The sequence below is a fragment of the Tiliqua scincoides genome, chromosome 3 (genome assembly GCF_035046505.1).
Source record: "Tiliqua scincoides isolate rTilSci1 chromosome 3, rTilSci1.hap2, whole genome shotgun sequence".
Lineage (NCBI taxonomy): Eukaryota > Metazoa > Chordata > Lepidosauria > Squamata > Scincidae > Tiliqua > Tiliqua scincoides.
In genome coordinates, this window is record NC_089823.1 from 129,103,705 (window position 1) to 129,174,669 (window position 70,965).

A 70,965-nucleotide genomic window follows, 5' to 3' on the forward strand; every position below is an offset into this window, starting at 1 on the left:
TGTATAGCAAATTTGCAGATAACAAACCATTGATCAATGGGGTTAGGTACAAGGGGTACCATCAGAAGAATCTAGGAAAGCCTCAGTACACCAGTAGTGTGCAGCAGCAAGTGTAAAAATACCTCTGAATGCTACAGGGACCTTCACAATGGCACCTGCAACCAGCACAGGCCCCTTTAAAATAGCCAGCAGAAGCCTCCGCCTGTCATTTTAAAGGGGTCCACGCTGGTCATGGGCCATTCTGAAGGTCCCTACAGCCTCTGGAAGGACTTTGCATAGTAGATAATGAGAACAGAGATTCGGATAATGAGGGAAAGTAGCAATTCTGCCTCTTGTGGATAAGCAAATTCAGATAGCAAATTTGCATATAAAGATCACTGTATATAGATTTCTACTGGCAAAAGTGGTAAAATACATTTTTAAACAATTGGCTCAATGCATCTACCCATCTCCCATAAATTTCAATGTATACTAATTACAACTATAGCTTCAATCTCAACTTACTTGGAAGTAAGCTCTATTGAATTTAGGGAGATTTACTTCCAAACAAATATGAATACATTTGGGCAGCAAGTCAGAATTATCAATATTTGTGCACATTGCTGGCACTGTACCTATCAGAGCTTCAGAATGATGTATTGCATCCTGCCTTCAGAATATTTGAAATGACACAACGCATCAGCTGTACCATACAAATTAAGATGTACTTTATTTATACCTTGTCCCATAAAAAACTGCTTATTTTAGTAAAAATTGTGTAGTTTTACATTAAGAATGAATTTTTTAAAAACCGAACAGTCTCCAAGGTTCTGTTCATTAATTCTTCTTTCAAAGGTAGTGAAGTCTGGAATGCAACTATTTACAAGCATCAATTCCGATTAACTTTTTGGAGAGCTGCTACCAAAAAATAGGTCCCTAACCTGGAATGCAGCCCTTTATCTCAAAAGAAAGAGTCTGCTTGTGCCACAGTGTCCTTAGAAATATCTTGGAGGGAAAAAAATTTACACACGCGCGCACACACAGGTTCAAGCAGTATAAAACGCCACTGTCTTATGCTGAAGAAGTGGTCCCTGCAGTAAGAATTAAACTGCACTTGGCAAGAGAGTAGAAAACTACTCCTGCCTATCATATCCCTAGTCTTATTCACAGACTAACAACTGAACACTTATGCTAAAGATGCCCTACTAATGTTTCATGTTTCCAAACCACTGAAGTGTGGCAACATTGCCAGCGACTGTTTTGATCTTCAGAACTATAAACTGTTTACAAAGCCATCTGCTGTATATATAAATTAGGCAGTCACCCAATTTTGCAACTTAAGTCTTATGGTTTTAAAAACACACACACACAAATCAGTCAGGAGAGTGATTGCAATTTTACAGCTGCCATATGTTGGGTCTCCTGACTCCTGAGGAAGGAGATCTTCAGTTTGCCTTTAGTCGAGATTCAGGTCAAGACATTCCTTCCAACGAAAAGCAGCCTGTAGAATACAGTCATGAAGTGTAAGTGTCACAAACTAATATGCCTCCAGTTCAAATTCACCTTCTGCATGTTGGTCAACACTTCTCACTTTAGTAGGTGTGCTAGTACAGTTTTCCTGGAACAGAGGGTTAGGCAAAAAGTTAACACAACTCAAAGCTCATCATAATGTTCTGTGGATTATAAAGTGCAAGTATTTGCCAGCACCAATAAATGTGCTTTCTCAACAAACATCACATGGAAGGGGTGGGGGGTGGGGTACAATGGCAATGATTATAGGACTGCAGGATGTTTAGTTTTCCAAGTTGGGGGGACCCCCTGAAGCCATTACTGTGACGAAAAATAAGACCTGTAAAAACTCAGACATGTTTTTTCCTTACAACAGCTTTTTATATCCATTACCCACTCACTCAACCACCACCATTACTCACATAGCCTAACAGTGTATTATCCTTTCTTCTTTGTACCATTTGGCAAGAGCCCCTTTCTCAATCCAGTGAACACCTTCTAGTAAAAACTGTGCTTGGAGAGAAGGTACCTTTCCTTTTCATCCTTGTTCTCTATGGAAAGAGGAAGTTTCTCCCCTACACGTTAGGCTTTCGCAGAAAGTGTCAGCCATGTTTCATGGCTTCTTCCTACAAAATCCCAATGCAAAGAGGCAACCTCTTTTAGAATAGGGAGGGTTTTTTTTTTCTTTTTAATGCCTTATTGTTAGGGTTTTTTGCATAAGTCCAACTTGCATGTGCTTACTCTTGTTTCATGATGAGATTGCACAGAATGCAGCAACACAAAAAAGCCCAGCAAACACCTCTATATTTTCCGTTTTCTCTGAATATGGCATAGGAATCAGGACAGGAATGGGTACATGGCAACCACAATTAACAGGCTTGACTAGTATGTCAAGCCAAAATTTTAGACCAGGGTTGTCAAACATAAGGCCCAGGGGCCGGATGCAGCATGCGGAAGCTTTTTATCTGGCTCTCAGGCTCTCAAACATGGGCAGCAAACATGAAAATTGGGCTCTCCTATATCTTGAAATATGATCAAGATTTGCATGTTTTCTCTTCTGTCATTTGCAGCTAATGAGGTCCTAAGTGAGAAAAAGTGCTTATTTTTGGTTCTGACCTGTCTAATGACATCATTTCCTGCCTAATGACATCACTTCTAGCCCTCAGCGGGCATCATAAATGTTATTCAGCCCTTGGTTTGAAATGAGTTTGACACCCCTGTTTTAGACTCCCAATTCCAGGCTAACCCAATTCTGAAAACAGACACCTACCAAATTGCTTATGATGGTAAAAACTGCCTCTGTTCAGAGATATTTTAAAAATTGGATTTCATCTACTTTTACCCTATAAACAAATATGTGTATTGACATGTAGATTAGTAACTTTGGTGTTGGTTGCAAAGTTGAGTTAAACAGGAACCATGTGCACTACTGATGAGGTATAGATGCTGAAAAATTTAAAGTTTTCAACAGCTACTTACATCATTGTCCTGAGAGCTTGCTTGTGACCCAGCAGAATTACTTCCAATGGATTCAGTTTCCATATCACCAAGATCAACTGGACTACTGCAAAAAATATAACACCAGGATATGCAGTTAGCAATTTATACAAACTGTTTTCAACGTTTAGGATTAATAGGACTTTTTAATTTAGATAATCCGTTTCTTTTTTGCAGAAAAGCATAAATTTTGATTTCTCTTTCACATTGAGAGCTCAAATGGGGCATTGTGTTTGCAGCAAGAGCTGCACAGAAGAAAATATACATGAATCATCCACTTCCCAGTTCTTGGCAGAGTTCTATTTGCTATAATTAAAATCTTGTTCTAATCCTGCTACCAGATGCCAAGCACATGAACACATTTCTGGCAGTTCAGGGCTTAAATCTGACTTGCAGAAATGATACCAATTGTCTGATTAAACATTTAACATCCACCAATTTAAGCCTTTATAGTTCATACTATGAAATAACTAAGTTTGGACTTTCATTTAATATGTTTACTATTTTAGAAAAATGTATATGATAAATGGCTAATTTAATAAACTTACATTTTGTTCGTGATTTTTTTTTAACTCTATTAGAACAGTTAACGAAAAATTAAGCACAGCCACAAACCTTATATATTAGACATGATCCCTTGCTAATTGGGCAAAGAGGCACCTTTTAAATTGGTGTCCTTTTATATTTAGCAGAGGGAGAGCAACTGGCAATTTTCACCCCAGCATGGTGTCTTTCCCAGTGGCTGCTGCTGGTCTCTTTTGAATCTTTTTAGGACTGTGAGCCCTTTAGGGTCAGGAACCATTTACTTATTAGTTTAGCTATGTTAATCACTTTGCAAAACTTTTTGTTTAAAAGCAGTATATAAATATTCTTAGTAATCCCAAAAATGTTACACACTTTGAAGTCTCATCTGTTTCAGTGAAAGGATGTTAAGCAGCTGCTAAACTTTCCCGCTGACAGAGTTTTAAAATGCTCAACACTGACTAAATTTCAAAACAAACTCTTTTCCACTCTAGGTATAGATGCCAAAACCATGACCAAGACCATTTAGCTGCACATCAAGTGACTAAGAGCCAAATCATATGCTATCTCCCATAGGGGATGGACATGTGCATTGTCACACGTGTGCCGTAAACAAGTTGCAGCTGCAAACACGTTGCAGTCGCATGGAGGCTTGTGCCATTGGCGGTCCACTGGTGGAGTTGTGCCTGTCTACTGGGTAAGGACACTGCTGGGTGGTGAGCAGAATGGGGGTGGAGACGAGGCATTTTTGGGCAGGGAAGAGTGCAGTTCAGACTTGGGCAGGGACAATGGAAGATGCCTCCGCCACACTCTGACCCTTATCCTGAGCCTGAAAGCCCTATATCAGGCTACTCATTTCTGCACCAGCATTTGAACTGGTCCAGATCCAAGTAGCCTCACTGGGCAGGCTGAGGCTCAAAACGAGGAAAGGGAACAAACGTTCCCTTACTTTAAGACTTCTGGCTGACTCCCTGCCTTGGCGATCATTTCAGCATCAATGTACCATGGGACAAGCAGCCTGGTTAGGATTTGGCTGTGAAGCTTTTCAGAAGCAAAGTTTAGTATCACATCCAGAATGAGGTTTTCTTCTTGGAAAATAAAAGCTCATGTTTGATTTGTAAATTTAAATATTCATAAGATGAGAACCGAGTAAACTGAACTTAGATAGCTAAATCGCATAACCCAACTTTTTTTAAACTTTATTTTTGTATTAACTTTATAAAAAACCATAATGTTTATAGAACAGAAGTCAGCACAAGCTAACCCACCAAAAAGTTAGTCTGATTATCTACGCTCCCTAAACTACATGTAAATTTCAAAAGGATCTCACAGAATTCAAAATAAATGCTTACAGAATGGGCTGAGTGAGTGATTGTGGCTATACATGAACAGCATGTCCTACAGCTGGAATACAATGCCTTGCTAGTCCCTGGACCACAACATCAATCCTACAGAAAAAAATAAATATTTGTTCTGCCATATTTATAATGCTATAATAAGAGCAGCTATTTTCCCAAGACTCTTTCATAAAAAAAAAAAAAATCAATTGTGTTCAATCTAATCAATGGAGTTAAAGTATCTTAACTGTACACTGGTTTGTTATCTATAAGCACAATTTTAAATGAATTTATTTAGAAGATTTATATACTGTACTGCCTTTCCCCAGACTAAACGCCTGGGGCTCAAGGCGGTTAGAACTGAATATAAACATCTCTAACCTGGCTATTTTATTACAAGCTTACTACAACTGAAATCCTGACAACCTCAAGAAATATTTCTAGTCTTTATTTTTATCTGCTCTGAAACAGTTCCTACTTACATTATTTGAGCATCACTGCCTTCTTCAGCAGGAGGGTCCCAAAAGTGCAGTGCAACCTTCCAGAGTCTAATTTGTTGGTCCCAAGATCTTCGGCTATATTTCTTAAATTTATTGGGTGTCCTTGGATGTACCCCTGGAACTCGTAGACACCTTAAGAACAAATATTAAGCCAAGTTCAATGATTAAGACAGTGATTCCCAACTGTGGGTTTGGATTCATTGGTGGGTCACAATCTGATTTTTTGGTGGGTCGACAAAGGGTGATGGAAAGATCAGAATTAATTGCCTCGAGCCCTGAGGCTACTCAAAAATCAGATACTGTACGCTGGTAACTGCTATGCAAAGAGCTCAGCTCTTGCAATTTGCAAGCATGTATAAATATAGGGAGATAAAAGTCTGAAAGACTTTTTTTAGGTATTTTAACTCATAAAATTCCTTTTGAGATCTTTTTTAAAAGACTGGTAAACCTAGGTGGGTTCTGATAAAGTCCTTTTAAAAGTGCACTTATTGATCCACTTACTCATGGATTGGGTCAATGGAGCCCCACCACGCATGCACCCTCCAGAGGCAAGGGGAACTTTGCTCCCCTCCCATCCAGAGGATCCTCCAAGCCTCTGCCAGGCTCAGAGTGAGCCTGAGAAGGCAAAAAATGTGACTTCTGGTTTCTCTTAATGCCTTATAAGGCCGCTAACAGGCTGCGGCTTCTGCTGGGCTCAGAGGATTCTATGAAGACAAAGGGAGCAGAACTCTCCACACCTCTAGAAGGTGGGGGGGGGGATTTGCCTAAATCCATAGTTTTACTTAACTGTGGGGAGTTCTGGAACAGAACATCTACAGATAAGGAGCACACCTGTACTATATTATCAACTTTACATAGCAGCAATATATTTCGATACTTTGCATAAGAATTGAAGTACCAAGCGAGCTACTATAAACACACATAATTTCTGAAACCGAGAAAAATCCTATGTCAAATTCCATATACAGGGATGTTCCAGTATCTGTGGAGGGGGGTTCTGTTCTGGACTCCCCCCCGCAACAGATACAGTATTTTAACAGGATAGAGAAAGTGAAGGGGAGTGTTAAAAATAGCTGTGTTTACCTTAGTGCAGTGAAACTGCTGCATTTTCAGGGTTGCAGGCAGCCTTCTAAGCCCAAGAATGTAGCCCAAGAAGGCTTCACAACCAGGAGGAAGATGCATTGTGATGCATTCTGGGGCAACATTAAATGAAAGGAAAAACTTAGGAATGACCAGAAAGAGGCTGCAGACAGCTCAGAAGGCTGCCTGCAACCCCTAAAGCACAATGATTTTGCTGCCCTAAGGTAAGCAAAGCTATTTTTAACTTTTCCCTTCACTTTCACTATCTTTTTAAAGGGCTTCCCCAGTATCTGTGGAACCTCAATTAACTCAAACCACAGATAGCAAACAACTAATACTGCGGTATGCATGTACAGCAGAATTCCAACAGCTTGGCATCCTCGGGATCTAGGCAGTCCCATCACACAATCAGAAGGTTCTATCCTGCCTTCAGTGATCCCCCCAATCTCATATCCCTGCCGCTATTATTGCCCAAATCAAATAATGGTGTCACAACATATTAACAAACTACTCAGACTGTCCCCAAGCGACCTCCATAGCCTGTCTTGACACTGCCATCACACAACTGCTCCTGCGCAGGGACCAGTCAAGTCAGAAATCTGCTCCTGAACTGGTAACACCCCTGGACAATTTTGATGCTGGACTACCAGGAAACAATTGGGTACTGGTTTATTGGAGTTTTACAGTAATGAACACCATGAATGAAATACAGCAGAAACTTATGCCCAAGCAATGTATAAACTTACCTGGGAACTTCTCGAATATATCTATCATATGCCAGGGTGTTCTTCCCATAATTTATTTGTTTCTGACGTCTCATTAGAACAGCCTCGTCTGTCTCAAGTTCCACAGCTGGTGTAGATTCCTTTGAGTCAGAACTGAAGAGCCAACATATTGATTTTCATTTTTAAGCCTATCCCATTTTAAGACATCATAACAAACTGACAGCCACAGAAGTTCAAAACTTAAAATGATTTAATGAGGAAGGTAATAAAGACACAGTTACAGCTGCAATTACCTGCTGCTTCTGTAAAATTAACATATTAACAAAAAGGAAACCTAGTCAATATAGAGGTAAGTAAAAGCTCTTTTGTGGATTTCCGAACAAAATTTGTTACTACTTAAAAGGCATAGTGACATGCATAGTGACATGCATAGTGACATGCAAACAACTTCTTTAAACTATACAATAAGCTTTATTCTTACCTTCCAGAAGACAGCCTTCTTTCTCTTCCAAATTCATTTATCAAGAGTTTCCTTTTGTATCTACAGAAAAGCTTAATTTTAGTAAATTATTTCCATTACTTCATCACCTTAGCCTAAGTCATATTCATATAAATTTCAGCTAATCAGTTGCAGCCCTACCTAGTTGGGCCTAGACATTACCCATGCACTTATCACATCCACATTAGACTTCTGGAACATACTATATACAGGGGTGCTTTTCAAAATGGTTTGAAACCCTCAACTGGTTGAGAATGTCACTGCCAGATTACGCGGGTGAAGGCAACAGATAGGAACACAGTATCCATTTTGCATCATCTGCACTGAGTACCAATTTGTTTCTAAGCTTAATTCAAAGTTTCATTCCATGGGACTGCTTTCATTCCATGGAACTGATTTACCCAGAAAGCAGAGCTGCCTTCAGGTTTTGGCTGCTCCATCTACTTTGCACAATACAATGTGATAAACAAGCAGTATCATTTTTTTATGCCATAAAAATGTCAAGTTACAAAAAGAATGGAAGTGGTTCTGTGTTATCCAGCTTAAACTAGCGGTGACAACATGGTATTCTTGACACAGCCCAGAAAGAAAAGTGACAGTATTTTAGGCTCTCCTTGTAAGGAACAAAAATCATTTCTTGCATTTGAGCTATAGGTTTTCCCACATTCAACGTATCAGACACTGATAGAACATTCTCATCTACCTCACAAAACTTCCATACCTTGCCATTTCTTTATTAACATTAGTCCTCATTTCATCTTCTTCAACTGCAGTCCCCCAGTCTGAACACCTTGAACGAGGTTTATGGCCATCTGGTGTTGTGAAACTATATTCCCAATAAAAATGAAATAGCTTTACTGCAATATCTAATATACATAACATAAACATGAAGTTTTAACTAGTAGGTCTTTAAAAATTCCAGTCCAAATTTTAGCTGTTAAGGTTCTTTAAGCAAAGCAATTGCCTTTTAAGAACATAAATTGTGCTAGTAGTGTTGCAATAAGAACTGTTTGGGCTTATTGGGCATGGTCCATGAAGATTTTTATTTCCTAACATTTCGTCCACAACTAGGGTAGACATTTTCAAATGACTAGATATGAGAACCACAGATTGTTCATCTTACCCCAGAGAAACTGACAATAACTGCCCACTGATCTTGTTAAACATGTGTTCTTTAAAGGCCTATGTACTTTCTTTCCACAACCCAGTTCTTTACCTGTTCCAAATTCCTGGATTCTAGCATTTCTAAGGGCTGGTAGCCAAATACTGCTGATGCGCAAAGTCTCTTCCTTTCTGTTCATATTGTTACAGTGTTTTTGTATCTCTATCGCTTCTCCAAAAGTTCAAGTGTGGTAAGGGATAGTTGTAGACTACATTTGTGCATGTTTGAAATCCATCTTTTGGCCTGTCTTTGCCATGTTCTTAACCACAGCTGATTTGTCAACCTGTGGCAACCAACAGTGCCTCTCATGTTCCTTTACCCTGGTGTCGGTGCTCCTTCTCGTAGTGCCTATGTACACTTGACCACAACTACACAGGATTCTATAAACCTCTGCCAAGAAGCGGGGGTCCATTTGAAACTAGAAATTCCAACTCTTCCCCCCCCCTTTCTGACAAGGTGCTTTACTTTGGACATCCACAAGCATTGAATGAATCTCAAACAAATCCTTTGGTGGGTTGGGAAAACAGGGTGGGTTGAGTTGGGAAGTTCCATACTTCTAAGAAAGTGTTATTTGTCTTATCTGAAAGTACAGACAGGTCCCCCATATCAGGTATCCACAGCTTCAGTTATCCAGAGCACCCTGCCATCCCCATTAAGTTACCTTATTTTTTGTGTAGTCACTCTGGAAGTACCTGTTTCTTGCTTTGTTTTAAGCAAGTTTAAAGCAAGAAATACACGTGCTTACAGTAAACTACACAAAAGGTAATTTAATGAGTTCCCCCATATCCATGGTTTCCTTGTCCACGGGGGAAGCAGATATAGGGGCCCAATTGTATTGAGATACTGGGTATAAATGATAGCATTTCACTAAGTACTCGATCACCTCATCTTCTACAAAATCCATTATCATGTTACCCCTTGACTTTTATATATCTCACAATACTTATGGAAAATATTTTTATATACATACCTATCTGGCCTGCTGCCAAGAAGTTTGCATGTATTTTCATCATCAAAAGTAGACAAGGTTGAATCAGATTCATTTCTGTGTTTACCATCCACACCACGCTTCCTTCCTTGAGTCCAACGAGGTGGTGGTCTGTGAAAAACAGTTTTAAAATGAAGGCATAGGCCAGGGATGTCATACTCATTTCATACAGGGCGCCAAATAGCATTCATGATGCCTGCTGAGGGCTGGAAGCTATGTCATTAAGCAGGTGAGGACCAGAAATGAGCACTTTTTTCCTCACTTAGGAACTCATGAGCTGCAAATGCAGAAGAGAAAATACACAAATTTTCAAGATACAAGAGAGCCTAATTATCATGCAGGTTGCCCTTTCAGCAGAGACACCTCAGCACAGCTCAGCAGCTGAAAAGTAGCCAATGGTGGTGCCGAGATCCTGAGGGCCAGATAAAGAGCTTCCCGATGCTGCATCCAGCCCCTGGGCCTTGTGATTGACACCCTTGCATAGGATGCGGACTGAACAACTAGATATATTGCAAAGTAGTTAGAAAACACTGAAGTTACATTTATGCTATTTAAGCTCCTACCATGAAAACCTAACATAAGTGCATACTGCCACCTTAATATGGCACAAAGATTTTTTATTTTAATGCCCCTTAAAAGCTGCATTCCAGATCCTGAATGTTTATCCAAATGCATTTAGAAATGAATGTTTATCCAAATGCAGCAATTTTCAACCACTATGCCTTGGCACACTGGTGTGCCATGGATGGTCTACACATGTGCTACAGGAGTTTGGAGGAGGGTCCTTTATTCAAAGGGCCATTGGGGGATACAAGCTCCCCCAATAGCAGAGCAGTGTGCCACATCAATTGTAAAAAAAAAAAAGATGATGTGCCTTAACAGCCTTGACAGTGTGCTGTGAGATGAAAAAGGTTGAAAATAGCTGATTTAGGGGAAACGCTCTTGTGTATGTCTTGTACCTAGGGTGAAGTGTCCTGTTTGCCCAGGATAGTCTTGGATTCTGTGTGTTGTCCTGGCATTCCAGTTTCTCTTTAGTCCCAGAATTGAGACCAAGGTGCCAAGTCTCACACCTGACTGATGCCTGGCTTAAGGGTGGAACCTTGTTTTGACTTAGAACAACAGCGGTTCCTTACAGCTTTCAGACAGTTTTTCTGATGTCTGGAGTATGCTTGTGCACTCTTTTTATCGCAGTTTTGATAGAGGTTACAGGATTCCTTGTTGCTGCTTCATTTGAGGCTATCACCAGCTAAAGAGGTGGGAAGTTTGCAGCTTCCTTTCATTTTTAGAAGTTCAAACACCCCCTTCTTCTGTGTTTTGTTTCTTCAGTCTGGTTGCTCTCCCCTCTTGGTTAGCGGCCCTGTAAGAATGGTACAATGCATGTATGCACTGTACTTACCAGAGCATTAGGTCAGAGCTCACTATGTAACTGACCACCACTGCTGTCACTCCTACATGGCATGAGAGAAAGATGATAGGAAGGACAAGTCCCAGAAAAATGAGCCAGGTTGGGATTCAATCTTGGGAACTACAGGTTACTTGTTGAAGAAAGCATCTAAGGTAGATTGCCTTGCCTGTTTCTTCTCCCAAAACATTTCCTGGTAGCAAGCTACTGGTCCTATCCTTGCCAAAACACACTGCTTTCCTTGGTTACAGCACTAGCCAGAATATGCAGCTTCTACTGGCTGAAAGCAAAGTGCAAACAATTCTGCTTTTCTGTATTAAACTTTTGAATGTTTTTAATAGATTTTAACCTTTTTATAGACACTCAGAACAAACTGCTACAGCAAAAGTGTTATAAACAGAGGTGTTTTTTTCTGGTAAATAAGATAAGATTGCAGCCTAAGTCTTACTGAACACAATGGGCTTACTTCTGAGTAAAACACTGTTTTCAAACACCTCATAGGAGATACATGTACATGTAACACTAACAGTACATGTTGCGCTAACAAAATACAGGTAAAACATTTTTCATACTTTAAAAACACTACACAAATGCCAAGTTTTGTTGCACCTTTTCAAGATTCCAGGGTTGAGTTAAGTTCAGGAATGCGAGATTCATCCAGGGCTGTTCAAGAACAGGAGCCTTGTAGTGCAGTCTGGAAGTAGGAGAGATCCCTCCCTCCCCCCCAATAAACCTTATAATGCAAAAAGATCACATTTGGGACAGGTTGCCAGCCTGATCATTTTATTGGTATACAGTACAGAGGTGGTGGTCTATTTTCTTCCTCAATTATCCCTGTTTAGTGTAGCGATAGGAGTTTTGGTTTGGTTTATTAATCTCACATCATGCATTATCCCAATTCTCTCTTCCCAAAAATACTTGCTATAAACTTGTTGGAGGCCTTAAGAAGGCCAATTCCATCTCTCTCTTTCACCCCTTCCACTCATTTTCTTTTCAGTTTCAGTATTCTATGTCTCAACTGCTCTCAACTCTACACCCTCAACTTTCTGGAAGGTCTTGGAAAGTCAAACAGCTATTTGAAGAGCTTTTTAAAGTGCCTCTTTCCTTTTAATGTACTAGTTTAGATACCTCTGCATTGCTTCTCAGTATGGAAACATCACTACCTTGTTCTTGGATGCCTTGGATGTTCTTGATCTCAGATCACTTCCAGACTGATAAGCATTTAATCTACTAAATTCACTGTCATTTTGTATAACAAAGTATTGCATCTCCCCAATCCTAACACCACTTCTGCTAACATGTGGCAGAGCAGCTTTTAAACTGATCCCTGGGGGAAGGCCAACAAGAGCCGAGGGGCATCTGGTTCGGGACTCCTCATCCCTATGGGACAAGGATGGGGAGGTTAGAGAAAAACAAGACAAAGGCAGAGTAGGAGAAGAAATTGGGAATGGTAGCGTGATGGGATGTGATAGACGGTTTGGCACAATGAGAGGATGCAGAGACAAAGGAGCGAATAAGCAGCCCATCCTGGGGCATTCCATGTACAAATGCTTTTATGCAAATGCCCGAAGTCTCCGAGCAAAGATGGGAGAACTGGAATGTCTGGTGACAAGGGAAAACATTGACATAGTGGGCATAACGGAAACCTGGTGGAATGCGGAAAATCAGTGGGATACCGCAATCCCGGGCTATAAACTCTACAGGAGAGACAGGGAGGGGCATGTTGAAGGTGGAGTAGCCGTTTAGGTTAAGGAAGGGATAGAATCCAGCAAAGTAGAGATTGAAGGCAGGTCCGACTCCACCATAGAATATCTGTGGGTTAAATTACCAGGCCTGTGGAGCGATGTAATACTGGGGGCGTACTATCGTCCTCCAGACCAGAAATCAGAAGGGGAACTTGAAATGAGGAAACAGATCAGGGAGGTGACAAGGAGGGACAGGGTTTTAATCAGGGGGGGCTTCAATTATCCTCATATTGACTGGGTCAATTTGTGTTCTGGTCACGAAAAGGAGACCAGATTTCTTGACATGCTAAATGACTGTGCCTTAGAGCAGCTAGTCATGGAGCCCACCAGAGGACAGGTGACTCTAGATTTAATATTGTGCGGTACTCAGGACCCAGTTAGAGATATCAGTGTTACGGAGCAATTGGGGAACAGTGATCATGCTGTGATCCGTTTCGACATGCACGTCGAGGGAAGAATACCGGGCAAATCTCTCACAAAAACCCTTGACTTCTGACGGGCGGACTTCCCTCAAATGAGGAGGCTGGTTAGAAGGAGGTTGAAAGGGAAGATAAAAAGAGTCCAGTCTCTCCAGAGTGCATGGAGGCTGCTTAAAACAATAGTAATAGGGGCCCAGCAGTGGTGTATACCGCAAAGGAAGAAGGGTTCCACTAAATCCAGGAGGCTGCCCGCATGGCTAACGAGCCAAGTCAGAGAGGCTGTAAAGGGCAAGGAAGCTTCCTTCCGTAAATGGAAGTCTTGCCCTAATGAGGAGAATAAAAAGGAACATAAACTGTATACGGGAGGCCAAGAGAGACTAAGAAGAACGCATGGCCAGCAACATTAAAGAAAATAATAAAAGCTTCTTCAAATATGTTAGAAGCAGGAAACCCGCCAGAGAAGCGGTTGGCCCTCTGGATAGTGAGGGAGGGAAAGGGGAGATAAAAGGAGACTTAGAGATGGCAGAGAAATTAAATCAGTTCTTTGCTTCTGTCTTCACAGCAGTAGACCTCGGGAAGATACCGCTGCCCGAACAGCCCCTCCTGACATAGGAATGAAGTCAGTTAGAAGTTAAAAGAGAAGATGTTTCAGACTTCATTGGTAAAGTTCAATAAGTCACCGGGCCCTGATGGCATCCACCCAAGAGTTATTAAGGAATTGAAGAATGAAGTTGCAGATCTCTTGACTATGCAACTTGTCCCTCAAAACGGCCACGGTGCCAGAAGATTGGAGGATAGCAAATGTCACGCCTATCTTTAAAAAGGGAAAGAGGGGGGACCTGGGAAACTATAGGCCAGTCAGCCTAATATCTATATGGGGTAAGATGGTGGAATGCCTCATCAAAGATAGAATCTCAAAACACATTGCTTTGCTGACGCCTTGCTGAGGGAGAATCAGCATGGTTTCTGTAAGGGTAAGTCTTGCCTCACGAACCTTATAGAATTCTTTGAAAAGGTCAACAGACATGTGGATGCTGGAGAACCCATAGACATTATATATCTGGACTTTCAGAAGGCGTTCGACATGGTCCCTCACCAAAGGCTACTAAAAAAACTCCACAGTCAGGGAATTAGAGGACAGGTCCTCTCATCCACTGAGAACTGGTTGAAGACCAGGAAACAGAGAGTGGGGGGTCAATGGGCAATTTTCACAATGGAGAGAGGTGAAAAGCAGTGTGCCACAAGGATCTGTCCTGGGACCGGTGCTCTTCAACCATAAATGACCTGGAGACAGGGGTGAGCAGTGAGGTGGCTAAGTTTGCCGACAACACCAAACTTTTCTGAGTGGTGAAGACCAGAAGTGATTGTGAGGAGCTCCAGAAGGATCTCTCCAGACTGGCAGAATAGGCAGCAAAATGGCATATATGCTTCAATGTCAGTAAGTGTAAAGTCATGCACATTGGGGCAAAAAATCAAAACTTCACATATAGGCTGATAGGTTCTGAGCTGTCTTGTGACAGATCAAGAGAGAGATCTTGGGGTGGTGGTGGACAGGTCGATCAAAGTGTTGACCCAATGTGCGGCAGCAGTGAAGAAGGCCAATTCTATGCTTCGGATCATTAGAAAAGGTATTGAGAACAAAATGGCTAATATTATAATGCCGTTTACAAATCGATGGTAAGGCCACACCTGGAGTATTGCGTCCAGTTCTGGTCGCCTCATCTCAAAAAGGACATAGTGGAAATGGAAAAGGTGCAAAAGAGAGCGACTAAGATGATTACTGGGCTGCGGCACCTTCCTTATGAGGAAAGGCTATAGCGTTTGGGCCTCTTCAGCCTAGAAAAGAAACACCTGAGGGGGGGACATGATTGAGACATACAAAATTATGCATGGGAAGGAGAAAGTGGATAAACAGATGCTCTTTACACTCTCATATAACACCAGAACCAGGGAACATTCACTCAAATTGAGTGTTGGGAGGGTAAGGACAGACAAAAGAAAATATTTCTTTACTCAGCATGTGGTCAGTCTGTGGAACTCCTTGCTGCAGGATGTGGTGACGGCATCTCTCCTAGATGCCTTTAAAAGGGGATTGGACAAGTTTCTGGAGGAAAAATCCATTATGGGTTACAAGCCATGATGTGTATGTGCAACCTCCTGACTTTAGAAATCGGCTATGTCAGAATGCCAGATGCAAGGGAGGGCACCAGGATGCAGGTATCTTGTGTGCTCCCTGGGGCATTTGGTAGGCCACTGTGAGATACAGGAAGCTGGACAAAATGGGCCTATGGCCTGATCCAGTGGGGCTGTTCTTATGTTCTTAACATGAGTCCCCCAACCATCAACTCATTTTCAACATTCTGCAATTCGTGGAGGCCACTGAACATACTTAGTCCACATCAGGCTATGCTTGAGAATTTTTCCTCCTTTACTCTCACTTTCGGTTTTCAGAAATGTGTGTGTCTAGCCAGCCCCCAGGGGATGTGGAAACCATTACCTTGTTTTGCAAGCTGCCCTATTTCACATTGAAAGCAATGCACACTCAAGACACCAGAGTTCACTTCTAGTATAGTATATAACAACAGTTTTAACCCATCTAAATGGTTTACACATTGGGTCCTGTTGTGCATATGCAACACTGGGCAGTTCAGGACTCTGCCTTAAGAGGACTGATATGAAAGGAAGCAAAACCATAGTCAACTTCAGAAACTAGAAAAAATAAGAGATGGGGGAAGAAGTAGTACTTGTTTGAAGCATTGTGAGGCCAGTGTTACAGATATATGCCATTCCGCTCATGCCTTATTTGTTTTAAACCGAAATCCTATGCATGTCTACTTAGAAGTAAGTCTCACTATAGTCAACAGGGCTTACTCCCAGGAAAGTGTGGATAAGCTTGCAGCCTTACAGCCCAATCCTATCTATGTCTACTCAGACGTCTCATTCTAGTCAATAGAGCTTACTCCCAGGTAAGTGCAGACAGGATGGCAGCCTTACAGCCTCATCCTACGAACGCCTACTCAGAAGTCAGCCCCATTACAGTCAATGGGGCTTAATCTCAGGTAAGTGCGGACAGGACGGCAGCCTTACAGCCTTATCCTACGCACGCCTACTCGGAAGTCAGTCCCATTACAGTCAATGGGGCTTACTCCCAGGTAAGTGCGGATAGGACGGCAGCCTTACAGCCTCATCCTACGCACACCTACTCAGAAGTAAGCCCCATTCTAGTCTATGGGGCTTACTCCCAGGTAAGGGTAGACAGGATAGCAGTCTTCGTGTCAGCAACCAACATCCATTCTGCTGCCCCCTCGGTGCCCAGGAAGGCCTCCCAGTGGCCCTCGCGCGGCCCCACGAAGCGAGCCGAGGGCAGCTGGCGGCGGCGCTGGCACGCAAATGGCGGAGCAAAGCGGGCTGGGGGCGCTTTGGCTCAGACCAGGCGCACGTACCTGTTGGGAGCGCGACCGCCCAGGGGGCTCCGCTGGCGAGAGGACATGACGGCGGGCAGGACGAGACACGACGGCCGTCAGCGCGCCCGAGGACACCGTCTTCCTCCTGCCGCACCACAACCCTTCGCGACAACGACGACTGCGCTCGCGCCACGGCCGACTCCCAGCGCGCGCAACGGAACTCCACCCGTCACGGTCGTTTCCCTCCCTGCTGTAAGAATGCGCGCGCCCACTGCCGCCGGACGCTACCAACTGCGCGCAGGGGGGCGTGTGGAGTAGAGCTGCCGGTGAACACGCATTACGTTATTCCTCCGAATCCGTCCCCGCTTCGCATGACGAGCGCGCAGTCACAGACGTGTGTCGGCGCTGCGGAATTAGAAGGCGGAGCTGGCGACAGGGTTTTTTTGCTCCTCACGTGCCAAGACGGTGCTCCCCTACCAGGAGATGGACCGCTCCAAGGCGGAGGGATCTGTTTCCCCGCGCTGCCCTTTCGCTGCCCTTTTCCCTCCCTTTCCGAAGGTTCCGCCTCTCCCCAGCGAGCTGGCGGGAAAGTCTGAAAGGGACGGTGTCCTGTACCCGCCAGCTGCTCTGCTGGGGCTGCAGAAGTGAATAGGGCGTGCCTACTCAGGAGCCAGTCCCATGACAGTCAATGGACTTCCTCCTAAGAAAGTGTGGATAGGGCTGTAGCCTCAGAACCCAAGCCTGTATCTGTCTACTCAGAAGTAAGTCCCATTAAAGTCAATGGGGCTTCGTCCCTGGAAAGTGTGGATAGGACTGTAGCCAGGGTCACCAGTTAAAGTATCAAGGCTGCAAGCCTGACAAGGAAGATGAGCCTGTCAATCTTCAATCTGCACAGGAAGCCTGTCAATCTGCACAGGGAGCCTGCTTCAGGCTGCAAGCCAATACACACTTTCCTGGCAGTAGCCCCATTGAACTCAATGAAACTTACTTTTCTTAGACATGCATAAGATTGGGCCTGTCAGGCTGCAATCCTATCCATACTTTCCTGGGCGTAAGTCCCATTGATTGTAATGGGATGTACTTCTGAGTAGACATGCATAGGATTGGGCCGGGTCTCCTCCAGGCCAAAAAGTACTTTGCTCCAACTGTAGAAATGGGATGAAAACATCTCTGCTGCTGGTCAAAGGGACAAGGACCACCGAGTAGCTAGCTACATGATTAATCAGTTTATATAGCGTTATCTTAGTGCAAAGATAAAACTGACACAAAGTAGTAGCCAGAGGGAAGGAATGCTATATACCATTGGTTCCCAAACATTTTTGACTTGTGGCTCCCTTGACCTACTGGGCCACTGGCCACTGCTCCCCATTAGAGCTACAAACCTATATGATTATTTAATCTACAATACTGTAGAACACCTGCATTTTATCTGTTTAAGGGTGTGGTCCTAACCAACTTTCAAGCTCCGTGATAAGGGCAATACAGCTCTGAGGTAAGAGAACAAACTTTCCCTTACCTTGGGGATGCCTCCATGACTGCCCCCAACTGCAGGATGCAGCACACACCCCATTGGCACAGCTGTGCCAGTGCTGGAAAGTTGGGTAGGATTTGGGCCCAAGTGTCATAATGTAATACACTTGTATCTATGATGCAACATACACTCCCTCTGTCATGTGAACATTTGCATTTTAGCTGCTCCCAGTATCCAGCCCTGGGCAACATCCCCTTATAATAATTCTCTATTAATTCTTTTTGGGTATCTATTTTGAATTCTTTCTTAATAAAGCTATCCTCTTTTATTGGAAGTATTCTCTCAGTCTCTTCTTTAAGGAAAGGGAATTATCTGCAAAAAACTGATTTGTTTTTCTAGTCTTAAGGTCCTATGTTCCAATCAGGCTGTAATTATTGCCCTAAAAACCAACTCTTTTGGTAACACTTCCCATATTGGGACAAAATGGGAAACTGGAATTTTATAAACCAGTTAACAAGACAGACTATCAAAAGAGGATCAAACCATGTATGAACTGGTTTTCCATATTGGATAAAAATAGGAAGCTGCACTTGTTATGAGAAAGGGACCTCTACATGTCTTCCTTTTGTGTGAAGGTGGAAGGTCATGTGCAACAACAAACTGGCTTCTGTATTGCTTCTGAGTTTTTGTTTTGACACACAACCCTTTGACCTTCAGACAAGAGGAAGACACCTCTTGACCTGTACACCAACAGAATTCCTTTTCATATCACAATTTTGCCCTTAGGAAAGTCATTTTAGAGTATTCATGTGAATGAAAATCATATTAAAAGAAGTTCCCAGCATATTAATACACATTTTTGGCTATGGTATACAGTGTATTTGTCACCCTTCTGAAAAAATCATAGGATCTATTTCTTTTGGAAATGTTCCATTAAACATTTCATTAAATTTCTAAATGTAGTTAATTCAACCAGCTTTAAAACCAAATGTATAGATCAGATTATGGTCAGAAGCATGCAATACAATTTCTGCAGATCTTTTCAGAGAAGCACCTTAGCTGACTTTGGAGGAAAGGCTCAATGCAACTCCTGAATAGTGAGCTCTGCTTTAACAAAACAACCACCTTTTATGCTGGTGAGGTAATAACATTCAGCCAAATGACCTCTTTCACAATTTTCTGTCCAAGATATTTAACAGGAACAGTTTACTATTGTTAAGCCAAGGCCCATGCAAGATTATGAATGGTAAGAAATCAATAATGACAAGGATAATTTTAAGGACAAATAGAACAGAAAGGAGAATTTTGTGAACAAATTAATACATTCCTCTATGCTGAACTATAAAATTCTAACAGTGTTCAGTGACTGATAAACATACAGTTACTAGAAATACAAGTGTATAAATAAAATTCATGGGAGAGAGAGAGAGAGATACTAGCAGTCAATACATAACAGGATTTCATGTTAAATAAAGGCTGTAAGCCTATATGCACTTCCCTGGGAGTAAGCCTCATTAAAATCAATGGGACTTACTTCTTTGTAAATGTGCATAGGATTGTACTGTATTGTAAGTGTGTGCCCCCAATATTGTACTGTTATGTGAAAGAATGAGTGGATGTTCACGTCTTTAATATCCTCTAAAATAATGCAGCAAAACAGTAGAAATTATCTAAAGTACCAAAATATTCTGAATGGCTGACAAAAATTGCGAGACATCACTTCAATGGAAGAGAGGCAATATTGCCCCTGCTGACTGGATAAAGAGGCACCTTTTAATGTGGTGGTTCTGTTATAATTAGCAATAAGAGGACAAATGTCTCTACTGAGAGCCAGGATGGTGGCTGGTTGTGGTGTTAGACTTTAAGATCCAGGTTCAAATTCCCACTCAGCCATGCAGCTTCCTTGGGCCAGTCATGATCTCTCACAGTCTAACCTATCTCAGAGGGTCACTGAGGACAAAAAGGAGGGAAGGAACCATATACACCACCCTGAGCTCACTGGTGGAAGGGTGGTATAAACATCTGAAACATAAATATTCATTCCAGGAGTAGCAGGCTCTTGCTAATGTTACCCTTGTGTTTCTTCCTCAATTTTGAGCCCCTCTAGAATAAGGAACCATTCTCTCTTTTCTCCCCCCACCATGAACTTTGAGAACTTTTTTGTTAAAAAGCAATACTGTAGATACTGTACATGTGCTTTAATAATATTTCAGAATTATGTATCAATTTATGAAAACTGTCAGCGTTGTTTGTACGCAGAAAGTGTATAAAATCACTATGACTAATCATGTTTTTCTGCAAAATAACTGAATAGCAGCTATAATTGTGTTAAGATTAAGGAATTTTAAAACATTCTTAGATATGAAAAAACAAGATTGGAAGGCAGAACAGGGGAAAACATACTTGAGGAAGAGAAACTGAAACATACCTACAGAAGCAGATTTGTGATACTTCTAGTTTAATACGTGCTCAAAAGATCAAGAGGAGCAGATATCTCATAAAGATTGATATTGCTTTGCAAAGTAATACAAGATAACACTTTAGGCCACTCATCTTCATCATATTTATTCTTAAAAAGTGAACTCCTCAATCTATTTTTAAAGGCTGTCCACCTATGCATAATACGAACAGCTAATACACTGCTTTAGCAGAGATCTGATGTGATTCTTGAATATCATCCATAATTTCATGAAACTGAAGAAGGGTGGTGATGGAAGCACACTCTCAATTGTTCCTTTTATAACAAGTAAAGGTGAGTTTAAAAATTACAAGAATAATCAGAGAAATAAGGACATAGCATGGTCTTGTAGGGAAGCTCCCATGAACAAAGGATATGTCCATTCAGCTTGAAGTACAATCAGTTTTAAAAGGTAAGGCTGTCCTAGGATTGCATCATCGTATAATACAAACATCTAATATACAGAATTTGGATTGGCACGTTGGACAAGGCACATGACTTGAAAGCCAGGTCTCTGGGTGCTGCTGGTCCTGCCGACTGGCAAACCATTTGCCCATGCAAGTCAAGCACCACATGGGACGACAGTAGCACTGTTGGCACTCTCCTTCATTGGGCTCTTGACAGTTCTTTAGAAGCTTGACATTTGCATTCGTCTGCATGCACCCAATGCATGGCTCCAGCTCCTACACAAAGACAGACAAATACGTGACTAGACAGTTATTACTGTTACTATTTATACAGCATCATGAAGGTAAATAGTATTTTACAGGGTTAGTTCTGTGCTAATGTGTACAAAGCCTTGGGTGACCTTCGGGGAGAAAGGCGGAATACAAATCCAATAAATAAAATAAATAAATAAAAGGAACAGGCCGTGCTCAACAAGCTTAAAATCTAAGGGTGTAATCCTAACCCACTTTCCAGCACCAACTTAAGAGCAATGCAGCTCCAATGTAAAGGAACAAACATTCTCTTACTTAGATGGGTACTGATTTCTCTAGGAAGATGCCTGGGGAGGCAACGCAGGAAGGGTCATTTTGGGGCACTGCAGGCAAGGAAAAGGGTCTCTCCAGGATCCTTTCCAGCCAGCTGCTTCTGGCTCTGCACCTGCTTCCACCTTCAGGCTTGCTCTCACTCACTCCTCCCTCTCGCTGCTCGCCCTCACTCCCTCCACGTTCCGCCCGCTGGGAGCTCTTCCAGGCTTCTCTAGCTGCCTGCCTGGCTGCCCAATCAGCACGCAGGGCAGGAACCAGCAACAACAGGAGCATCTTGAAGCCCCTTCGAAGGCTGCCCCTTTTTCTCCTGCTGCCGAGCGAGGCTCCAAGCCGCTGCTTCTCCCGTGCGCGCAGCTGCTGCTGCTGCCACCTGACTCCTTGGCCCCGCGGCACACCTGAGCCAGCCTCACAACACACCAGTGTGCCATGGCACAGCGGATGAAAACTGCTGCTCTAAAGAAACAGATCTTCCATCCAGAGAAAGGTAATCATGAATGAATCCTATCTAAACCAACTCAATTGTCCTGTTGATTTCAATGGCAGTTGCTTTGGAGTGAGGCTACAGTGGCTTACAGACAATATCAGTGTATCCATCTGGCCTCAAACCTGGCAGAGCCACTGTTTTACTGACTATTCTCCAAAGAAACTTGAACTAACATGTTATACATTCCTGTGTTCAATTTTGACTCCTTAAGGCAGTGGTTCTCAAACTTTCAGGGAGAGTTTAATACAAACATTCAAGTCTTTGCCTCAGAAGGCGGGGGGCAGGGGGAAGGCAGAGACGCGATGCCCAGCATCGTGCCTCTGATCTGGGCACAGGGGCGCACTGCCACTCATCACCTCCTGCAGAAGCCTCCTGGGGGTCAGGGGAGCCCAGTGCCAGCCTCAGCAGGGCTCCTCACGCAGCGCAGAGCCCTCCAGAAGGCAATCGTGACTTCTTCCTGTTTCTCGAGTGCAAAACCAGAAGTGGTCGCAATTGCCTTCTGGAGGACTCTGCACTGCATGGGAAACCCTGTTGAAGCGGCGCCGACCCCTGCGAGGTTGCTGTAGGGAGCGGTCAGTGGCAGCGTGCCCCTGCGTCCCAATCAGAGGCATGATGCTGGGCATCGCGTCTCTGCCTTCCCCCCTCCCCAACACTTAAGGGAAAACAGCACAGGGCTCTCAGGCTGGGGTGTTGCGACACAGTTTGAAAACCACTGCCTTAAGGGGGGAAAAAAAGATAAGAAAAGCAAGTTTTGAAGAGGCATGTAGCACTCTTCTTGCTCTCCTTCTATAGAATCTAAAACAGCATGCACACATCATGATCTTTAGGAGCTAACCAATATCCACTAGATTTTATAGCCAGTGCTTTCAGTGTGCTGTAATATAGCAAGCAACAGGGCTCCTGCTTCTTTGACATCCACTGAAATATTCTATCAATTAATTTTTGGAAACGTTACACTGAAAATGAGTTTAAGGCCTTCAAGGTTGAAATCCAAAATGTACTAGCCTGAAAAAAAGACTCCATGAAACCACTTAATAAGCACATGAAGGGTCAGATTCACTGAAAATAAGTCTACAAGAGCCACCAGGCTGCAGTTTATTAGCTGCCTATATAAACCTTAAAAATAAATTATTTTAAACTTATACTCTTAAAATGGCTAAAACAACAGCTGCTCTGTGATTAGACAATTTAAAAAGAAGTTAAATGGTAAAATATTTAACATTTGTACATTGGAGGAACTTCAAAATAAAAATTTCTTCTTCCCAACCCACATTCCCCTTTTGCTGAAACAGACATTTTATCTTAAGAAGTGTTCCTATCAGGTATTTTGCAGATGGAAGTGTACACTCCCAACATCCCCTCAAACACAAACTTAAATTTTACTCAGGGTTTTACTAGGGTTTGTACCTAGAATCTACCTTCAGCAGTAGGGCTGAGCTTGCATATAACCATCTAAACACACGTAGGAACTGCAAGCAAAAGAATTAAATTACATACAAAAAGCATTTCTCAGACAATTTCCGATTCAGAGAGAAAAAAATAAATCATACAATTCACATTACAGCAAGTCTTCATTAAAAGTCATTTTGTTTCAAGTAATTTCATTTCATAAGAAAAAATTTAATAATAAATTGATTCCAGGCCGGGGCCGCTGCCTGTGTGGTTTGCACATTATCCCCATGTCTGTGAGGGTTTTCTTCGGCCCATCAAGCTCACATTTATTTCAACGTTTAATATTAGAAGTGTTTTGGGTCTTTATTTAGAAGTTTGGTGGTGCTAATTGAGACAAAAATACTTAATCTTAACCCATTTCTGACCAGCACACAGATGTACACAATTGATCCCTGTTTCGTATGTGCAACATTGGGTAGAAATGGCTTTAGTAAGAAAGCCAACATAAAAAGCTAGATTTTGTATCTGTAAAATAAAACAGGATGCTTCTAGCACAAGAAGAGCAGGGCCCAGCATTGATCCTGAAAGCTTATTCAGTGCTAAACTAAGCACACTAACCCCCCTCCCAACCCTTTAATTAAATCATCCATCTATCCTTACTGTATAAAATGAGCAAAACCTTCTCTATAATAACAAATGTTAAACAACAGCATACTCACTATGAGCACACGTGTTGGCAATATAAAAACATTACAAATATAATCATCAGTCCAGAACAAGTCTTACCTGATTGCTAGGAACAGCGTAAGTCTGGTTCATCTCTGCCAAGGAGGTAAAGGTTTCCAGAAACAAATCACTGAGACTCTGATGGATCACCACATTAGCAGCATTACGGATAGGAGCATGAAGCTTCTCTCTCAGCTCTCCATATTCTGTTGAATTTAGCCTGACGCAAAACAGAATGTTATATCAACAATCTGAACAAATATAAAACTAAGGAAGCAATCCTGACCTGAGGTTAGGTCAGACCAAGTCCCCTGGGAGAGTCGCAAACATGCCGTAAAGCACGTTTGCACCTCCATGGGAGGAAGCCAGGCTGGCGCTCCGAGAAGCGCCGGCCTGCGGAGGCCACCAGAGGCCCCTATGCTGGCTTCCTCCCGGCTCCTTGCGTCGGCTCAGAAGAGCCGATGCAAGGTGACTTGTAGACATGGGGGAAGCGGGGAGGGGGAAGGAGGGAGGCGTTCCTGGGCAAGGGGAGGGAGGGCAATGGGTGGCCCCGGGGGCCGGCGTGCATGGAGCCAGAGGCAGGGCTGGGATCCGGCAGTTATGCAGGATCCCAACCCCGTCCCTGCGGAGAACGGAGCGGCTTCAAGTCACTCTGCTCTCCTCTGACTTGTGCCATCTCAGGAGGTGGTGCAAGTCTGAGGAGACCCATTGTGGCCAGCAAATGTTTCCCCTTGCCTCTGGCTAAACCGCTGCTGGCCACAATCCTGCACTGGATGCAGCACAAGCCTCCTGGTTTGCCTGTTCCAGCACAAGTTAGAATTGCGCCCTAAGTGTACAATATTTGCAAATTTAAATGTGGCGTCACCAGCTAGTGACATGACCGGATACACTAGTTATGCGGAGTACTACTTTAATATGCAGAGACAGAAAACACATTCTTACAGACAGAAACAGCTGAAAACTTGAAATCATAACGTTTTTGTAGCAACCTATGTACATGGCCAACCTTACAAAATGCACTTTTCTCTGTGCCTCTCCAGCTGGAATTGCCTTAAAACTGTCAGAGACTGAAAATGAATGTGAGCCTCTCGTTCATCTTTACACACATTACAAAATGACTGGGATGAATGGACATATCACACCTTAAGTCAGAGGTTCCCAAACTCCTCCAAGGGGGTTGGGAACCTCGTAAGTAGTGGTGGGGGTGTTGCAGGAACAAAGGGGGTGGCCACAACGGCACCACAACGATTGTGGTGCCACAGAGCCCAGTGACATTTTAACATACCTGAGAGGCTGCTGAAGCCTCCAAGAAGGTCCTGGAGGCTCACAGCCCCCTGCCTCCACATGGCTACCCTGAGCTCAAATTGCCTAACCAGACATGCACAGCCTCTGCTAGACTCAAAAGACTCTCCAGAAGCGAGAGGAGCAGAGCTCCCCTTGCCTCCAGAGGGGAGGCCCATGGACCCAATCCGTGGATAAGTGAAACAGTGGATACGGGAACCGTGGATACAGCCACGCCCTGTAAATTAGAGCAAATTGTGTAATAGGCGCTTTGTAATATTTTTCCTCTCCATTTCTACATTTGATACAACCATGAACACCAAGGTATTGTACAGAATACAGAATTCCCACATGAACTGATAAAGTCATAAGCTAGTAAAAGGTCTCTTTGCACGACAAGGTCCTCCCATTTACACTGGAATCTTGCCTCCTAAGTAGGCTCCTAGAAACCTCCCTCACTGGAAACATATTTGATTATTTTGATAAACCAGCACAAAGACTTTTGGCTGTATTAGTTTCTTGTAACTCTGGCTGTATTTTTCTTAGTTTCACTCAATCAATCAAGAACAAAAGACTAAGGACCCAATTCCACCCAACTTTCCAGTGCCGATGCAGCTATGCCAACGGGCAAGCGCTGTATCCTGAGGTGGGGGCAGTCATGGAGGCTTCCTCAAGGTAAAGGAATGTTTGTTCCCTTACCTTGGGGTTGCATTGTGGCTGCATCAGCACTGGAAAGTTGGTTAGGATTGGACCCTAAGGTTGAAATCCTATACACACTTTCCTGGGAGTAAACCCCACTGAATACAATGGAACTTCTGAGTATACGCAAATAGGATTGTGCTGCAAAAATACAAAAGCAAAACAAAAACACACTAGAAGTCTCCTCTTTCTCACTACAAGTTACAGTGAGCAGGAAGGGGAGAAACGGACTGATGTACATCTCCTCCCAATGGAAAAAGCCACATGGAAGGAAACTATTCATTTTGGAAAAATGATAAAAACCCTTGGGTCCCTAGACCAAATCTGCAGAAATCACCAGAAACAAGGATATCATTGTTCCTCAAGCAAGACTTCAGCATGAGCCTGCATGATAAATAGTGGTAACCATATTGATAGTCCAGTTCTATTCATGCTTCCTCAAAAGTAATTCTTACTGACTTCAACAAGATCTATGCCCAGGCAAGTGTGTATTGGATTGCAGCCCAATATTCTGGCTCAATTTTTTTGACCCAGTCTCTGAAGCATCAGGAATGGGGAACGTGTGGCGTGTGTGATAAAATATTATAGCAAGATTTCTTACAGTTAATAGATGCGATCAGTTATATACAGAAAAAATTAACCTCCTTAATTAACGTACATATTTAAGGTAAGCTAATTAAAGATCACACTAGGCAGTGGCGTCGCTAAGGGGTGCGGGAGACACGGGCCACACCGGGTGACACGCAAGGGGGGATGAAGTGCACTGGGGGGGTGACACGCTAAAATAGTGGTCATAGGAGCAACCCCATCATGCTATATACCGTTGGATGCGGAATTTCCAGCATAATGCAATGCAAAAAAACAGACTGAAATAGCTCCTTTCCTTCAAACGTTATAGCCAAAAAAAGGGAACAAAAAATGCATGGAACCCTATGGTAAGTGAAACCAAGCCATATAGCATGTTTACTCACGAGTAGGAGAACGTGCCTTAGTGCGTCGGAAAGGGCAGGCTGAGAGGAATCCAACAACACCAGAATGGCCCCTATCCAATGAATGCAGCCCCCAAAAAACACCCAAGAAGGAGGCCCCTCCCTCCTAGCTGCGAGTGTATTGAGTCCTATGGAAAGCAAAACTAAGCCACGCGGCCGTGTTTACTCATGAGTAGGCAGACTTGCCTTAGTTTGTCGGAAAGGGCAGGCTGAGAGGACTCCAAGGATGTCAGAATGGTCCTGATCCAATGAATGCAGCCCCCAAAAACACCAGAGGAGGTCCCTCCTTCCCAGCTGCAAGTCTACTGAGCCCTATGGAAAGCGAAGCAGCCTCACAGTCGCATTTACTCTCGAGTAGGCAGGCGTGCCTTGGCTGGTGGTCAGGCCAGGCAAAGGGGAATGTGAGGACACCAGAATGGTCCCAATCTGATAGAGCTGGAGTGCAACAAATGTTCCAGAAGGCAGCCTCCCCCCCCCCCCCCAAAAAAAAGGAGAAAAAAGAGGCTTGAGATGGTAAGGGGAATATTTTCTATTTTGCACTTATAAAGTCAGGAGAGTTTTTATCTTCATGTGTGCCTGAAATAGAAGAACTTTAAACTGGGCACTGGGGAGGGCTGGAAATCTCACTGATTGTTTGGGGGGGGGTGTTATTGCAGGCAGGCTACAGAGAAAATTCACTTGGTGGAACACGGCTGGCTCCCCCTCATTTAATTATTTCTTTTATTTTAATTTAATTATTTATAATTATTTATTTTAATTTGCACTTCTGGCCATGACATCACTCCCAATGGGGCCTGGACAGATTGTCATTCTACAAAGTGGGTCCCAGTGCTAAAACTTTGAGAATAGCTGCAATAAGGTGTTAGTAAGTTGGCGTGTGAGTGTGTTTCTACAAGTTTGCAAAATCACTAAAATCAGAGTTTGTAGGAATAATACCATCATGTTATATATCAATCAATGTATAATTTCATGCAGAATGCAATGAAACAAACCACACTGAAATATCTGTGTTCTATCAAAAGGTACACCCAAAAAACCAGTGGGGGCAGGGCAATGGTAGATCACCACGCCCACCACCTGGGGTGTTGCCCCAACCACTGCATGGAGTGAATCCTAGCAACACCACTGACACTAGGTTGTTTTGCTATGAAATAGAGCTCTAACAATAGGATGTATTATAAAGAGTAATGAAACCCCACTCCCCTGGACATTAAGTACATTTCATACACCCATCAAATTTAAAAGTTGTTGCATTTTACCGGATATCAAAAGCCTTCACATGGGGATTAATACTGGTAACACGGATTGTGAGGAACTGTGCAGGCATATTGGAGTCTGGCAAGAGTTCATGCTGCCTGGAGTCCACCACAGTTAGATGAATGTCTTGCTGTTGGACAACATGTAAAGAGTATGTGGTCACTTTCATGATCCATGTGTCTGTAACAATTACTCGTGCTCCTGGGGCCCCAGTAGCAAACTTGTCAATCCTCCTGAATTCTGTGTTGATTGACGAAGCGACTGCTCTCCAACCTGACTGCGGGAGGGCATAAAGGGAAATCGTCCTGACTAAGGGGTGGTTACTCCAACCATTTTGTGACCAGTAATATGCTAGGATTCCAGCAATTGTCGGAGCAAGAACAGCCAGCAAGAAGAAGACTTTCCAACTTTCGGGGGCCTGATAAACACTGCAGAGCTGTTTCTCAGGTGCTGCAAAGCACATGCCAGCATAATAGCCTGCAAAGAAGGGGAAAAAGTGCTTTCAGAAGTTAAATCTCAGATATGCATGTGTTACTTATACGCCCAATGAGCAGACCTGAAATTTAGGAGCTTATGTGGATCACATTTCAATCTCATGGAAGCACCGCTTGTCCTTTCTTCACTGTATGCACTGTCTGTTGCATTTCTATCACTCGGAAACTTCAGCCTGTCTACAGCATAACTGTCTCACTGCATTACTATAGCAGCAACTTCAGCATAGAATGCACCACATGGCTGCACACCCTATTGAGTGAGCCCATTTAAAACTGTGGGAATTACTTCTGAGCAACTTTGCTTAGGATTGTACTATAAATGGGGTTACCAGAAACAAAGTGGTACAGAGACTATACCTTTAACCATTGTGTATAAAAAAGAATGTTGGCAGGTGTCGCTTTTTAAACCCTTCCACGCTGAGCTGCACCTTTCCTCTTCTATGCAATGCTTAAATGTACAGGCACTCTGTCTCTGTTTGTATCTGATAACCCTAAGGGCCTTACAGTAAGGCTAAAATCCTATGAACATTTACTTGGCAGTAAGCTCCACTAAATAAGATTTATTTCTGAACCAGCATATTATGTAGCACTGAACACTAATCTGTTTCTACTACTTTCTATCCCTGACAGAGGTTTTATACTATATGTCTGCAAAACTCATGTGACTGAGATCCCAATCCTATGCATATCTACTCAGAAGTACATCCCCTTATAGTCAATGGGACTTGCTCCCAGGAAAGTCTGGATATGATTGCAGCCTGAGGCATCTGTGGAGAAAAGGAATGTCGCAATAGGAAAGGGGAAATGACTAGGAGAAATGAAGGTGGATTCGTTGAATTTCTACCTGGCATGAAACAATTAAATCTACAGCAGCGTTTCTCAACATTTGACCTCCGCCATAACACTACACATGATCCACTGATTCAAAATACCACAGGCAGTAACTGATGATTACATCATTCCCAGTTACTTCTGGGTTGGGAGGCCAGATGTGACAAAACAACCACCAGTAAGAAGCTCAGGGTGGACAGGAGAGCTTTCTCAAGTTTTGGAGATGTCTGCTTTGGAGCCCCCTACCGCTGTTTGTTGGGTAGTGGTCCTGGTCTCACTGCAGGGCATCAGGTGTCCAGGGTCCCACAAGTACCACCAGACACCACCTAAAGTACCACTGGTTAAGAAATACTGATTGACAGAAATTCAGGGAGAGGGGAGAAAACAACATCTGTGGAAACATTGAGGACACTAGAATTCAAGCCTACTCATAACTAACTCTCATTATAGTCAATGGGGCTTACTCCCAGGCAAGTGTGGGTAGGATTGAAGAGCCCAATCCTATGCAAGACTACTCAGAAGTAAGTCCCATTACAGTCAATGGCACTTACTCCTATGCAGGCGTGGACAGGCAGCAGCCCTAGTCGTCTCTCCCTGCCACACCCCCTCAAGTGGCCCGGGGCCAACTTCCACGTCCGCCCAGCCACGCCTCGCTCCTGGCCCTTGGCCGGCTGCTCGCTCACCGAGGGGCAGGAGGCTGTGGGCCACCAGGGTGCCGGTGCCTCGCCGCAGGTGGTACTGGACGAAGGCCGCGTCCTCGCTGCCCAGCCAGCCCCCCAGCAGGTTCTGCACCGTCAGGCCGGCCAAGTGGAACTCGTTGGGGGGAAACACGAAGCACACGGCCAGGACCACGTAGGCCAGCGTGAAAGTGGCCGCGGGGCTCTCCATGGACTCTCCCGGGAGACTCCCCCTCAGCCCAAGCGCCGTCCCCAGCAGAACTTGGGAGCCCGACGTCGCCCCGACACGGGCCAGCATCTGCCGCGCTGCTTCCCGGGAACCATAGTTCAGCAGGCAGGAAACTCTTGGCCAAACTAGGACTGCAAGGATATGCCGCGCCGCTTCCTGGGAACTGTAGTTTAGGAAGCAGGAACCTCTTGGCCAAACTAGGGTTGTAATGATATGCCGCGCTGCTTCCTGGGAACTGTAGTTCAGCAGGCAGGAACCTCTTGGCCAAACTAGGGATGTAAGCCTCTGCACACTTTTCCTGGGAGTAAGTGCAATTGAACACAATGGGACTTACTTCTGAGTAGACATGCATAAGTTAGGGCAGCAGACTCAAAAGAGTGACAGGCAGGATTTGCAGTTGCTGCCTGTCTGCCTGCCACACCACCCATGCTCTGGCAGTTCCACCACAGCAGCAAAGTCAGAAGGCTGCCCATGGGCGACTCCCACAGAGCAAACTTCTCTAAGCCCTTTCTGCAGCAGCAGGGCTGCATGGGTGCAAAAAGACAGCTGGCGGGCGGTTGTCCCTTGCAGTGTGATGCTCAACTTGGAGAACACAGCATTGCAATGTCAATGAAATGTACTGTTCATCACCACACTCTTCCATGTACATCTCTCAACTGAGACCTACACTTCCTGAAGCTGATGAAGGGCCCAATCCCATCCAACTTTCCAGCTCCAGTGCAGCTGCAATGCAGCCTCAAGGTCCCATACCTTGAGGCCTCCATGACTCCCACACCACTGCAGGATGAAGCATATGCTCCATTGGCACAACTGTATCAGCCCTGGAAAGTTAGATACAATTTGGCCTTCTATCTCACTGAGTTTAGTGAGCATTAGGGCCCCATCTTATATATGTCTACTCAGAAGTAAGTCCCTTTATAGTCAGTGGGGCTTACTCCCACGTAAGTGTGGCTTCAGGTAAGGTAACTCCCACTTTCCTATGGGACTCAGTAGTCATGCATGGTACTGGGCTGCTAGTCCCTAGTGTTTAGGATTCCCCCAGACGTTGTTACTTTCCAGCTGCGACCACTCAACTACTACACAGAGGCAAGTTTCAAAATGGGCCATCCCATTGCTGAACCGACAGTCAGACCAGACCAGACTGATTGCTGAATCAGACCAGGCTGCAAACCTCTGCACACTTTCCTGAGAGTGAGCTCCACTGAAACCAACGGGGCGTGCTTCAGTGCAGACGGAGCCTCCTCCGCCGAGCGCCGCCTAGTGGAGGAACCCCATTATGACGCCCTCAGAAGGATGCCTGTCACGTAGTGGGCCAAGCCTGGTGGAGGCGCGCTCTGGGGTCAAGTGATCTCTGACGTAATTTGGCCCTCGGCTTTTCATTGGCTGACCTGTCTCGCCGTTGAAATTCAAAACAGCGGGTCGGCGCGGGGGCGGCTGGAGCACGACTGTCGGCCAGGCAGGTAGGAAGTTGGGAGTGGGCCTCGGCCTCCTTCGTCAGGAGGGGCCCCCGGTGGTGTGGCGGCCGCTTCCCACCTGAGGAAGGAGCAGCCCCGCTGGCCCCCCCGGCCTTGAGGGGTTCCGCCCCGCTCTGCCCGCCCCTGGGCCTGCTGCTGGGGAGTCCTCTTTGTCTCTTCTCAGGGCGCCCTCCATGGTGGTGTTGTTGGGCCTGGCCTGGCTGTGCAGCAGAACGAGGCAGTTGCCATGGGGATGGTCCAGGCCAGGCTGCCAGTGATGCCTCTCCCGCCCAGGAGGGGAGAAGCTGCTTGCAGCTGCCAGTGAGCCACTCTGCTCTTCCTCTTATTGGCCCTGTGCTGCCCTGCAGGGGCTGGGGAGGAGGCAGAGCCTGGCTGCAGGAAGGAGCTGCCAGTACCACACCAGGGCAGGGGAAAGATGGTCAAGGCAGGGGGAGAAGGAAGACTTGTGGCTTTGGTTGTAATGTGCTCAGGCATGGAAGAGGGAGAGGTGGCAACTGGGGAGACTGAATGTGGCCTGCTGGTGGAGGAACTTCAGCCTCCCCCTTAGGGACAGAGTGCCTTCAATGTCAGACAAGATGCAAAAGTGTGTGATTGGTCTGTGGAACTCCTTGCCACAGGATGTGGTGATGGCATTGGCCTGGATGCCTTTAAAAGAGGTTTGGACAAGTTTCTGGAGGAAAAATTCATTACGGGTTATAAGCCATGATGTATATGTGCAGCCTCCTGATTTTAGAAATGGGCTATGTCAGATGCAAGGGAGGGTACCAGGATGCAGTTTTCTTGTTATCTGGTGTGCTCCCTGGGGCATTTGGTGGGGCCGCTGTGAGATACAGGAAGCTGGACTAGATGGGCCTATGGCCTGATCCAGTGGGGCTGTTATGTAAAAGTAAAAACTTCCAAAAAAGAATTGGTATGTACAAAGTGTAACTAGCTCATCAGCTTGATGTATATGTGTTGCGATTTTGGCATATCCACCCTTCCAGCCTCACTTACTTGGAACACAAAGGCAAAAAAAGTACATGATTTGCAAGGTGAACCACCTTCCTAGCCTAAGGCCACGATCATATATACATTTTCCTGGAAGAAATTCACCCACTCATTAGTAAGGGGGAAAGTTTGCTGTGAGAGGATTTCAGCCTAGTGCTGAGTATTTAATTGCTGCCCCCCCCCCCACAGTCTTCCCAGCCCCTAAAGGCTGAGCCATGTTTGCTTTCACCTAAGTTAAATACACAGGAGTGCTCATTGAACACAGTGGGGCATACCTCTGAGTAGACATGCACAGGATTGAGAGATGGGTATCAGTGGGCAAGTACTTGGAGTAGTATCTGAGTGGCCATGGAGTACATTGTTCAGAGCCATAAAGCTCAAGGAATGTGGTCCAAGTACTGTTGTGCTTCTCATTCACTTCTCACTTAGAAACATTTTTGCTTTGGGGATGGAAACCTCAAAAGCTGTTTTCTAAATTGTCCAGTGTGCATGTGATACTACCATCAGTTTGCCACTGGAGATGCCATGTGGGCATACTCTTCCTTGGTTGCATAGGCAATTCCCCCTTCCTTACGATCTTGCACAGAAGTTTTCATTAACCATAGTTACTGCCAAGCCATGGTTAGAAGCTAGTCTGTAAACTGCTTTGGGTTAAGTATGGCCAGTGACAATATTTGGGCAGATGAAAAGCTAGCCCTAGTCTCCACCAGTGGAAATTCTTTAAGTATTTAAGCATACATGGCTCTCAGTTGTCAAACTAGAATTTGATGACCAGGCAGTATTACAAGAAGTATTTGGGTTTGCTTTATCCAGTGTCAGATAAAGCAATCCTGCCCTTCTTTCCATAAAGTAAAGCTGTCTTTTCCACCAAATGGCCTGGTTGTAGATCTGTAAAAATATGTCATACAGACACATACCGATACCCATGTGCCCCATGCACAGCCATGTGCTGTAGCTCTCAACATTCTTGGTTTATCTTGCCTTTCCACCCCACCCAAAGCTTTCCATTCATGACTACATTCGGTAACACAAATGAACCTCTCAGCCAATGTTGAAAGAACTATTTGTTTCTCCTAATGGCACTGGTGCTGCTTTTCCTATGCTCAGTAGCAGGAGTCTAGAAGGTGGTTGGAAGCATTCGGCTGCCCTAAAGCAAAATTGTCCACCCTTACAGCTTTTTCCCAACTTTGTTTTCATTTCTAGAATGAGTCTTCAGCCCTTAAAAGGAGAAAATATCAACGATGACAAGACAACTGAAAGTTGTGCCATACTTTTCATAACTCCAGAGGCTACAGGCAAGTCTTCTATTCTTGAACCATCACAGAAGGAAAATGTGCCACCAAAGGGGATAGTGAAGCCTAGGAAGGTATGTTTTACAGTAACATCTAGCAACTCTTTTCTGGCACACAGGTGTTCTACATCTATAGCCTAGTCCAGGGGTGCCCAAACCCCGGCCCTGGGGCTAATTGCGACCCTCAAGGACTCCCAATCCGGCCCTCAGGAAGCCTCCAGTCTCCAATGAGCCTCTGGCCCTCCTGAGACTTGCTAGAGCCCACGCTGGCCTGATGCAACTGCTCTCAGCCAACTCTTCAACATCTTGCATGAGCTGTGGGATGAGGGCTCCCTCCACTGCTTGCTGTTTCACATCTGTGATGTAGCAGCAGCAGCAGCGAAGGAAAGGTTTGAACTATTGCAAGACCTTCACTCATTCATATAAGTCATGCAGTCTAGTCATCCTGACCATGAATTCATATAAGTTCCATCTCTAATATATTCATTTATTCAAATTTGAAATGTAAATTAATTCTTTTTCCCCCGGCCCCCTGCATAGTGTCAGAGATGATGTGGCCCTCCTGCCACAAAGTTTGGACACCCCTGGCCTAGTCCAATGAGTTTTTGTACTGGCAAATACTTAGCATTTTTGTTCAGCACCTGCACTGGGAGTTGGTATCTGAAAGATCATTGTGGTATCCTGAAGCATAGCTAGGCCAGGGTCAGGGGAATGCATGGCCCCCCTCCCAATGGAGTAGCAATTTTCCACTGGGGGAAGGGGAAGGCGGTATTTACTGTTGTGGGGTAAGTGCCACAAAACTGCCTCTCCCACCTGGCCTCTGCTCCATACTGCACCAAATGGAACTGTTTTGGGGGCCACATATGCATGTGGGGGGTGACTCAGGCACAGGGGTGATGTGGGGGTATCATCACATCACCCAGCCCCAGGTAGCCCCCTGCTAGGCTATTGCCCTAAAGGATCATGTTGTGCTGGGATTGTACACTGAAAATGCACACTATTGCTTGGTTTGGGATTGTGCAAAGCACAGGTATGGCTCAATTACGCTTCATAGAAAGCTTTTTATAATGGAATAGAAGTCTTGCCATACAACTTATCTGCCTGTCTTTCTCTTGCCCCTGCTTCATCCAGGGGTTCTCCCTACTTTCACCACCGTAGCCACTTAACAGTGGTATTCCTCTACAGGAAATTGTAGGTGTATAAATGGAGTACATGCATATGTTTGCTGTGCATGTGTGCTTGGTCTGTGTTGTGATTATCTATACGGGTAACTTTTTCTCCTAAGGTAACTTTTCAGACACCTTTATGGGATCCTCATACAAGGAGAGTCGCAAGTTCAGACATAAAGAAGAAACTCGAAACTCCCCTTATCGTGGATGACTGCACAGAGGCTTCAGAGGATATTGTCTCACTTGCATTCAGCATTGTGTGAGTAAAATGGATACCCCTTGGTATTATGTGTTCCTGTAATGTTGTAAAATTGCTCCTCCTTTTCCAGAAAGAACACTGAAGTGCTCTTGCAGCTGTCTTTTCTCACCCTTTAAGGCAGAGGTGGCTGTGCATTGCTTTCCAGCAATTGTTCACTAGAATATGACAGTTGGGTATGTGTTTTGTGCTATGTGATCTCTTCTAGGCATTCAAGACTAAGTGCATAAATAGGGATCAGTGAACATGCATTCATGTTCAAAATAGATGTGAATTTTGCCTGGGGATTCGTGCCATAATACAGTGATCTTTTTTAAGGGATAAGGGACACGATTACATGTAGTCTAGTACTTCTGTAGTCATGTGCACAACTTCTTATGCCTTTGGGGAGTCTATGACAGAGCACTGGGCAAATCTCAATGGCAAAACCATCTCACTAGCTCTTCAGGCTAGAAAGTGCACAATTGTTCCCTCCAGCCTGGCTGTGGTTGACACTCTCCTCTCACAAAGACAATTTCATACTTGAGTCAAACTGTGGGTAACTGTGCAGTCATCTGTGAACACTGGGAGTATTTGAAGTATGAACATGTACCTGCCTCTGGTAGTCTTTAACCTCAAGGTGGGCAGTATCTAACAATGTCATTTGCAGCTAAGCTCTAGGCATGACTGCTCAAAAGCAAGTTCTATTTAGTTCAGCATGGCTTATTCTGAGGTAGGTGTATCTTGGAGTGTAATCTAAATGTATAGAGAGTAAATACATCTTATTCATGAAGAAAGATTTCCGTAATTCAACAAGTTCTGACCTGCCAAACTTTCTCTGAAGTGGGTGGTTGAATGGCCCATTTGAGTGAGAGCCTGTTATCATTGACCTTTCTCACTGAGAGTAGTTGAGATGAGTGTCAGAGGTGGGCCTGTTCTGATTATTCTTGAACAGGCTGAACTAATTGTGGGTCTGCCTTTCAACATCAGTTAAGAGCAGATCCTGTAAAAGAGACAGAAGGCATAGCAACTACTGTACCTCAAGATGTTATGCCAGCAACAAAGGGCATAAACTACTGACATTCTTACTGTAAATGATGCTGATCTTTTCAAAGGTTCTGATGGCCTCTTGAACTTTCCTGGAGGCAGAAACTGTCTTTGGAAATGTTCAGTGAAACTGAATGAAGGGACGCTGATGTAGTTTACCTGCTTCAGTTGTCACCAAAAACAATTGTTTGAGGAAACTGACTGCAAACAGTGTTCTCCCCTCCCCCTTGAACTCTTCATTGCTACTAAGCCTGATTTGGTTTTGAACTATCTGTAAAACTGAACCATGCTCAACATCAAAGATGCGTAATTCTTGAGTGCAACCTGGGCAAAGTTTGTTGCTTTGGGGCGCACTCAAATGTGACAGAATTAAATCCTTTCCACCCTGGAGAATTGGAGGTGGAAAATTACCCAATGGCAAACAAACTTGCCAGTGTGAGAGGTCCACACAATAATAAAACCTGAATTGGTAAAACTAGAATTTGATCTTGTTGGGAAAAACAGCTTAGAAGCCACATTCAAGGAAACCACACAAGTACAAAGATATTAAGACTTTCTTAGAAACTAAGAAAGTGTTGGAGAAAGCTTCTGCAGGGAAAGCAAGACTAGAAGATTTTCTTTCCTACAGCATCTTATAACTGAAAAGTTTGATTTAAACTTCAAGCCGTTTAGAGATGGTTGTAAAATCCAGAATTTCTCATTGCCAAGTGCTGAGAAATCTAATACAGACGTGCCCCCGTATCTGTGGAGCTTCTGTTCCGGAACCCCCCATGGTTAGGTGAACTCTCCAGGGGCTTCTCCCAGCCTCCCAATGCCTTTATAAGACACTAAAAACTTCCAGTTTCACAGAGGAACCTGAAGTGACTTTTTCACTGTTGGAATCGGTGATTTCACTGTTGGAATCAGCATGGCAAAGGCCACAAACGCAGGCTTGGAGGACCCTCCAGAGTCGAAGGGAGCTCTGCTCCCCTTGGCTCCACGGGGGGCAGTCCCGATCCATGGTTAAGTGAATCTGCAGATACGGCCCTCCCCTGTGCTCTGCTCTTGCGTATCTCATGAGTAGCTGACTCTCTTCCAACACAGCAGAATAATAAATGAGATGAACCTGAAACTGTAGAAATAATAAGCATTCTTTTGTAAACTGAATCTGGAAGTTTTGGGCTTGAGAAATGAAGTTGTACAAACTCATGAAAGGCCATCTCTTGACCTGAGATTAAGTTGGACTGGAGAACAGGAGATAAGGTGGTGGAAAAAATGGTATGTACTAAAATTTTTCAGACTTCTAATGGAAGTGTTCTATGCTATGTTAAGCCTTTTCTTAAATTTGCTGCCATTACTATTTTAAAATAGTTTAGTTATTGTTGTAAGTTAACTTGAAGTACTCTTCTATTGAACAGATATACAAAATCCTTTCAAAATGCTTGGTAGTCTCATGCATAATCACTGCTCATCTGGCTCTTAATGGGTTTTGGCTTAATACATGGACTGTACAAAGTCCTCTAAGTCAGGGTTTCTCAAACTGCGGGTCGGGACCCACTAGGTGGGCTACGAGCCAATTTTAGGTTGGTCCGCATTCATTTCAAAATTTAATTTTTAATATATTAGACTTGATGCTACCAGGGTATGTGATTACATATGGGGAAATGTTACAGATCTGTACTTTTAACTATGTATATGCTTTTAACTATGGTAGTAAATGTGACTTACTCCTGGGTAAGTGTGAGTAGGATTGTAGCCTAGGATTTTCAAAAATTTTCCTGCTTAATGTCACTTCCGGCAATGACATCACTTCTGGTGGGTACTGACAGATTCTCATTCTAAAAAGTGGGTCCTGGTGCTAAATGTGTGAGAACCACTGTTCTAAGAAATCAACATTCATAAATAACTTCTAATTGAGAACTCGGTGTGGTAGTTTTATTTTAACCACCAGCTAAATGTGAACCACCATAAAATGAGTCCCTATCTGAAGATTTTCCAATTTAAATGTCTACACCAGAGAAGGATACAGGGGGCAGAGAAATTTGCATGTGCAATGGTAAATTTTGTATATGAAGCATATTAAACATACACTTGCTGTTCCTTCTGCTTTTCTACAGGAAGGAGGTTGAGCAGACAGTAGCTGAAGACCAGACTGTGGCTACAGTAGAATCTGAAGCCAAACCTTCAACAGAACTGATGGTATTATATGATTACCCATGTTCATTTTATCATGATATTTGGGGTTGTATGCACTCTGCTCTAAAATTAATTTTGTAGCAGCAGAACTCAAATTCTACATCAAGAAAAGGCAAATTCTATCATTTTTATCAATTATGTGATCTTACATATGCAATAAAAGCTTTAACTAGCATCCATGGGGGGAAGGGGGGATTACTGGCTAACCAACTATGCTGGCTAACAAAGCTTTTACAGTACAGGTGGAGCCTTTTTATGCACATGAGTTCCATTCCCAGACCTGCTGTGATTAGGGAAAAATGGTTGTGCTAAATTGCATAGAGTTAAGCAAATACGCTACAGCCTAACACTTGTGGATGGAAGGAAACTAAAGCAGTGGTTTTCAATCACCTCCCCTCCTCCACTTCATACTCAGCTGTCCTTGCGCCAGCTGTCCCTGCTTCTTTCACAGGTGGGATGCTGAGCTTTTAAGAGTCCAGTCCTATGCATTTCTACTCAGGAGTAAGCCCCATTGTAGTCAATGGGGTTTACTCCCAGGAAAGTGTGGATCGGATTGTACCCTAAATCTCATGCTTTGGCTTGCTGGGAAGACTTGCTTGACGGGCAGTTTTGTTTGTGTAGGCTGGAGCAGGGAGAGCCTGCACCATCTCAGTCTGAAGGGGGCGGGAATTTGGCAAACACTCCCTGGGTTTTTCAAAGCAGTTCCCTCTGTTACTACCGCACCTGCCCTGTGTGTGTGAGAGAGAGCTCCATTTTGCTGCATGTGTTCTGGCTACAGAGGTTCTCCCCTTCCCTTCTTCAGCCTCTTTGCTGGCTCAGGGGCTCCAGGAGTCTTACTGTTCTTTTGCAAGGGAATACCTTGGCTCCAGGGCTATTTCCCTGCCTGTTTAGGGAGGAGTCTTTTTGCAGTGTTTTGGGCTGCCTTGAAATGGTGAAGGGCAAAGGAGGCAGAGGTGTAATTGACTTTCAATTTCCCCCACCTGATTTGTGTTGAGAGAAGCTGCAGATAAAAAATCTGGATAAATAGGTTGCACCTGTACTTACCAAAGCTCTACCCTACTTCCTTCTTCACAAGGGCCCTCTAGGTAGAGCATCTCCAGTCCTCCAAAGCAAGAATCTAATAAGGCAAGGAGGGCAGAGCAATGCTATACAGAGGACTCGGTCCTTGGCAAGGGGTGGCAAGCAGCTTGCTAATAGCTTGTGGCTTAACAAAGTGTTGGTTAACTGACTTCCCTGCCTGTTCCCTCAAGTGGATGGAGATACTGGTTGATTAAGTGTGCTGACAAAAAAGCACCTGGTATGTAAGCTTCTACTGTACTGCTTTCCATAACCCTTCTGTTAGTCATGGGCCAGGGGTGGGGACAAAGTGCAATGTAGGACTGGTAACCCCATTTACTTGACTGGTGGAAGCCCCACTCAGATCTGCTTCTGGTTTTTAAGATTTCAATAGGTAAACTTGAAAGTGCCTAAGCAATACTGGTGCAAATGTTTTCTTCACAAAAAGCATGGATTCTGTACACAATGCCATATCCCTAATTTTTTATACTTGTGCTGTGTATGAAATTCTCCTTGATAAAACTTCCAATAACAATGACATTGTCCAGTCCCATCATTCAGATGCTGTAAGCAAAATACCTTTGAAGTGCACTGAGAACACTTTAGTGAGCTAGAAATACTAGCAGCCCAGGAAGAGAAATCTATGCGGGGGGGGGGGGGAACCAGCATAATCCTGCCATCAAAGTCTGCAGGCAGTCTATCTTCATCTCTACTGTAGTGGTACTACATCATTTTATTACAAAGCTATTCAGTAAAATGAATGGAAAGCAAGTTTAAGCCACACACTGTACAGTTGTCACTTATTTCGCTCCATCACCTTGGAGATCCTTTCCACAGAACAATTGTTTTGCTGCTTAGGTGCACCAAAGTACCTCCTCACCTGAAGCCTTGAGCGAGGGTAACTCATCTCAAACTGAACAATTGCCTGTGAATGAGATAGTAGACAGACCTCCATGTAAAACTACTGAAATAGTAGTAAATAAAAGCAACCAGCTATCAGATGGAGAAAATGAAGAATTCAGATCACCCACACAAGGTAAGAGTGACTGGTACTAAACACTTTTAGACTGTGCAATAAGCATGCAGGTACTTAACTGAAAAATTATAGCAGTGCTTAATCTTGCTTGCTGTGTTTTAGTAGGAGGCATGGGACAATTAGAGCACAGGGAAGCTGACTGTAGTCAACAAGACAGGTACTCTAAAGCATCTGCTCATTGTTGACATGAAAGCTGCCTTGTAGTACTCTATGGATTCTTCTTTCTATTTGGAGATACTTGAAGTTCACATACACAATGGCGTAGCTAGGTCATTTGACATCCAGGGCCCATAAATTTTTGACACCCCATACAACAAAATCTGTGCTCCAAGTGCAGGCAGAAGCCCAAGTTTACCTGCCCAGCAGATCTTGGTCTACCTGCCTAGAAGAGGTGGCTCCATATGGCAGTCAGAATGGGAGCCCAGGTCCACCCACCCAACAAACCTTGGCCACAGAGGCCAAAGTTCTGCTGGGAGCCCAGGTCTACCTGCCTGGTTGACCTGGGCTCTGTAGTTAAGAGAGTGCTCATGACCCCCCCAAAAATACTGGATCCATCCCTGACTCAGTGGCATACTACCCCTGCATCTGGAGGTTCAATGTAGCCATCATGGCTAATAAACACTGAGACTATAATCCATCACAGGGTGACCAGACATCCTTTGTCCAAGATGCCCTCTTTTTTTGTCTTGTGTCTTGGAAAAGAATTTATGTCTTCCTTTCTCTGTGAGCAGCCCCTTGAAGGCAGCGCATAGCCTTCTCGTAATTAATAACTTGTATGTAGTAAATTATATAGTTCTAAATTTGAGTAATAGTGTTTAACCACATGAAACCAATAGATGAGTGTTTTTAGCTTTTATTTTGTAAAGTCCTACATTTTTCTTGGATGTCTTACATTTTGGAATACCTTGTCCTTTTGCAGTCATGCAATCTAGTCATCCTGACCATGAATGTTTTGAATCCACTTTAAAAGTCATCTAAACAAGTGACCAGCACCCAGCCTTCCAGTGGCATCACTAGGGTTGGTGTCACCTGGTGACAACTCATGGTGTCACCCCATTTATTTATTTTACTATAGAACAGTACAGGTTACCTAACCAAACAGTAACCAACAAAAGTGGCCAACTTGGACACTTACACAACTGAATAGGAGTTTAAGTATTAGTCTGATACATGGACATGGGAGTTGACTCATAATAACATCTTATTGGTTCCATGCTATGTCATAATAGCTCTTTGAACACTCAGGCTCATTGGTCAATTTTAGTTCAGGAAATCCACTTTTTGTGATATAAGGCAATTGTATTTTCCTTTTCTGTTTGGCTATAGCTTTTGCTAGGACACTGATATTTCAATGTGGTTTGTTTCTTGCATTCTGCTGTAAATTATGCATTGAATAACATTATGGTATTCCTAAGAACTGCAATTTTGTCACTAGTGGTGTGTTCCCCTGAGGGTGGCACCCAGGGCAGATTGCCCTGCCCCTGCTAGCTGTGCCACTGCATGTATGTTGTGATATGCTTCTAATGTCCCTTCTTGGTTGGAGCAGAGATGGCTGTTCTCATCAAAGGCAGCCCCTTTAAGGGGCTTTGCAGTAGGCCTTTTTTACCTTATAAATGATGGCTTGCAAGTATGAATTTTGACTGCTGAGGACCCAAATATGACATTAACATGCATTCATTGGAGCCAGTATCCACTATTCCAAAACAGCAGTACACTAGTGCTCTTATGAACAGACCCTTGGAACCAAAGGTGTTAAGTTGTTTTGCTAGAAAATAAGCAACACATCTGGTGGTAGAACTGCAGAGCTTGACGAGGCAATGAAAGTTAAGTGGATGAAAGTTGAGGTAATGCTGTACATTACCTGAAACAAAAGAGAAACAAGTGAGTGCTGCCTAATAATTCTTTCAGTACATTCAGGCTAATACAAATTACAGAAATGTCTTCCTGTACTTCTTATCTCCAGAAGAAGCAATGTCTTGTTGCTCTTGATGGACACTGCATTGCTATTTTCAATACATTATGTGTGTGAGAGAGAGCTTCTGAATTAACTTTTTCTCCTTTCCAGTTCTAGGAGTCGACATAGAAGTAGACTACCTGGAACAATTTGGAATGGGCCCAGTAAGTAATGAGACCTGAATTAATTGGAGGGTTTTATAGGATATTGGTCCAGAACATCCCATAAAAGAATAAAGCCATTCAAGTGAAATTAGGGATATTTGGGGTGAGTGCACATCCTTAAGGATATGCAGCTGATTAAGTTCAAATTCCTCCTTGCCAACACAAACCCAACATAATCTAATGGTGAAAACTAGCAACCTTCTTTGTGTCAGGGAAGTGTCCCCCACCTTCAAAATACATCACATGCTGCCAAATGGAGCAATTAGGGGTGGAATTAAGCTATTTTCATTTGGTTCAGTTTTATACATGTGTGAACATTATGCCCATCCTTCCATGTTGCACAGCTTTGGGGATGTTGAATGGGTTAGCAAAACTTCAAATTTATACCCAAAGCAGCTGATCTTAATAAGAAGCTCTTTGGCTGCTCTCTGCCTGCATCTTGCTTAGATGTTTCAATTTGCTAATGAATATTGGACAAATAAGGCCCAGTCTTTTAGAGCCAGACTTCTTAAAAATAGGAGGTCGTCTGCATAGGTAGATTAAGAGTAGAGGATTTCAGCTTTGGTCATAATTCTCAACTTTCTCTCAGTTGGTATTGAATGCTTGCAATTGTTGGCATTGCATCTCCAGAGCTTTAACACCTTTGCAGTAATGATCCCCTCTTCTTGGAGCCAGAAAGCCATCTAACTTCTGCCACATGTCATTGCTACATTCTTTCACTTTGTCTATTGCCACTATCCAATAAGGACATTTAACCTGGAGAATGTGTACAGTCAATAACTCCAGATAAGTGCAGCAAGTGATCTAAGCCATGCTTATCCAAATGGGTGATTGTTCATATCGTCTAACTTTTTTCACAGTTCAAGGAATCTGTTCTGAGAAAACAATCGCTGTATTTGAAGTTTGACCCCCTGCTCAGTGAGAGCCCCAAGAAAAGTTGTTGTGATGCTACTGAAGCAATACCTGCAGCTTGTACATCTCAAAATGAGTAGGTATCCAATACTGGTGGTGTTCAATTTTAAATTGTACATAGTTTTACTCATTTTTTTTTCCTGTTCTTAAATAGATTGCCTACAGAAATAGAATCCTCTGAAGAAAATCTACTGGAGCTAGACCTTCTAGGAACTCTCCCAAATCTGGTAAATATAAAATCTCCTGTGACTTACTGCAGATCTCTTTTGGTTCCTTATACTTAAAAAATAAAAATAGATGCAGGGCATATTGCACAAAATAAAAGAATCCCTTATTGGAATAGTTGTGCAACCTTGGGCAACCTCCCATCTGCTTATAAATTTTTTTTATACAGCTCCTTAAATTTTAACCAAGGATTAAGGTAACGAGATCCAGTGGCAAATGTCCTAGGACTGCCCATTTCATCAGCAGTAGACTAAAGCATCAGTCTGAATCTCTTGAGAACAAGGGGCATCTTTGAAGCCTGTCCAGCCTCTTAGTAGGCAAGACCTCCTCCTCCAAGATTTCACTTGATAAAATGACTTAAGGCTGATTCAGACATGTAAGGAGATGCATGGTACAACTTTGTATCACTTCAGGATACATGTAGCATATTGTCTGAAAATGTTTCATTCAAGTACTGTATTGCATACTTCCCTAAGCATCTGAATCTCCTCTGTTTCAAATTGGCATGTTCATGGAAAAATCCTTTTCCAGCTGATTATATTCTACTTAAGACCAGACCTAACCAGCATGTCCAAAATGAGTCTTCAGTTCTATTCATCTTTTTGTCCTCTATTGGTCTGCATGAAAAATACAGTTCTTAAACTTTTAGTGAGATACTTTGTTTCATTGTCTGAACTTAATTACAGCTCAACTTAAAATATTTCTTCAGTCTTGGTGCACACAAGTAAAATATACTCCAAATTGTGCTGCAGTGAGATGACAGGCCAGACAACTGGGATAGGTACACCTGGGGTGCAACTTTGTTACAAATGGGCTACAAAGTACTGCTTGTGAACAGGTGTTAAAACTTCCCATTGCAGGACAAAGCTTTTCCAGACATCCCACCAACCAATGATACATCGTTCTCCTGTGCTCCTTTGCCCACTGAGGCTATTATAGAAGTGTTGAAATACAGCCAGAAAGACATGGATGCAGCCACAGAAAAGGCTAAACATGAGATGGATGCTGTCATCCAAAAACTCACTTTTGAGGTAAGGAATATTAGAACTGACCCTGCGCAGCCCTCTGCAGTGCTCCCCGAGGCTTAGAATGTTCAGGAAAAGTGGACACAAAGCACCTCCTGCAAAATGGAAGTACTTTGTGCCCACTTCTGCTGAAGATTCCAAGCCTAGCAGAAGGCTGTGCAGGACTCCCTGCACCTCCAGCAGCCCTCCTACTTACAAGTAAATGTAAAGCAGCCCCCGTAGGGATGCAATCCTGGTGATCACTTCCCTGCCTCAAGGGATTGGGAACCTTTACACAAATTGGTTTGGGAACCATTGCTCTAAAGTGCATGGAACTTATTTAAAACCACATTAATGGAAGCTCAACTTGTATGCATACCAGTGGTTCTCAAACCTTTCTGGTCTGCAACTCCCCTGATCTTTGTGGCTTTTGGCCACAGATCCCCATTACATCACCTTGCCTCAGTAACCCCCAAAATGAAGGTGTTGTATAATTATACACTAGAAACAAGAGAAGTCAAATCTTTAGCAGAGGTGCCAGCACTCTGAGGCTGCAATCCTAACCATACTTACCTGAGCATATGCCCCATTGAACAAAATAGGACTTCTGAGTAGACCTGGTTAGGATTGTGCCCTGAGTTTGTTAGCAGCGCAGCTGGACGGTTTTGGAAAGGGACGGTTTTCTTTCTTGTAAGGGGGTAGAAGGAATGAAATTTGCTGGGGTGGGGGAGATTTTGTTTTGTGTGTATCTGCTAATTGCAAACTGGTGTGAAACTGAGACCCAGAAACTGTTTGGCTGCAATCCTAATCTCATTTTCCTTGGAGTAAGTCCCATTGAACGCAATAGGACTTCTGAGTAGACCTAGCTAGGATTGTGCCCTTTGTCTTATAATAGCAGCCATTTGGGAAGTCCCAGCTGAAACTGTCCCAGTTTCCAGCCAAGCCTTCTCTAGTGCCAGAGGACGCTTGGCTGGGAAGCACATGCAGCACTGCCTGACCAGCTTCTCTGGACAGAGAGGGAAACCAGTCACACTCTGCATGGTGCTCAGTGCAATCACTGGCCAGCCTTCTCCAGATGGGGAAGGAAGCCCAAGTGCAGGAAGCTGGAATGGCTGGCCTTGCGACCTCTGTCACCAGAGGTAAAACCCAATGCCAGGGAGGCTCCTCCACCTTCCCCACCATGTTTCACACACCCTCCCCACCTCACACTGCCCCACCCACCTTGTTCACAGCTGCAGAAAAGCAGCAAGTAGGGAGGCAGCATGTGCAGCTGAGCAGCTATGGCCACCTCTCCCCCCAAGATGCTTCGCGACACCCCTGGGAGCTTGCCCCACCTTCCAAGGGAGTCAGATGCAGAGATTAAATACCTCAGATGTATACCATTAACTAGGAAAGGCATCACCATGTCCAGAGGGGAATCGGCATGACTCACAAGTGGTGCCAAGGAAGCTGTTAGAACATAAGCCTTGCTGGATCAGACCAAAGTTCCATCTAGTCCATTTCCTGAATTCAGTGGCAGACCCAAAACCTCTGGAAGCATATGAGACAATACAGGTTGAGACTAATTATTTGCGTGGGTTCTGTTCCAAGCACTCACATGGATGGCAAAAAATGCACTATAGCAAATCAAGTTAAAAAAAGTTTCTTTGCTCCTGTGGTTTAAAAACAGCCTTGCTGACCTTCGTGATGTAAGAAAAGAGTCATTAAGACAATCCATCAATCAGTCCTGCTCCAAGAGCTTACAAAGAGCTGAGAGCTTACACTCAGCCCCTCCCTTCACCAAAGCAAAGGGATCACCTTTCTTTCACATGCTCAGGGGGAAGGGAGGGGTCCACTGGGGAGAGAACGATTGATGGATTGTCAGCCAGCTGTTTGTGCTCTCTCTCATTAAGGAGGCTATTGTTAAAGGACTGTTCAATTCTTTAAGCTGATTTTAAAGGGATGCATTTTTCCCCTTCTCCAGGGATCAGCACATTCCTTCTCATTTACAGGGGCCATTCTTATTGAGTCAAATCAGTATATAAATAGGCTGGACCTGTACCTGTATTCTGTTGCTACTCTCTTGCAATTGGCATTCAGAAACAGGCTTCCTCTAAAAACCTGGAGGTTGCATATAGGCATCATGGTTTGTAACCTATGATGAACTTTTCCTCCATAAATCTGTCCAATCCCCTTTAAAGGGCAGTGTTCAGGGAATCGAGGATCCTAGAAGTAGTTGGGGGCAGTGTAAGGTTTCTTGTGGAATACCAGTCCAAAACAACCAAAAAAAGCATTCAAATCTCCAGTCTTAAATAAGAGGAAGGCCCAGTAAGAACAAGTACAAGTGGAACATAGTTTTGCATGTCTGTCCTCCACAGTGGAGTAAAATTTAGCCTATGGTTAAACCTGTTGTGGAAATTTAGACCTATCACTGTGTTTTTTGATTCTGTCCCAAGGCTGAATGTATGTCATTTCTTGATAAGCACTTCAAGAATCTTGTTTTAGGTGCAAGAAAAGCAGAAAGAAGCTTTGGAATGTAAAAAGAAGCATGATAAAATCTATATTGAATGTCAAGAAATGAGGTGGGTACAACTTTGTAAAAACCAGACTGTTAAAGAACTGATTTGTCAAAGGACTAAATGCTACCAATTGCATATACTCCTTTCAGTTGGAGCAGTGATTCTCAAACCTTTAGCACCAGGACCTGCTTTTTAGAGTGAGAATCTGTTGGGGCCCACGTGAAGTGATGTCATGACCAGAAGTGGCATCATCAAATAGGAAGTTTTTTAACAATCCTAGGCTGCAATCCTACCCACACTTACCAGGAGTAAATCCTGTTTACTATCATTGTTAAAAGCATGTACATAGTAACCCTATTAAAAGTTCAGATGTGTAATATTTCCCCAAATGCAGACACATACCATGGTAGCATCAAGTCTAATATAATAAAAATAAAATATTGAAATGAATGGGAACCCACCTAATGGGTCCCAACCCAGAATTTGAGAAACACTGAGTTGATCTTTTATCCTGATGGGCAACTAAAATAAGTGAAGAGATGGTAGTATGATCCTGTTGGATTTTCCTGAATTAACTATCTCAAGTGAAAGTTGGGGACACTGTGCTCCAGTGGTACTGCTCTTACCTGACTAGTTCTGGTAGCTAAGCGAAAAGAGCCATCTTCCTATATTTCATAAGGTTCTAACTTTTACATTAAACCATTGGGAGATGTCATTCAGGGGTCTATTTAGTAGGTGCAGAACCAAGGGGACATAAGATACTGCAGTGGCCTTTGCCACCATCCCTGCCCTCTCTCCTGGACCCAATCCACCCTCCAACCTAATTTCACCCCCTCCCCACTTTCCTCCTGTCCAACAGGTATACTCACCACCTGGCACTCCTGTCCTGCATCTTGCTGGCACTGAGGCCTAGCACTGGGTGTCTCCTGCCAGTGTCAGAGTGCCTTATGGCACTTTTGTGACACCCCGCAGTGACCTTCATCCAATAGGATTGGGCTTTTGGTCTTCCTCAGTAGTCTTAATGGTTCCTGGTTTTGTTTTGCTGCTTTAAATTGTTACTGTGTTTCTCCATGGTAGTTTAATGTGTCGGGTGGTGTTCATTCCAGATGAATTTACTGGCAATTCTGTATTGAAAGGTGCAAGTAGAAGTGTTCTCATACCACCTGTTATAAGTGAAAATATCCAATATTTGGTATAAGCATGCATCATGCTATACGTCTCTTATAAGAGCACACCAGGAGAAAAGGAGATTTCCTTGGTGCTTTTGTGGTGACAGAGCAGAGGTGGCTCAAGGCTTCATAGAGACCTTGGCTGAGTTGTTCAAGGAACTTAGAAGTGGTCTTGGGGATTAGTGGGCTGTTTTCATAGTTATTGGCACTCAGCAACTGTCTAATGATGATGACCACTAGTTCCCACCCTTCCTAATGGTAGGAACTGAAATCCTTTCATTGTTGTGACATCCTCTTTGTCTGCTGGTTGTACAAATGAGAAGTAACTTTCTGTTTTTCTTTTATTTTAGAAAAATTGTTGCAGAGTTTGAAGGCATTATTACACAAGTGATGAGTAAGTGTAGACACCAAATATACACAGCTTCTAAAAGATGAGACAAATGTCTTGGGGAGGGGCACTGTACATCACAAATGTGCAGGTCAGACTTGTTCTGTCTCTAAGGTGTGACTATATGAAGTGATCTTGTACAATGTTGGTCCATCTAACCCTCATCCAATGTCCTTCTACTGGAGATACCCAAAATTGAACCTAGGCTTACTGCATACAGAGTGAGCCAGTGTGGTATAATGGTTAAAATGCTGAACTAGGACTTGGATGACAAGGGTTATTATAGGGTTAACTCAATCTGTAGATCCATTATAGGGTTAAACTGTGTAAAGGAGTAGCATTATGGACTGGAAAATTGAGACACTAATAAATAGTTTGAAGGTGTAGGTTATGCAGTTGTTAAAGGCTAACACAAAAAACTAAATATGTAAGATGGATACAAGCTCTTTTCCCAGGGGAGCATGTCCGTAAGATTTCATAACAGTGGAATCTATTAAGAACTTCTTTTAGGCAAAGGCTCTCATTTTATTTACGCTTCAGCTAATTGGATGGATTGTGGAATTTCTAGTCCTAAATGTCATGGCAGTTGAGACATTTTTCAGTATTTCATATTTATAAATAAATGACATTTTGTTTTCTTTTTTGTGAACATTTATTGATCAAAACTGCTCTATTAGGTGACTTGGTGGCTTCATATTTTCATTTGAGCCACTATATAGAATACATTTTGGTATTTTTGTACTTTTTCAAATGAAGTTTCTCCTAACTTTTAATAAGCTATAATACCAATAAAGCCCTTTTTGTTCTGAGCACTTGTTTCCTGCCTCTCTTCTAAATACCACTGCCCCATAATGGTACCAACTACTCTCTTGACTTTGTCTGGGACTTGTCCTCCCTTGGATGGAGCTGTGGGGTTTGGAAGCAAATTCATTTCTTCCTGAGCATAAAAGGTCAACTGCAACAAATTTGTTTTCATAGAGGATTCTGAGGACCAAAAGGAAGTTTCAAAAAAAGAGTTGCAGAAAGTACTGGATGAAAAACGACAAGCTCTCTCTGATCTGGAATCCATGGAAAAATCTTTCTCTGAACTCTTCAAACGATTTGAAAAACAGAAGGAGGCAATAGAAGGGTTTCAAAGGGTGAGCATCTCCTTGCAGCATTCTGGTGGCTTTCCTGGTATGCTTAGAAATGTGTGGTGCCAGCTATCTCTCACTCCTTCCCTCCCCTCCCCCATACACACTCCATCCCTTCACATTCCTAGTCCTAAATCATGATTTTCTGAGAAGTCTTCATGTTTAATCTCAAAGGGTTAAGCCAGTGGTATTCAAACTGGGGCGTTGCAATGCCCCAGCCTGTGGGTCCTACCCTCTGCCCCCTTAAGGGGCGGGAGCAGCCAGGAGACAGGGGGAAGGCAGCCGCTCAGGGGGGCTGCAGGGGCTTGGGTGCACTTGTCCAAGCCTCCTGCAGCATTCCGGGGGTGCGGGGAGCCCTGCGCAACCTTCGGCAGGGCTCCCTAGGTCAGGAAAAGTGCAAGCGGAGCGACTGCGCCCCACTCCGCAAAACCAGAAGTGGAGTGCAATCGCTCCGCTTTCCCTTCTGATGGGGCTGCATGAGTGCCTGCAGGGCTCCCCAGGTCAGGGAAAGGGGGAGAGGGGTGATTGCGCTCTGCTTTTGCAAGTCCCTGCAGCCCCCTAAGCAATGCGATCCTGGGGATTGTGTTGCTGCCTTCCCCCTGCCCCTGCTGCTTCCCCCTGCCTCTGCAAAGACTTAGTGTGAGTTTTAAACTCCCAGAGTTTGAAAACCGCAGGGTTAAGCAATTTTTAAAAGTTGTGTAATTTAAACTTTTACTGGCCCAGGAGGGTTGCAAACATGCCATGAAGCACTCTTGCACCTCTGGAGTTGGCTGGGCTGGTGCAGGGACATGTGCTAGCCCACAGAGGCTGAATCCAGCCTCTGCACCAACTTCATGGGAAAGCCTTGAATCAGTCAAGCTCAGCTGATGCAAGGCTCTGGGGAGGAGGCGGGAGATTTCAGGGTGGGGGAGGGTGATTCTGGGGGCAGGCAGGCAGCAGATATCCCGGATCCTAGCCTCGTTCCCGAGATGCTCGGAGAGGCTGCAAGCCACTCCACTCTACAAACTCCAGAGTTGGCACAGGTCCAAGGAGATCCATTGGTGCTGCAGTGCTTACCCAGGTATAAGGAGAAGAGTTTCCCCTTATCACCGGCTGAGCCACTTTAGGCTGATATCTTGCACTGGATACAGCGCAGGCCTCCTGAGATTGCACTGCATGTTGCTGATGTTGATCCATACTTACTCTCGCCTCCCCTGACTAACCTTCTCCACAGTAGAAACTTACTGTTTCTTAGGCCTTTGCCCCTTCTCTTGCTGATTGTGGACTTGAAAGAGTCCTATACATCTAACTGCTATATCCAGGGGAAAAAGAGGGGGCTGCATAAGATTTGTGGCACCTCAAATCTTTCCTGAAATGCCCCTTGCTTTTATCTGTATCAGTACTTCTTATAGTATTCAGTCATTGTCACTCTGCTGTTGATGCTGTTTCAGTATCACTCTTTCCTTGAGTTCCACTTCCTGAAATTATTCAAGCTAATTAGACTGTAAAGGTAGTGGGGGGAGTTGCAAATGTGGCTGTGAACACTTCCTGAAATGGTCTGTTACCAATCAAGAGTGCTTCTCTAAGCTTGCAAAGGCCTGCAGAGTGCGGTATCTATGTGTGATGTGTTATCTGTTCAGTTAGCAAGAGTGGCAGAAGAACTGTAAGGTGGATCCTTCTTTGCTCTTAAAGCAGGGGTAGGTAAACATTTTGGCAGGAGGGCAACATCATTACTCTGTGTTGGGGAACGGGGAAAGAATTTACATTTCAAATTTGAATACATTTACATAAATTAATACATGAGGAACAGAACTTATATAAATGAATGAATTTTACTGAGCTTTATAATACACATGAGAACTATGAACTGTTTGCCACACCTCTTGCACAGTGAAAACATACAGACCAAGCCAGAAACATAAGTTATGGAAACATAAGTTGTTCAAAAGCAATATGGGGGGGGGGTGTTAAAATGCCCAGGGAAGGCAGAAAACACATGGGAATTATAAAAGGCTTTGCTCTAACTCGGCCCACAGCTCATGTCTGGCAGTCGCAACCAGCAGTTGTGGGCAACACAGGCTCCAACAGTCTCAGATAAGCCAGAGGCTCACTGGAGAGTGGCACCAGTCAGGGTGGTTGTTGTGGATGTTGTGTAATTTTATGAAGAGTGGTCTGGCTTGGGGCTGGTTTCAAAGTGCCCTCAGCAAACTGCCCTCTATGAGGGCTCTCTGCCTGAATTGGGCCTTGAGTGTGTTGCTCTACCACCATCATATGAGGGTCACGGAAGTGCTATTGGATCAGCATTGGGCTGATGTTGTCTTTCTGGTTCTCCTTGTGTCTGACAGGAACAGATTACAGTGGGATCATGTCTACCAACTTTCTCAATTTTTTTCCTGTCCGGGTTTGTGAGGGTCAACTGAAATGGTCTGCTTTCTTCTAGAATGAAGAAGCTCTGAAGAAGTGTGTTGAAGATTACCTTGAAAGAATTAAGAAAGAAGAGCTGAGGTACCAGGCACTGAAGGCACACGCAGAAGAAAAGCTACAACAGTAAGTAATGTGGAAATCTTGGCTATCTTTAAGGTTACAGTGCTTTAAAAGTAGAATATCCTTTAAGTTGCTAATATGCCTGGCTGTCTTCTGACTCAGAGCAAATGAAGAGATTGCTCAAGGAAGGAGCAAAGCCAAAGCAGAAGTGGCAGCACTCCAAGCCAGTTTACGCAAAGAACAAATGAGGATTCAGTCGCTAGAGAGAAGCATTGAGCAGAAGGTAAGTTTTCACTTGTTGCTTCTTGAATTGATGCTGGTGGTGATTCAGCACTAAGGGTTCTAATCTTCCAAGGAGGGAGATGGTAACACTGTCCCTAAAGGGTTTGCCATACAAAAAGCACCCTGGCTATAGGGCATATCTGAAGATGCCCAGCAGGAAACAGATATGGTAGCCAATCTGACTAAATGAAACTGCAATGAAAGTACACTGTTAGACCATTGATCAATATGCCAGGGTTCAGTAATAGTATGGACCTTGTCCTGTGGACCATATATTATCCCTAGTAGAAATTACTGGTATGTGACTGCTGAATAATGTGTTAAGTTGTGTTGAACATGTCACAGCTGTGCTAGTGAAATCCATATTGCACAAGAATTGACCAGACTCATATTTGATGCAGGCTAGTCAGTGAACCCCACTGAGTTCAAACTAATCCAAGCATGCTGTTATATACAAGACATGGGCAGAAGCTTAGGCTCTGAGAGCACCCATCTACTTTCACCTATATGAATCGGGTGCTATCATTGAAGACACTTGGCACAAGCCTATGTGTATCTATTCAAAGTAAGTTCCATTAAGTTCAATGGGACTTACTCCCAGATAAGTGTGTATAGAGCTGCAGTAGAAACGATTATAGTTGAAGCAAAACCTCTCTTCTCACCTTATACAAGAGTCCTAATCCCTAAAGACAGTAATCCAATGAGGCATATCTGAAATGTATGTACATGGTTATACCCACATGTTTCCCTGACTTCTTGTAATACACAGGATCTTCCTGCATTTTCCTTCATAAAGACCCACTGCAGAGGCTGAGAACACCTCTTAATCTGCAGGCGAGCACCTGCCCTAGAATGTGGGTGACTGTCACTGTGTATATTCATGCAACAGCCCCAACCTGTGTCACCATTTTTCTCTTCTCTTCTTTTAACAGGAAAAAGAAAACTATGAACTCACAAAAATCTGTGATGACTTGATTTCAAAGATGGAAAAATTGTCTTAAATTGTTGCATCATCCCATTTTGCTGCATTGATCATTTTTCATAGGTCTTATGGTTAACTAGTTTCTTTGTAAAAAGGCATGTATCTCATTCTTGTAAATAAATTTTTTTTAATGTGTATTTGTATTTAAGGGTGTCTTGGCTGGCCTAGAAAGCCTCAAGCAATACAGACTATTTTCCATTCTTGAGCTAGAATTGGACACTTCTCCTGCTATTGGCTGAACTAGACAGCTTGGGGCACAATCCTAACCAACTTTCCAGCACTGGCATAGCTGTGCCAGTGGGGCATGTGCTTCATGCTGCAGTTGGGGGGGGGGCAGTCATGAAGGCCTCCTCAAGGTAGAGCAATGTTTGTTCCCTTACCCTGGAGTTGCTTTGCCCTTATGTCAGTGCTGTAAAATTGGTTAGGATTGTGGCCTTAGTTTCCAAAGGGGTGTTTCTCTATGATAAATTAATTGTACGAGGTAGTTTTTTCTTAATAGAAAACAAGATGGATGCTGTCCTTGATATAATTTCCAACTGACTGAGTTACCTTGGAAAAGGGGAGAGCACTAGTCTCTACAATTTTGGTGCAGACTCATAGAGCCTTACCTTATCTGGCTGAAGCCAACAAGAGTTCTTTGAATTAATCTGCATGATCCAAAGACTGCTTAAACTGCAATGTTCTGAATTCAACCCCAAATCATAACTGATTCTTAAATGAAAAGCTTAATTGTCCAATTCATACAGTAGTAGTTGGCAACCTTCAGTCTCGAGAGACTATGGTATCGCGCTCTGAAAGGTGGTTTTGGAACATCATCTAGTGTGGCTGAAAAGGCCAATTCGGGAGTGACAATCCCTTCCACACTGGGAGCAAGTGCAGTCTGTCCCTGGTCTGTCTCCCTGGCTACGGGCCTTCCTCCTTTGCCTCTTTGCCTCAGACTGTTGGCCAAGTGTCTCTTCAAACTGGGAAAGGTCATGCTGCACAGCCTGCCTCCAAGCAGGCCGCTCAGAGGCCAGGGTTTCCCACTTGTTGAGGTCCACTCCTAAGGCCTTCAGATCCCTCTTGCAGGAGTCCTTGTATTGCAGCTGTGGTCTACCTGTAGGGCGCTTTCCTTGCACGAGTTCTCCATAGAGGAGATCCTTTGGGATCCGGCCATCATCCATTCTCACGACATGACCGAGCCAACGCAGGCGTCTCTGTTTCAGCAGTGCATACATGCTAGGGATTCCAGGACTGTGTTAGGAACTTTGTCCTGCCAGGTGATGCCGAGAATGCGTCGCAGGCAGCGCATGTGGAAAGCGTTCAGTTTCCTCTCCTGTTGTGAGCGAAGAGTCCATGACTCGCTGCAGTACAGAAGTGTACTCAGGACGCAAGCTCTGAAGACCTGGATCTTGGTATGTTCCGTCAGCTTCTTGTTGGACCAGACTCTCTTTGTGAGTCTGGAAAACGTGGTAGCTGCTTTACAGATGTGTTTGTTTAGTTTGGTATCAAGAGAAAAAGTGTCGGAGATCGTTGAGCCAAGGTACACAAAGTAATGGACAACCTCCAGTTCACGCGCAGAGATTGTAATGCAGGGAGGTGAGTCCACATCCTGAACCATGACCTGTGTTTTCTTCAGGCTGATTGTCAGTCCAAAATCTTGGCAGGCCTTGCTAAAACGATCCATGAGCTGCTGGAGATCTTTGGCAGAGTGGGTAGTGACAGCTGCATCGTCGGCAAAGAGGAAGTCACGCAGACATTTCAGCTGGACTTTGGATTTTGCTCTCAGTCTGGAGAGGTTGAAGAGCTTTCCATCTGATCTGGTCCGGATATAGATGCCTTCTGTTGCGGTTCCAAAGGCATGCTTCAGCAGGACAGCGAAGAAAATCCCAAACAAGGTTGGTGCAAGAACACAGCCCTGCTTCACGCTGCTTTGGATGTCAAAGGGGTCTGATGTGGAGCCATTGAAGACAACAGTGCCCTTCATGTCCTTGTGGAAGGATCTGATGATGCTGAGGAGCCTGGGTGGACATCCAATCTTGGGGCGAATCTTGAAGAGGCCATCCCTGCTGACCAGGTCGAAGGCCTTCATGAGATCTATAAAGAGTGGCTGTCGCTGTTCCCTGCATTTCTCCTGCAGTTGTCTAAGGGAGAATACCATATCAGTGGTGGACCTGTTGGCTCAGAATCCGCACTGTGATTCTGGATAGACGCTCTCTGCAAGTACCTGGAGCCTCTTTAGTGCAACTCAGGCAAACAGCTTTCCTACAACGCTAAGGAGAGAGATGCCACAGTAGTTATTGCAGTCACCCCTGTTGCCTTTGTTCTTGTACAGTGTGATGATGTTTGCATCCCTCATGTCTTGAGGTACTCCACCTTCTCTCCAGCAGAGACAGAGGATTTCATGCAGCTCAGTGACGATGATCTCTTTGCAGCACTTTAGGACTTCAGCAGGGATGCTGTCTTTTCCAGGTGCCTTGCCAAAGGCAAGGGAGTCCAGGGCCATGTTAAGTTCTTCTAGGGTTGGTTCACTGTCAGGCTCCTCCAGCACAGGCAGGCACTCAATGTTGTTCAGTGCTTCTTCGGTGACTACATTTTCTCTGGAATATAGCTCAGAGTAGTGCTGCACCCAGCGTTCCATCTGCTGCGTCCGATCCTGGATGACCTCGCCTGTGGCAGACTTCAGAGGGGCAATTTTCTTCTGTGTTGGACCTAGGGCCTGCTTGATACCATCATACATCCCCTTGATGTTGCCTGTGTCAGCTGTTATCTGTATCTCGGAACAGAGCTGGAGCCAGTAGTAGTTAGCACATCTCCTGGCAGTCTGCTGGACTTTGCTGCGAGCAGCTCGGAGGACCTGCAGGTTGCGCTCACTGGGACAGGCCTTGTATGCTGCTTGAGCTCTCCTCTTTTCCTCAATGACTGGTGTCAACTCCTCAGAGTGGGCTTCAAACCAGTCTGCCGACTTGTTGGTCTTCTTGCCAAATATGGACAAGGTGTTGTTGTAAACGGCATTCTTGAAATGTTCCCATCTGTTGGATGCGTTTGCAACGACCGGGCCTGGAAGAGATTCCTCAAGCGCTCATGCAAATTCCTCCACTTTTCTCTTATCCCGGGTCTTGCTGGTATCAATGCGAGGTCTTCCTTCCTTTTTTCGTGTAAGTCAATTCCTACAGTAGGTCAATTCATACAGTAGATTTAAAGTATTACATTTCTTCATCTGCCAGCAGGTGCCACTATTGCCATTCTCTTTTTAAACACTGTGTTAGATATGAACCCTGCAGAGATATCTAGTCTTTTCTAGACTGTATAATAGCAGTCTTCGCATGTTGTGATAGACCTACCCTACCCTTGGCTGAAGCAATATTTGCTTAATCCCTGGTTAAAATATCTGTAGGGCTCTGCTTAAGAATAAGCAATATATAAGGTGTTAATTTTAATGTTAGCAACAACCTTAAAAAATTCCTTCTGGTGCTGCTGCTTGTTGGTCTATGATAGCTTATTGATTGACTTTCCAATTTATTCCACAGCTATTTGCTACTTATGGAAACACTTAGTGACAGTATAGCTTTACCCCAAGGCAAACATTGTTAAACGAGAAGAGAATTTTTTTCCCAGTTCCTGCATCTCTTTTTGATCTTGCTAGCATGCATCCGTGAATGGAAAGTTCTCTCAAGAGTCAGCTTGAAACTCTGCCTTCCATACTCCCTCCTTGAAGCCAACTGGGATTTTATTTGTATATTTCCTTTCACACCAAAGCTTCCCAAAGCAGTTTTATAACAGACTTAGTTTTTCTCCCATTTTGGACCACAGGTGCAAGAATAGCCTTGCTGTGTTGCTTAATCTTTCGATTTGTATTTTGTTGCAAACAAATCTACATGAGTATGTGGTACTGGGTGGATGCCAGGGTTTAACTCTGGTCAGTCTCTTGGCATTTGAATTGAGCTGATGGTTAAAAGTCATAGATCCCAGAGGCCTCAAGGAAGGCCACAACTTTGGTTGGGAAAACACACAGACACTATACTCCCACTCTAGCTAGCTGGCTTGAGATAAATCTTACCTATCACTTCTTTAGGAATATTCCATGACCAGCCACACCTCAGTTGCAGAAGCATTCTGATTTCTGAGGAAGAGGCAAATATGCCTTATGAGAATAGTAACTTTATGTTTATAGCAACTTAATGCACAGCAACACTAGCAGACAATATCTTTCTCCATGCTATGTGAAGATCAAGCTGCTCTTCTACTTATTCTACAAGTTCTCAACATAACAATAGGTCAAGCAGCAGTACTTTTAGTCAACTGCTGATTCTGGGCTAGGCTAGGCAGCTTAAAAATGACTGCATTGATGCTTTCCTTACAGAAAAATGCTTCCTCAGTGGTCAGCTGTTCCTGTATACCCCTGAAGAGGCGCATCGATGGCTACTTTCTGCCTATTTTCAGTACAAGTGAGGACAAATGTTTCTTCAAGGGAAACTATTATCAGAGTAGGAGCTATATATTCATTTTGTTTTCCAGTTGTGCTAGTTAAAATCACCTATTTGCCAAAGGGTTCCTACCACAATGATTACAACTATGAAAATGGAATAGGAGTGGTATTCCAACAGCACAATCCTGTCTGTGAGTTACCCTCTTTGGGTGGGATAGGACTACTTTTAATCCCTCTAGTGTAATAAATACAAGTGTGAACATTTTGTGTTGACTCTCCTATTCCCCATTTTCACCAATGGGCATTGAAAGCCCTTTCAGGTATCCTGAGTGCTATGTACTTGGCATTCCAAAACCGTTGGAGGGGGAGCTTCCCCCTTAGCAAGAAGAGGCAGAGATGAGAGGGAAGGGTAGAAATTCCAATAATGGCATAATCTTACACTTACCCCATGAGTTCTGTAAGTCATAATTCTTCCACAGCAGTCAGTACTTGTGTACCTTGTCAGCAACAGAGGATAGGTAGGGTGATGACTTAGGTGCCGCAACAATCAAGACAAGTAAAATAAGATTGCATAGATCAAAATTGTTCATATTGCTCTGCTTGTAGAGCCGCAAAGCCAGGGCCATTTGAGTGCTTTGTTGGTAACAGGGTGCTTTGCCAGCAAGGGAGGACAAGAAATTAAGGTCAGATGGATAACACTTGTCTCCTCAGACCTCTACTGCTATTCTGTCTCTGGCTTCTACCACCAGGAACTTCCTCCACTGCTTGCAAATTGGGGCAAAGTACCTCATGAAAGTAAGGGGAGGTGAGCTCACTTGGACACCTGCACCTTTGTCTCTTAACTATTCTCCCTGAGATAGCTATGCAAGCATTCCAATAGCCCTGATGAGAATCTCTGATACTCCCAGTCTCCACTGGAGGTCACTGTGCACTGACTTAACTCTCCCTTATCCAAAAGGCTGTAACAAGCACAGAAACATAGGCAGAGTTATTGTATGGATGCCCGTGCAGTGCCCCCCCCCCCAATCCCAAATGCAGGTACGTGCCCATCATGCACCAATAGGAATTGCATAACTATTTCTGCTGCCAAACATTTGGGAGGACTACTCCAGCTAGTGCCACTGCTTGCTTAACATGCATGACTTTTTTTTTCCTAGCAAGATAACAACTGAAGCACGAAGAGCAAACAGACAGACTTCCATAGCAACACCCTAATGTGGATGTGTAGATTTTTTGTTTTGATAAGAATTTTATCTCCCCAAACAGATAAACCCAAAAGTGGATGAGTGAGGGGCTGCACTGAGACTTGCAGAGTGGGAGAAAACCTAGGGGACAATACTGATTAAAAACCTTGTCTAGTTTGTTTTTTTGCCTTCTTGTCAAAGCTGCTCACAATGTAGAATAACAGTAATATTATAAATAATGATTAATACACTTAAAAGAAGACACAGTGAAAAACCAAGATCAAATCATATTCAGGCTATTAGAACCATTCAATAAGCTGGCAGAGAAATAATAAAATTAATTAAAAGCCAGAGGAAATAAATGCAGGTTTCAAAGCTGACAATGATGAGGCTGCTCAAATTTTGCAAGGTATGGAGTTCCACAGTTTAGGCATTCTGACCAAGCAGGCCTTATCCAGTGACCCTACTAGTTACGTTTCTACAAGGAATGCAACACAGAGCTGGGCCTTCAGTGACAACTACGTACAAGAGGGATGGGCAGGTCTATGCCCAAGCAGGCAGTTCTGCAGGTATCTGGGGCCTGTGCAAACCTTTCTAGCTCTTTCTATGATCTCTAATGAGTACTTAGTTCAAAGATTTATGAATTATGGCTGTTTCAAGAACATTATTTACTCAATTTGTATCCTGAGACTGCTGTGTACCAGTAAAGCTGTTCCCGGCACAGAAGGAATTTAACATTCCACCCAGGGGCCTCCCATTCATGCTGCAGATTATTATTATTATTAACAGTATTTATATACTGCTTTTCAACTAAAAGTTCACAAAGCGGTTTACAGAGAAAAATCAAATAAGTAAATGGCTCCCAAAAGGGCTCACAATCTAAAAAGATGCAAAGGAATACCAGCAGACAGCCACTAGAACAGACAGTGCTGGGGTGAGGTGGGCCAGTTACTCTCCCACTGCTAAAAAAAAAAAGGAGCACTCACTTGAAAAAGTGCCTCTTACCCAATTAGCAGGGGTCAGATTGCCCCTGATCTTAGTGCTGGCCAGTTGCACATACCCAGAAATCCGGCCACAAAGCCAGCTGAAGATAGCACAAACCACATGAGCACAAACTATCTTTTTAATGACAGCAGAACACAAAGCGGCTTGGGGTAGCTTCAGGCCAAGTACAATCATTTGGGGGCTGGAAATGCAAAAGGCCTTGTTCAGAGTCATGTCATTGCTGAATGCCACAATTCCTCATCCAAGATATTCCCATTTTTATGCCTATAATCCCAAATGTAGTTAGGGTTGCCCAGGAGCGAAGAGCTTAACATTCTGAATACAGGTGCCTCACTATTATTAACATTATTAACAGTATTTATATACCGCTTTTCAACTAAAAGTTCACAAAGCGGTTTACAGAGAAAAAGAGAAAAATCAAATAACTAAATGGCTCCCTATCCCAAAAGGACTCACAATCTAAAAAGATGCAAATGAATACCAGCAGACAGCCACTAGAACAGACAGTGCTGGAGTGAGGTGGGCCAGTTACTGTCCCCCTGCTAAAAAAAGGAGCACCCACTTGAAAAAGTGCCTCTTACCCAATTAGCAGGGGTTAATGTGCAAGGGATCCGTTCTCAAACCCCCCATGGATACCAAAAACCAAGGATAATGAAATCCATGGTTTTGGCACCTTTAAACCCTCTGAAGATGACCAGAGCTGAGCTCCAGTTGCCTCCAGAGAGTTTTATGAAGTCTGCAGAGACCACACACATCTATTCGTGGCCTCTGTGGACTTCAGGATGGCCCCAGAGTGCAAAAAAATGTGACTTTCAGTTTCCTGAGGGAAACCAGAAGTGATTTTTTTTTTGCCCTTATAAGGCATTCTGAGGCCTGGGGAAGATCTCCAGAGGAAACCGGAAGTTGTGGGGAATTTTTTTGTTTGTTTTTTACACTCTGGGGCCATTCTGAAGCCTGCAGAGGCCATGGGTTGGCATGCATGGACGGTGTAGGCTTCAGAAAACCCTCTGGAAGTGACTGGAGCACAGTTCCAGGTCACCTTTGGAGGGTTCAGGTTGGGCCAAGCCTGGCTCAATGTGGGTTCAGGGGACCTGCATTGAACCAGATCCGTAGATGGAAAATCTGAGGATAAATAGGTGCAAGCTATGTGTTCAAATGACAGCATTTAACATGTTTCAGAGCAGAATCCTGATGATAAAAATAGGTGTCAGGGCTTATCTCTGATGAAACCTGATTCAAATTTCATTTATTTTTCACATTTTTATACTGCCCTTCTTCCAAGGAGCTCAGGGTGGTATACATGGTTCTTTCCCTCCTTTTGTCCTTGCAACAACCCTGTGAGGTAATCAAGCCCAATATACATTTATGTATATTTAAATGGAGAAATGTACACTTTGGTCTGAAATGAGGCCATGGCCATTTGCAGTTCTACCAACTTCTGGGAAGTGAGTTTGAAGATAGCACAAACCACATGAGCACAAACTATCTTTTTAATGACAGCAGAACACAAAGCGGCTTGGGGTAGCTTCAGGCCAAGTACAATCATTTGGGGGCTGGAAATGCAAAAGGCCTTGTTCAGAGTCATGTCATTGCTGAATGCCACAATTCCTCATCCAAGATATTCCCCTTGCCTCAGCCAGAATAAATTGGGTTTCAGTCATACATACATCAGGCTAAATGAAAGTATGCTCAATAAATATTATATTCAAATCGATGTGGCTCTAGCCATAAGCCACGATAACCAAAGCAAAGCAAACTGGCTCTCAGGTTTCACACACTAGGTAACACTGATCACAGTGTTTTGACTCTTTTAATGCTGCCAACTGTTTTGCCATCGAGATTCAAGCGCCCCACATTAAAAAATGCTCCCACCTCTCTATTCCTTCCCTAAAATGAGAAACAGATGGGAAAATGTATCCCAGGCAAGGCATCCAAACTGCTATTTGAAGTGTGTGAGCCTGCCAGGCTTAGGTTGCGTGATTACCTTAGGAGACCCTCTGATGGCCGACTGTACATGATATGAAGCCCCTCATAGATACACAGGTTTCTCAGAAATAGCCCTATTATATTCAAACATTAGCACAGGGGGCTCTAATGCTGTCTGGAATTGGGTCAAGCAGCAAGGGAGGATGATCACTTTCCCTTTGCATAGTTTTTCCTGAAAATGTTCCCCCTTCCACCATGACTATTTGCCAAAAATATCTGCTTTGGGTAGGGTGGCAATGGGGGGTGAGGGTGGGTGGATTGGCGGCAACCATGTGCACCATCTCCTATCCCCTTTCCTGAATCTGATCCTCTGACACGGATCAACTTAAACTTGCACCAACTATTTAGTTCGTGCAGGCCCATTTTGCAGGCTGCGGTTTACCCTTAGGCAACGGGACCTCCGGCCTTCCAATTTCCCCCATAGGATACAGTGTGGCCTGCACTGGTCCCACTGCATCAGTGCATGGGGGGTAGATAGGATTGTACTGTAGGAGGAGGTGGATGCAATCTTTTCACACCGCAGGTGTAACTCTCTTCAGATAGGGCCTGGGCCCACATGCCCACTTTGCCAAATATCCCACATGCGTCAGGTTATTCTGATCCTCTAGAGCAGGGGTGTCCAACGTTTTCGGCAAGAGGGCCACATCATCTCTCATCATCTCTCTGGCACTGCGTCAGGGGCCGAGGAAACAAAGAATTAATTTACATTTAAAATTTGAATAAATTTACCATAAGTTTACATAAATGAATATATTAAAGATGAACTTATATGATTGAATGAAGGTCTTGCAATAGCTCAAGGCCTATAAAAGGCCTTGCACAAAGCAGGGTTGACCTTTCCTTTGCTGCCACTGCTGCATCACAGACATGAAACAGCAAGCAATGGAGGAAGCCCTCATTCCACAGCTCATGCAAAGAGGTCAAACAGTTGCTTTCACGCTGAGAGCAGTTGTGTTGGGCCAGTGTGGGCTGCAACAAATCTCTGGAGGGCCAGAGGCTCATTGGAGACTGGGGGCTCCCTGAGGGCCGCATTGAGAGGCCTCGAGGGCCGAATGTGGCCCCAGGGCTGGGGTTTGGGCACCCCTGCTCTAGAGCAGCAGTTTTTTACCTTTTTCATCTCCCGGCGCACTGACAAGGTGCTAAAATTGTCAGGGCACACCATCACTTTTTTGACCATTGACAAGGCATGCTGCTGGTAGGGGGCTCAAATTCCCCATTTCCCAGCAAATAAATGACCCTCCCTGAACTCCCATGGTGCATCTGCAGCACGCCAGTGTGCCATGGCACAGTGCCAAAAATCGCTGCTCTAGAGTTTTCTATTGTCACTTTCATTTTATAAGCATATATTTTCATATGTGACACTGCTAAAAAAGCATAGATAAGGAGGTATACTGATGAGGCAAACAGAAATGCAGAGGGGGAAACAAATGCAACTTTGAAGGAGGGGAATAACTCTATTGATATACTAGGAAAAAAAGTCTGAGTAAGGGCCCAATCCTATCCAACTTTCCAGTACTGCAGTGTGCCAACAGGTGTGCACTGCATCCTGCAGTGGGACAGCAGTCAGGAAGACCTCCTCAAGGTAAAAGCATCTTTGTTGCCTTACTTTCAGGCCTGGTTAGTACTTGGTTGGGAGACCGCCTGGGAATACCAGGTGCTGTAGGCTTACACCAGTCTTTCGAGACTGAAGGTTGCCAACCATTGGGGGGGGGGGGGGTTGCATTGTGGCTACATTGGCACTGGAAACTTGGATAGGATTGGGGCCTGAGAGAACGGCATGAACGGTCATATTTCTGGAGGATTATTTCTGCTGTCTGCCACCCCCCTAACTTTCTCCCCTTGTTCTTGAGCTAGGATGGAGAACTAGCAGCAGCAAGAGATCTGGCATGAGGTCTGGTCTAGAGGGTAGAGCCTCTGTTATCCTGAGGATAACATCTGAAGGTAGCCTGTTTGAGGCCACTGGCAGCTCCTTGAATGGCGAGACCTTGAAGTAGCTGACAAGCTGAGCTGAGTTATTCCACCTGCTCTTCGGTGTGAGCGAAGAAGCAAATTGGCTGCCGTTCAAGTGAGAGATGAAGGAGCTGCTTGTCAGCCTGCGTGGGAGGCGACTGGTGGCCAGAAGTGATACCAGACCGTGGAAGAGCCATCTGAAATGTTGTGTGGTTCTTGAAAGATAGAACCTTTTTGTTATTGTAAAAATCCCCTCTGGGGTTTAGAGATAGCCTGCCTATGTGAACTGCCTTGAATAAAGTCAGAGGAGTAATCTGATGATCAGAAAGGCGGTATATAAATACCATTATTATTATTATTATTATTATTATTATTATTATTATTATTATTCACATCAAAATGACAACACAACTGATAATGATCATATACACACACAAAACACAACATTTATCAGCTGGTAAATCCTCATCCACACAGACATCTGCCTGACATCTAGGTGTAGATGGGGTACATTATTATTATTATCTCTGAATGGGAAACTCATTCATAGTGTATGCATAAACACAACATCTGACATTAAATAATCACACCGTGCATTTATCACCCCCCCCCCCCCATCCTACAGCTGACATTTGTTCATGGGCTATGAGCCACCTTTTAAAGTGGCAGTCCTCTTATATTTAGCAGGAAGAGAGTGACTATTCCTATTCATCCCAGCATGAGATCTTTTCTAGTGACTGTTGGCTTGTGTTTGCTTGGCATCCTTTAGGAATGTGAGCCCTTTTACTACAGGGAACCATCTTTTCATAGATTTCACTTTGTAGACCACTTTTTGTTAGCTTTTGTTGAAAAGCGATATAAGAATATTTTTAATAATAGCGTGAGGTGGGGTAGGACAACATATGTAACAGCTTGTTGGCATCCTTCAGTCTCGGAAGACTATGGTGTCACGCTCTGAATGGTGGTTCTGGAACAGAGTGTCCTCTCCAGTGTGCGAAGCCTGGGTAAAGAAGGTATGGAGGATAGTCTGTTACCCATGCAGCAAATCCCCCCTCTCCACGTCGCTGAAATGGTCCAATGGAAAGGCAGAGGCCAATACGGTTGGTTCCAGCGGAGTCGCAGGAGTTGCCAGAACGTGACTGTGTTCAGCCATGAACTGCCTCAGGGACTCCGGCTCCAGATTTTTCCTCGAGGTTGACTCCTGAAGCCTTTTCCATAACTGGATGTAGCCACAAGGCAGTGGAGGTTTGGGATCAGAGTTTTTCTTCTCTCAGATGAGCTGCCTTCCCAGGCTGATGAGTCCCATCTACCCGGTGACTGTTTAGTCGCCTCTTACGACAAGTACAGCCAAACTGAGGGCCTATTCTTATCCCCAGCCCCCAGGGGAACAATGTGGTTTCATATCAGGCTATATGTTAAACTACGCATTATGAAGAAAATTGGGAAAACAACCCAGAGTGGTAGTTGCTTCATCTTTTATAATGTATGGTTAAGTCCACCTGGACTTTTCATTCCTGTCCTCCAACTGGTTGGCAACCTTCAGTCTCGAAAGACTATGGTAGAAGCCTACAGCACCCGGTATTCCCAGGCGGTCTCCCATCCAAGTACTAACCAGGCCTAACCCTGCTTAGCTTCCAAGATCAGACGAGATTGGGCATGTGCAGGGTAACAGTTGCTGTCCTCCAACTAGACTGCCAGAATGTCTCCTGTTGTGAAAGGATGGAGACATAGGGAGGCAAAATAAACCTTCAAAGTACTAAAAACTGTGTGGATTGTCTGTGTTGTGATCATTGGTGACTGTGCCTGAGACAATCACGCACTCATACTACACGCTGTGTATTTGGTATTAATGGGGCTGCTTGCTGGGTTTGAAAATCAGATTTCAGCAGCCACATCAGACTGTGATTTGATTGCTGCAACAGAGGCAAAACCTGGAAGGAATATTTCTGCGACCACAGCAACTAAAAAGAATGTGCCCTTGCACCTCTGGGGGAAAAAATGGTTCTCATTACAAAAATGCCATTGGTCTCCAGATTTTAGTTCTGAATGCCATGGGCTATATCAGTGGTTCCCAGACTGTGCGCTGCAGCATCCCAGGGCACCACAGCACCCTCACAGTGGCACTGTGCAGCCTCTTTGTCCCTGCTTGCAAGGTCCAGATCACACAAACTCTCACCAATTGCACATCAGCTCGCGCAATTATCATGTGATTGCACAAGATTTTGTGTGAACTCGACCCAGGAAGAAGAGGCCTGTGGCGCCCTGTATGTACAAAGGATGCCGTGGCCGCAGTGAGTTTGGGAACTGCTACACGAATGCCATTTTATGTGGAGATGTCATAGAAGTTGAATGTTTCCATAGATGGAGAACAGAAGAGAATTTTCCACAACTGTTTGTTTAATTCAGTCATTTTCAACCACTGTGCCGTGGCACACTGGTGTGCTGCGGATGGTCTGAGGGTGTGCCACGAGCGTCTGGGGGAGGGTCATTTGTTAGTAGGGCCACTGGGGGATGCAAGCCCCTCCTGTCAATGGGTGTGCCTTGTCAATTGTAAAAAAACTGACGGTGTACCTTGACAATTTTAGTGCCTTGTCAGTGTGCCGTGAGATGAAAAAGGCTGGAAATCACTGGTCTAACTGGCAAAGATTAGTATGACCTCACTGACATTCCTTTGGTTTATTTCTGCCTAAGTATTCCTACAAAGTAGTTCAGTCAAATTCATGGTTCCATTCTCTTGTGCTTTTCTTTCTTTGGGGGAGAGTTCATCTTTCACATTCGCTCTCTTATAATTCCTACGGTTCTATTCTAGTCACTGAACATTTAAGACCACGTATGTGAGAAACACAGCCTATATATCCAAGTGTCATGTATTCTTTTGCAGACCTTTCATTATTTGCTGCATTTTTCTTAAGGCTATATTTAAAAAGTAATCAATTGTGCAAGATGATCCAAGTTCTCTCCCCTGCACCCTCCACGCCATTCCACAAGATGCTGCGGACTATGTTCTAGGTACACATGACTCTCACACCAAAGGCAGATGATTTTATACATCTGAATGTGCTTTTTCATATGGTAATTTAAAAAAAACAACATATTGTGAGTCAATGAATAAGACTGCAAAAACCTCATTCTTTCTGAATCTCTTGCAGAATTTCTACCATTACAGGAGAAGCCCGTATAGCACAAGAATTCAGGAGAGGGGAATACAGTGCATCTCAATGAATTTTATCCCCAGAGGTACACTGTTTTCCTATGGGGTGCCTCTCAGTAGAGGCCACCAACCGACCCACCCCAGTCAAGAATGGGAGGTGATGGTTTGCCCCCAAACCATACTACTGCCCAATTGCATTGCTTCACTTTTCCCCAGAATTGCAACCATTCACTTATATGAAAGTGAAACTGGGGATACATAGGGCAAGGGGTAGAGCCTGCAATTCTATCCACACTTACCTGGGAGTAAGATCCATTTACAATGGGTCTTACTTCTGAGTAGACAGGCATACAATTGGGCTCTAAATCTGCTCCAATAATCCCCATTTCTCATGGTGGGGGAAAGAGTAGCCTTTCCCCTTCTTCAATAATATTGCCAATTGCAGCTTGTTTCGTTTGTTCCACAAAAGAAATCATCCACATGTCGCCGCAATCAGAGGTGGCTGCTAGCTCACCCTGTGGATCACCGCTTCACATGCCCCTTTCTTCACATGGCTACGTACCCACATTCACAACTGTGGGGGGAGGTTCGGTATCATGAATCAGCCTCATATGTCTTTGCTTTTTGCCTGGCAATGTTTGTAGAGACATTGGAGAACCGAAGCCGTGCAGATATGAGCAGCAGCGTCTAAATGGGACGGATGTCAGCAGGGGGAGAGTGCCTTTGCAAACCTCAAACCAGATCTGAGCTCACAACAAGTCACATCAGAGATGCAACTTGGGTGGAAAAGGCTGGCTGGAACTGTGGCAATGAAGATCCTGCTCACAGTAGTAATTAAAAAGAGCCTTTGCAGTTGGGACCACACACATAAACGTGCCCACAATTACATGCTATGAGCATGTGAAGTAAATAAAAATGTAAATTTTGCTATGAGTTAGTAGCTCTGAATGTTTTAGAGTGAGTGCTTCTCACCAAGTCTCTCTGGCTACCCAAGACCTATAGGTTTTCAGTAATTAATTGCAGACTGTCAGAGAGACGCACTGTGCTGAAAAATGAGCCAGAGAAGGTAACTGTCACAATTCACTCATGAACTTGACTGATGGAGCTTATTCATGGGAAGAATAATTGGTAGAAAGTGACAGGGTATCAGAATGTAAATGACAGAATCACGCCACTTCAGCCTCATGTGGTTTGGATAATTTAAAAACTGTTATGCAACCCAAGGTATTAACACATGTTGTTTTCTCACTTTTAATCATTACAAAAAATACGTATAAGGAACAAGAAAATGAAGTGGCCCCATACTGTTGAAAATGCTATGCAGAGATAAAGTACGAAAAGGTGCATTGCACAGCAGCTGTGCCAGGCCTGGGGGGGGGGGGAAGGGGGCAAATGACCTAAGCACTGCACTCATGTAGTGTTGCAGACCACTTGGAAAGCCTTCTGAGGCTCTGATGCAGTCTGACAGTCCAATCCTATCCACACTTTCCTGGGAGTAAGCCCCATTGACTCTAATGGGACTTACTTCTGAGTAGACATGCCTAAGATTGGGCTGCCAATCTGGTTTCCCAGAAGTACTGTTGAAGTCAGTGAAGAAAACCTCAGAAGGCTTTCTGAGTCATCCCACACAAGTCTCTGTTGCTCTGGGTAAGTATGGGGAAGGCAAGGTGGTGCAGGGGGTGGCATAGTGGACCTTTGCCCTGGGGGGCGTCAAGGAGCAGATCCATTACTGCGAAGGAAAGTCCAGACAGGAAGCTTTGCTTGACGCTAATATTCCAAAGAACAAAGATAGGTTTATTTAAGGGAAATCCAACCTTGTTAGACATCTTGCAAACTAGTCTGACCAGCTACATTGCTTTTCTGGGGGGGGGGGGGGAGCAAGAAAAAAGTAAGGCCTGCTAATTGCTCTCAGATTAATGAAAGAGCATGCCTTACTTGAGGAGAGAAAAAATAGAGAGAGAATAAATACGCTGTCCCTCGACCACTCCCTTCCTAGCCTTACTGCCCTCTGATGGTACAGATGCAATAGTACTGTATTGCCTTGCTGCATGCTCCAACATGGGGTTACTCTTGAGTAGACACGCATACAATTGTGCTGTCAGTCTCTGAATCCACCTCCCCTCATCCCAGGAAATCCGAATAATACATTGCTTGGCTGCAACAACTGGCTCCTCATCCTAATGTTGCACCTTAGTGCTGGTTATGTTGCTGGGTTTATCTTACACACACTGGATGAAAAAAATACGCAAATGTGCCATTTTTTTTTCTCATTGCTGAGATGCTGAGGAACTGAAGACATGGATAAAATAATGTCAGCTTATTGAGAGAAAATTTCCATCAATAAAGGAGTTCGCCAAGGCCGCATACTTGCTCCTCTCCTTTTCAATTTATTTCTGGCAGATTTACCCCCTTACCTATCTAGCTGTCAGAACTCCCCTCCCTTCCTTAATGGTGTCCCCCTTCCTATCCTTCTTTATGCAGATGACGCAGTTCTCCTGTCTTTTACAAGATTTGGCATACGTCACTTATTATCCTCTTTCCAAAATTATTGTCTGTCCAATGATTTAATAATTAATTCTGAGAAAACCAAAATTCTGGTTTTCGCTAAATTTTGGGCCCTGCTTTCCTGGAAGATAGGTAATCTCTCCTTTCAACAAGTTCAAACTTTTAAATATCTGGGGATTAGCTTTCACTTCCATCACAGCTGGCTCCCTCACAGAAAATCTGCCATTTCTTCATCTTCATCTATATGCGATTGCCCGTTTTCATTACTCTAGTGGCAATCAGTTCGTCCCCGCTGCCCTCCATATATTTCAAACAAAAATTCTTTCTCAACTGCTGTACGGTGCCCCCATTTGGACAGAGGCTGCAAACCAAGATCTGGATCA

The 70,965-nt window shown here is 44.1% G+C and overlaps 3 protein-coding genes and 1 pseudogene across 4 annotated transcripts; 1 reads left to right on the forward strand and 3 right to left on the reverse strand.

Annotated features, from left to right (window-relative positions):
* Positions 1-234: 234 nt before the first annotated feature.
* Positions 235-17,003, reverse strand: SLBP (stem-loop histone mRNA binding protein). Of its 2 annotated transcripts, none has more exons than XM_066621021.1 (8): positions 16,808-17,003; positions 9,781-9,909; positions 8,370-8,474; positions 7,631-7,690; positions 7,171-7,302; positions 5,327-5,476; positions 2,968-3,052; positions 235-1,480 (listed from the first exon to the last, which is right to left on the reverse strand). In XM_066621021.1, exons 1-8 carry the CDS (start codon positions 16,852-16,854, stop codon positions 1,436-1,438), a joined length of 753 nt encoding a protein of 250 aa, XP_066477118.1. In that variant the 5' UTR covers positions 16,855-17,003; the 3' UTR covers positions 235-1,435. The 2 variants fall into 2 exon arrangements, with proteins under 2 accessions (XP_066477118.1, XP_066477117.1); XM_066621020.1 differs by having other exon boundaries at positions 235-1,597.
* A 3,590-nt stretch (positions 17,004-20,593) lies between these two features.
* On the reverse strand, positions 20,594-30,862 carry TMEM129 (transmembrane protein 129, E3 ubiquitin ligase). The gene is made up of 4 exons (XM_066621723.1): positions 30,526-30,862; positions 28,520-28,994; positions 24,352-24,511; positions 20,594-21,380 (listed from the first exon to the last, which is right to left on the reverse strand). The coding sequence occupies exons 1-4, from the start codon at positions 30,815-30,817 to the stop codon at positions 21,132-21,134; spliced, it is 1,176 nt and encodes a 391-aa protein (XP_066477820.1). The 5' UTR covers positions 30,818-30,862; the 3' UTR covers positions 20,594-21,131.
* A 1,297-nt stretch (positions 30,863-32,159) lies between these two features.
* On the forward strand, positions 32,160-54,483 carry TACC3 (transforming acidic coiled-coil containing protein 3). Its single transcript, XM_066621820.1, has 15 exons — positions 32,160-32,208; positions 34,414-34,576; positions 35,787-35,929; positions 39,049-39,130; positions 41,042-41,219; positions 43,285-43,337; positions 44,198-44,325; positions 44,404-44,476; positions 45,335-45,505; positions 47,963-48,039; positions 49,496-49,539; positions 50,512-50,672; positions 53,086-53,192; positions 53,292-53,412; positions 54,344-54,483. The coding sequence occupies exons 2-15, from the start codon at positions 34,415-34,417 to the stop codon at positions 54,410-54,412; spliced, it is 1,569 nt and encodes a 522-aa protein (XP_066477917.1). The 5' UTR covers positions 32,160-32,208; position 34,414; the 3' UTR covers positions 54,413-54,483.
* A 12,006-nt stretch (positions 54,484-66,489) lies between these two features.
* LOC136646807 (5S ribosomal RNA) lies at positions 66,490-66,606 on the reverse strand (annotated as a pseudogene).
* Positions 66,607-70,965: the final 4,359 nt, after the last annotated feature.

Coding starts and splice junctions, on each gene's coding strand:
- SLBP (XM_066621020.1), bottom strand. CDS start 16,854: ATGTCCTCTCGCCAGCGGAGCCCCCTGGGCGGTCGCGCTCCCAACAG. Junction 3,053..5,326: donor GGCAGTGATGCTCAAATAAT/GTAAGTAGGAAC, acceptor TATTTTTTGCAG/TAGTCCAGTTGATCTTGGTG. Junction 1,598..2,967: donor CAAGCTCTCAGGACAATGAT/GTAAGTAGCTGT, acceptor CCTCTGTTCCAG/GAAAACTGTACTAGCACACC.
- TMEM129 (XM_066621723.1), bottom strand. CDS start 30,817: ATGCTGGCCCGTGTCGGGGCGACGTCGGGCTCCCAAGTTCTGCTGGGG. Junction 28,995..30,525: donor CCACAGCCTCCTGCCCCTCG/GTGAGCGAGCAG, acceptor CCTTCTTTGCAG/GCTATTATGCTGGCATGTGC. Junction 21,381..24,351: donor ACGCTGTTCCTAGCAATCAG/GTAAGACTTGTT, acceptor GTCTTTGTGTAG/GAGCTGGAGCCATGCATTGG.
- TACC3 (XM_066621820.1), top strand. CDS start 34,415: ATGAGTCTTCAGCCCTTAAAAGGAGAAAATATCAACGATGACAAGACA. Junction 43,338..44,197: donor AACAATTTGGAATGGGCCCA/GTAAGTAATGAG, acceptor CTTTTTTCACAG/TTCAAGGAATCTGTTCTGAG. Junction 53,193..53,291: donor GCAGAAGAAAAGCTACAACA/GTAAGTAATGTG, acceptor CTTCTGACTCAG/AGCAAATGAAGAGATTGCTC.